Source organism: Sminthopsis crassicaudata, chromosome 1 (genome assembly GCF_048593235.1).
Source record: "Sminthopsis crassicaudata isolate SCR6 chromosome 1, ASM4859323v1, whole genome shotgun sequence".
Lineage (NCBI taxonomy): Eukaryota > Metazoa > Chordata > Mammalia > Dasyuromorphia > Dasyuridae > Sminthopsis > Sminthopsis crassicaudata.
The window spans coordinates 536,566,258-536,638,346 of NC_133617.1; the positions used below are offsets into that span (position 1 = coordinate 536,566,258).

At 32.3% G+C, this 72,089-nt stretch overlaps 1 long non-coding RNA gene across 1 annotated transcript; it reads right to left on the reverse strand.

Moving 5' to 3' along the window:
• Positions 1–19,598: 19,598 nt before the first annotated feature.
• LOC141555259 (uncharacterized) lies at positions 19,599–48,206 on the reverse strand. The gene is made up of 3 exons (XR_012486132.1): positions 48,069–48,206; positions 28,664–29,649; positions 19,599–20,276 (listed from the first exon to the last, which is right to left on the reverse strand). It is a non-coding gene; the product is annotated as an uncharacterized LOC141555259 (long non-coding RNA).
• Between the last annotated feature and the right edge of the window lie 23,883 nt (positions 48,207–72,089).

Genomic DNA, 72,089 nt, shown 5'->3' on the forward strand with positions numbered 1-72,089 from the left:
GGAATTAAATAAATCTGAGGCAAGAGGGAAGAGGAGAAAGTTCAGAGAATGCACCTGCCTCTCACTGCCTTTGTATCATTATCATCCTCTCAAATGAAAGGATCTATTCTGCTGGTCAGAGTTAGATCCCCAGCAGCCACTTAGCAGGTGACTCCTGTAAGAATCTTGTATTATTGTCCTCGTCTATCTTTAAATTTTGAGTTTTAAGCATCTCACTATAAATTGTTCATTGAAAATCAATGTAGATATTATGAAGTCATGATTATTTCACATAGCATTTCCCATTTCTTGAAAAACATAAAGGATGTTTATTTCCATGTTTTCATGGAAGAAATTATATCTTCCTACTTATGGAAAACCTGCACATGTGTTTTGTTTTAATGGTAAAACAACAACAACAAAAATATTCATATTAAGAGAATTAATTTTCACATCTATAAGGAGCACAAAGTTCCATAATATTTTACATGATGGCTTTAAAAATTACTATATGTGTGTGATCACTTAATATTTTGGAACTTCAGTGTCTGAAACTATAAGAGGTATATTAATTTCTATCAACTTTATTTGACAGGGAAATATTATATATTGTGTTAAAAGCAGAAGAGTATATAAAGTGGCTCATAAAAAATCATAAAATACTGTTCAAGAAAGTAATTACTTGCCTTTGGAGGTAGGAAGTCCCTTCTATATAAAGTTCTTTTGAGCAAATGTTGAATATTCACCAAGTACATTTTTTTCTAGAATTTTCTCTGGAACTTTTTCAAATTAATTTCTGTATTAAAATTTAAGTTGATATTTTCAAAATCTAAAAAAGTGCTCAATTCTTCTATATGCAAATTAATTAATGATTATAGTTCAATTTATCCTATAATACAATTTATACTGCACTATACATCTACTATATATACTACACTTATCCTATAGTTCAATGAATAATTATAGTTCATTATTTTAAAGAGTTAAAAAAAGGAGATGCCATTAAGTGTTAAAATGGCAAGTTAACTGAAATGTGATCCTGAGCTATGATTCAAAGAACTGGATCCTACTTCCAAAATTCATAAAATTCAAAAGAAAAGGAAATGATTTTTATCATTACTGTTATTTCAATTATGCCTGAACCTTTCCTAAAGAGTTATTTCTTTCTGAAAGGAATGGTCAAATTAATAAAATTAAACCATATACATGTAATTCATAAGATGCAACACTAGGAATCTTATAATGAAAATGGTTTGTGAAAAAGTCAGGATATTAAAGAACTAATCAATTTTTGTGCTCAAAAATGTCAATATTAAACTTAACTGTGCATTTCATAAAGATGAGGACCAAGAATCCCAGTGAGGAAATAAGTGACTCCACTATTCAGGAATAGTAAACCAAGAATAATATTATAAGGAGAAACAGTTGAGCAATTGTAATTATTGACTCATCAATTCTTCCTACTTTCTGTAAGAAGCCATTCTGAGTGCTGAGAGATACAGTCAATGGTCTTTATTCATAAAGGACAATGCCTTGAGATAATGTAGATAAATCAGATACCCTAATAAATCAGTTGATCTCTATGTAGCTATATATTTGGAGATGATTCTGTCTACCTGTACTACTTGTTTTTCAGAATGTGAAAGTGCAATAAGAAAAACACAAATATTTAAGTATTTTATTTGGATCTAGGAGCTCATTGATATGGATGTGTCTTTTACCAGTACATACTGTGACCAATCTGTTCCTTTTCATGTTGCATAATGATTTTCTGTGTTATTCTATTACTGTACTATGAATGAAGAAATGAGTATTATAGAGTTATTTGGACTTTTTAATACTTAATGCATAACCACATAGATATCATGCTTCCCCATCTATTAATGCTTATTTTTCTTATAAGGCCAGCCCAATTACTTTTTGATGATACATATCCATGAAGAGTATTAATGATTTAGTTTTTGTTTGCCATATATTAAATGGAATTAGGCAGACAAAGACTAAGTGGCTTGTCCAGAGTGACACAACTAATAAATGCCTGAGGTTAAATTGGAACTTAGGTCTACCTGACTCTAGGCCTATAACTTCTCCAGTGCTTCAAGATTGGTACCACTCTAGTGAGGAAAGCCAGGTGATAGAGTAGATAGAATGCTGAGTCTGAAAAGTCTTCCTGAGTTGAAATCTGGCCTCAAACTATTACTAAAGTGACACTGTTAAATCACTTAACTCAATTTGCCTCTATGTATTTATCTGTTAAATGAATTGGAAAAGAAAATGGCAAACCACTCTGGTAATTTTGCCAGGAAAATTTCAAATGGGGTCACAAAAATTGAACACAACTGAGAAATGACTCAACCACAGCAGTCACTCTACTTACCTGTCCAAAAAAGAAAATGAACTCCATTTGACATGATCATTATCAGAAAGCAAGGTGGTCTTGGATATAAATTCAAAATCTGGCCCAAGACACTTACTAGCTTTTTGATCCTCATCAAGTAATTTAAACTCTGTTTGCCTAAATATGCTAAAATATGTATAATAACAACAGTTTTTTTTGTATAATAATAACACTTATTTCTTGCGGTTATTATGAGGATTAAATGAGTTAATAATTAGAAAGTACTTACCCCAATGGCCAGCACATTGTAAACTTTTATTATTATTACCACTAATACTTTTAATGATCATTATTATAAGTTCCCTAAATGTTTATAACCCTTTTCTCTCTCTCCTTCTCTCTCTCTCTCTCTCTCTCTCTCTCTCTCTCTCTCTCTCTCTCTCTCTCTTTCTCTCTCTTCTTTCCCCTTCTTCTCTCTCTGTTTTCCATTCTCACCTTTCCCCTCCCTCCCTCTCCTTTTCCTTCACTCTCTCTTTCTCTTTTTCTTACCTCTGCATTCATTTTAAATTTTCCTCCATTATTTATGCATATTTTGTTTCTTTGCTTTTTGATTTATTAGCGCACTATTAGCCTTGTCAGTTCTAGAATGAATAGACATCACTTTGTTCTCTTGTTTTGGAAATAAGGACGTTTACCTTCATTTTGTTCTTTAACAATTCTCTTGATCTCCAAGATCTTTCAAAGGACAATATCTTACTTGTTAATCATATATGCTATTTATTTAAATAATTTAAAATATAATTAATTTGGGTCTTGCTACTTGCATATACTGAAGGAAATTAATGAAACTTTGCTATCTTTCTGCTTATTTGTAAGGCATGTTAGGAATTCAACCTCCAAAAGACACCCACAGTTTTGTCATTGTCAACATTGATGCCTGAATGTCTAGAAAACATTCAGCCAGTTATACTAAATCAAATAGCCTCTTTTCATAGCAGGTTAAAACTTACAAAGCATTTACCTCATATCAATTTCACGAGGTAAATGTTAAAGCTATTTTTACCAATTTTTTAAAAATTTAATGATATTATGGCAGAAAAAAGATAAATATCAGGATCAGGATTATTCACCCTGTAGTTCTCAATAATAGGACTTAAATGTTTTGGATAAATGTTTGGTATCTTTGGACTATAATGAAATATTTGTAAACAATCTTAATATCTGATGCAATTTCTTGGATCCTAAAATCCAGGGATATAAAACTATATATATAGTATCTAGTGTTTTAAATTACAATTACTATCACATAAAGAGTTTTAAGGTCCAAGGGATAAGAAGCATGGATTTTTTTAAACCTCATTTCTTCTATAATATTTGCTAAAGTGTTCTACAAGGAAGTTTACATATATATATATATATATATATATATATATATATATATATATATATATACATATATATACATATATATATATGTATATATATATGTATACATATATATATATATACATATATATATATATATTAGTATATATATACATATATATATATTATATATGTCTATATTATATTTAACAAATTATTGTTGTTGTCCCTAAATTTGATACAGCAGAGAGTTGTTAGGGACAGCTAAGGAATTATTTGTTGACATGAAAATCAAATAATTTCATCAATATTTTTTGGAGGGGTTGGGCTTAAATTTGAGATTTAATAAAATAAGTATAATATATATAATAAATAATTATTATAAATATATATATACATATATATAAATAAATAAATATAATAAATAATATATATAATAATAAAATAAAAAAGTATAGGTGATTGCAGATGAGAAAATTTCCTTACCTTTTCATATTGTTAGCAACTGTAATTGATAGTTTGAGAAAGTAAGAAGAAAGGAAGTAATTGGCTTATGGAAATAGGACTTTATTGTGTCAGAAGCAGAAATCAGAGCCAGTTCTTTCTGAATTGGAGGCTGGTACCCTATACCACATTTTTCTAGTATATTATTATTACTATTATTATTATTATTATTTCCATATTTTTATCTTTTTAACTCTTTTACAATGATTCACCTTTGTGTTGATCCAAATTGTAAATGGTGAATATTTCTGATAACTTGGAGGAGAAAAAAGTAGCCCAGTTGAAGAAAGAAACAAAAGGCAAATGGTCATTTATCTGAGTACAATACAAATTAAGCTTACAAAATATTCACTGGAGAATATATTAATTTGACAATTGAGAAAATCATCAGTAATAATAAAGGAAATAGTTAGAGATTTTCTTCAGTTCTCTCTGTCTCTATAGAAACAGTTTCATAGAAAGCTTTTTGCTTTTTCCATCTCTATGGTAACTGTATACAGAAGCACCTTAGAGAAAGAAAGGGCAAAGAAGTGAGATCTTATAAGTGTTGATAGTGTTGGACAGAGGAAATTTGGCTGTCTATTAATCCTTGTATAGTGGTATTGTGTATTTTAATTTTGAGGCAACATATAAAATGTATTATGTAAGCCAGAGACTTAGGTCAAATGATTGCTTTACTATATACATACATAGGGCTGGAATAATGGAGTAGAATTGAGTCCACAAATCCTGTTTAGTTCAAACACTAAAGTCACCTCAGTGCATATTCCTTATTAGACTTTTAAAATCAAATTCAAAAAGATGAAGCTTAAAACTCCAACACATAAATAATATGTGTTTTATGAAATATCCAAGGCTTCTTTTCCTCTATCTTTGAATTGCCACATAGCAGTAAATAGCATTCTGATTGCTTAGTCCTTGGGATAAATAATATGATGACATTAGAATATGAAGATGATTTCAGAGATTGCCTTTTCCAGTTTCTATTTTATTCAGTTGTACTTATACATTTTTAATAAAAAAAAAACTAGAGAAATGGTAGTTGAAAAAAGAAGGGAAGCAAAAGAGTCATATCATTTTAGTATCTAAGAACAATTATTTTCAGATAAATAGGCTCTCACCTTTTTTCTCATTGACATATGCCAAATATAATACTAATAATGAAATGAATGATAAAGATATTATGTACCATCTTCTGAACCTTTTCCTAAAATTCCCTTAAAGTTCAAAATACTTAATTTTCCTGGAAAAAATGAATTTTATAAAAAGCACATGCTGGATTGAATAAAGTAAAGAGTCGCTAATGAAGTACTCTTCTCGATGGACACCAGCTCAATTGGAAAAGAGCTGTTATCAAAAGCAGCATGTGTTCTAGGCTATGGAGTAGAAGCAAGCCATATATAGAAAATAAAATTGGTCTATCCTTCACCTTTCAAAAGAAAAGCTTCATTGTGGTCACTTAGGGAATGTTTCATGCTCTTACCCTTCTAATATAAGAAAGACTAATGTTTTGTAAATGCATCAATAACATTTTTGTCATGCTTGTTGACATTTTCCCCACTATTTTTTTTTCTATCTGCTTCTGAAAGCATAAAAAAAAACAACCCTCTTGGATCTGATGCTACTTTCTCTTGTTTATTGCTAATGCATCTTTTAAAGGACAGACTTTGCCCAGAAACAGAAGGTCAGATTTCATTCTATCAATGTCAAGGAAATGAAGCAGATGGGGCAGTGATAGCAAGGCCAACTGCAGAAGGTAAATTGAGCATTTTTCTTTAGTAAGATAACTCATGTTGAATTCTCCTTTTACTACTCAAATGCCTTATTGGTTTCTCTGTATCCTAATTCTCTATGTAATGTATTGGAGGGAAGTAATGTGGCTACATTTATCCAAATATTGCAAAAAGAAGAAAAAAAGACAGAAAAAGAAAATCAAACAAAAACTTAGTTTTCAAAGTTGCTCACCTTGGAATTGGAATATAAAAGCCTATCAACTACCTCCTATCTGAAAGTACTATATGTAGTCAACTTAATAAAAGTAATTTTCACTTTTTGTTGTTCAACAAAATTGTTTACTTGTGAGGTAATTTATAAGGAAATAATGTTATATTTGGAATGAAACTTGGTTTTGATTTATGACTCAAGAGCTATGTGACTTTGAACAAGTCACTCAATTTTTTCATCTGTAAAAATATGAAAATAACACTATAGGGAAGGACTTATCTTTCTTATGGGATTTTTGTGATTAAAGCACCTAGAAAACCTTAGAGCATTACTTCAGTGAGTTAAAGTTTAAGTGTTTTTGACTAGAATATTTTCTTTGTATTCTATGTTAAGGCTTTAATGTTATGTATGTAATGTTAATAATATAGTGATCAAATACTCTGTAGCTTTAGGGGTATAGAAGAGTTGATTTTTTTTTGTCTAATATTGGTAGAAGTAGAAGAGAGTGAATTAGTTGTCGCATATCATACTTACTGGTCAGTTAATTTAAAACCAAAGAATCAGTGACTCCTTGGATTTGCAGCTCCATATTTTGGAGGCAATAAATTTGTCACCAACTTCCTCTTCACAAGTTATCTAGATATTTTAGCCAATAAATATTTCAGAAATATAATTTCTACAAAAAATCAGTAACAAAAGAACTTAGATTAAGTTATAAATATTACTATACGCTAAATATGTTATCTAAATAGTCTCTTAGATGTCATTTAGATCAAAGTTACTGCTAATTTAGATTTGTTAAAACTGAAATGATCAAAGAAATTCCACATTTCCATATTTTCTGCACTTTATGATTTTTTACCAACTCAACATCACAAAAAGTAAAACCCAATAGTTTTTTTTTTGTTTTCATGACCTACTGTTAATTGAATTGAATTTGACCAATGTATATATGCATTTATATATTTAAAAGTCATTGTGATTGTTTTTTAAAGTTTTATAATTAAAAAAGAAAACTGTGTCTATTTATGAAGCTCATTGTCACAGGATCAGAGATGTAAAGCTAGAAGTGACTCCCATTGAAGGATATTTAGTAAAATTCCCTCATCTTACAGTTGAAAAAAATTAAGCCCAAAAGATGAAATGACTTAGCTGTACTTCTCTCATCAAGGCCAGTTATTTTCCCACTATAGCATATTGTCTGCCCTTATCCTTGCTAAATAACAATACTCAAAATCTAAATGTCATAAATAATATTGGTTCACCATGATCCATTCACCTTTTTAGTCCCTTTTTGACAATGACACTCAGCTGTGTTTGGTAATAGAATTCAGTTCAAATTAATTGAGCCCTGTTATGTTTAAAGTACTTTCCTTGATTCTATGAATAAAATAAAGAATTAAACCTAAGTGTGGGCCTTGCCAATATAATCTAATATAGGAAATACAATAAAGAATATATGAAACCCCATGGACAGTATAATCCATGGGGTCATGAAAAGTCAGACATGATTAAATAATATGTGCCAGATGTTGTACCAAACACTCCATCTCATTAGATCTTCACCATAACCCTGCAAAGTCCTATTTTACTGTTGAGGAAACTGAGACAGTCAAGTCAACTATTCCAAAGTCATACTTTCCTAATGTATAAATTGAGACACATTATAGGATTATTGACAGTGGGAAAGATGTTGGAGATCACATATAAATGTCATACTTCTGTCACACAGCTGGAAGTACCTGAGGCAAGATTTAAATTCAGGTCTACCTTGACTCTAGTCCTAGAACTCTATCTACTGTACCACCTAGCTGCATCCAAAGGATAAATGATATAAAACAGAGTAATACCAAAAAAACAAAAACAAAAACAAAAACAAAACAAACAAACAAACAAAAAAACCCGAGTAATACTAAAAAAGGTTGGAAAAGTAGATGATGACAGAGGGCTTTGAATGCCATTGGCAAGGAGCTGGCAATAGGCAATCTGCAAGTCTTTGCTGATTTTTATCTGAGGCAGTCAGGGTTAAATGATTTGCTGAGATACAATTAGTAAGTATATGAGGTCAAATTTGAACTCAGGTTTTCGTGCTGCCAATGTTGATCCACTGTACCACCGAGCTGCCTCCATCTTTGGTGATTTTTAAAAGACAACATGGTGGAAAGATGTGGTTCTGAATCCTTGATCTGCCACTTAAGTGTCATGTGACCTTGGACAAGCCATTGAAAGTCTCAGTCTATTTGTGCACAAAATTCAGGGACTGGCCTGGATGGCCTCCAATGTCCTTGCCAGTTCTCCCTCTATCCATAATCCTATTACATGATTAGATTTATCCATTGGGGAAGTTAACTCTGGCATCAGTGAGCAGGGTAGAATTGTGAGATTTAGACAAGGTGATATATGTAAACTGCTTTGCAAACAGGATATTGGCTATCTTTTAAATTACTGGGTCTATGACATCACTGGGATAGGGAACATTTCCTTCTCCATCATTAGAGATGAATATCTTCTTTGAAACTTACAATCTTATTAGAAGGGAAGCAATAAACTGGGAAAACATTTTTACATCCAAAGGATCTGACAAAGGCCTCATTTCTAAAATATAGAGAGAATTGACTCTAGTTTATAAGAAATCAAGCCATTTTCCAATTGATAAATGGTCAAAGGATATGAACAGACAATTCTCAGATGAAGAAATTGAAACTATTTCTAGCCATATGAAAAGATGCTCCAAGTCATTATTAATCAGAGAAATAAATGCAAATTAAGTCAACTCTGATATTCTACTACACACGTCAGATTGGCTAAGATGACAGGAAAAAATAGATACAAATGTTGGAGGGGATGTGGGAAAACTGGGACACTGATACATTGTTGGTGGAACTGTGAATGGATCCAACCGTTCTGGAGAGCAATCTGGAACTATGCTCAGCTATCAAACTGTTCATAGCCAGCACAGCAGTAACCCAGCAGTGTTTCTACTGGGCTTATATCCCAAAGAGATCTTAAAGGAGGGAAAAGGACCCACATGCGCAAAAATGTTTCTAGTAGCCTTTTTTGCAGTGGCAAGAAGTTGGAAACTGAGTGGATGCTCATCAATTGGTGAATGGCTGAGAACATTGTACATGGCAACAACAAGACTATATGATCAATTCTGATAGCTGTGGCTCTCTTCAATAATGGGATAATTCAAACCAGTTCCAATTGCTCAGTGATGAAGAAAGCCATCTACACCAGAGAGAGAACCATGGGAACAGAGTGTGGAACACAACATAGAATTCTCTCTCTCTGTTGTTATTTGCTTGCATTGTGTTTTCTTTCTCAGTTTTTCTTTGTCTTCTTTCTTGATCTGGTTTTTCTTGTGCAACAAAATAATTGTATAAATATATAAACATATATTGAATTAAACATGTACTTCAACATAAAAAAGAATATATGAACAAAGTAAAATCCAAAGTATGAATAATTATAAAAGCTAGTTACAAAAGGCTATAGGAATTTATTTTTTAGTACAGTTGTACAATCACATATAATTGGGAAATATTAGGTAGAGCTTAGAAAGGTGGCTATATGGCATTGGACTCAGGAACAGGGTTTTTTTTTTTTTTGTGTGTGTGTGTATAGACAACCAAGAGTAAAAACAATCATGAAATTGAGAAAACATGATATTTGTTTCATTAGTAGGGATTCTGTCATTTAAAATATTAATTTACCTGGATTTGAGAATACCACTACATGTAGAATAATGAGAGATGAGGTTGGAAAGACAAATTGCATTCATAATATGAATTACATTCAAAACCAGGGAGGTATGAATTTTTTACATTGAAAGCAGGGGTCCTGTAGCAAAATGTTCTTCTTGAAAATTTAAAGCAGTCACATTCTTGGGCATGCAAATTATGATTTCTTACAAAATATTAGTTAAATCACCTACTTTGTAATGAATTCCACTTTGCACTCAGGTAAATATTTATCATCTGAGCAACTAATGAGACCTATAAGAAAGTCATAAGAATAATCAGCTGAATATGTCTAAAAATAAATGACTAATTTGTAGCCATACATTTTAATCAGTTGCATTGCATTACAGACTTAGAAATAATACAGAACCACAGTTATTTGTAGCTTAGGGGTATCTATATAGCTGTATATTACTATATATTATTGTATATCTATATATTACCTTTTTAAAAATTTTTGCACAAAGCTTTATTTGACTCTTTTTTGGGGGGTGTTGTTTTTGTTTTGTATCAACTAGTAATTTCTTTTTCTCAATGCATATTAACAATTAAATGATAATTAATAGTCTTAAAGAATCCTGGGCATGGAGTTTTAATATGCCTTATCCAGGACTACATAGTTATGATGGTCTAGAAGTGGGATTGATCACATATTTACTGGACCTCAAAACTGATTCTTGTTGTACTCTGTTACATGGAAATACCCACAAAAGATGCATAATATTCATTGACATGATCTGAAATTTTGAATGGGAGAATAATATGTTCAGTTAGATATTAGGCAAAGGCTAGGTAAAAGGAGAATGAGCATGCTAGAAATAAACAAGATAGAAAGAGAGAATATCATTTATTTTCTTTTTTATTATTTATTTTGGGGAAGATAGTCACTTCCTGTTTAGCTATATTAATTATTATGTATTGATTGGATGCACAGATAGTTATCTCTAGTAGAAAATCGAAAAGGATGCATTGTGGATGAGGGAAAGAGAAGGAAAGAAAAAACCAACTTAAACCTGCCATTAGTATCATTTATCATGATCTCGCAAATTTATTGACAAAAAAAACTCTTGTTAACAACAATTTCTATTAACATCTTTAAGGCACCCATACTATAAATGGGTTTCCAAAAACGTTTGCTCTCTATTAAAAGAAAAGATACATATGCATACACCAGTGCATATGCACGCGCGCACACATGCACATACACAAACATCCTTTGCTGCTAGTGATATATTGATTTATTTGAATATAAAGGAAATAAAGTGAGATGGGCTGAAAGGGACTGTGAATTACTTTAAAGAAGCACCTTCTTCCCTTTTTTTTCTAAGAGTCATCCTTTCACATCCAACATGATGACATTTATTCTTTAATTGTAAGAGGAGAAGTGAAATTTGATTTCTTCCAACTTGACAGTTTAGCAATACTGTTGCATTTATCACACCCTGGATCTTCCCTTTACTTGATAACTCCACACAGGAAACAGGTAAAATTGAGAAACATCTTTTTTTTGATCCTTCATTAGCTTTAAACTATCTATTTCAGATTGCTTATGTATCTCTTCTATCGTATTCATCTTAAACTCTTCTTTCTATTATGCAAAACAATTCTAGAACCTTCTGCTTTATGCAGATATAAATTATTAGATAAAAAATAACCAATTATTTGAAAATTAGTAAAATATTTTTAGCCATGTCAAAGGTATCATTTTATAACAAAGCAGAACTTATTTAATTTTTAGCCTTTGAACAATTTCCAAATGACATTTTAATTTTCAGTGTAATAAAATATTTAATATTTCAAAGAGGGCAAGAATTTGCTTATGTTTTACAATCTAAAAGGGTTCAAGAAAATACCAAAATTTACTTTAATTATGCTCAAGTAGTATAAAACTGTCCAAATAAATTACAAGGGAATAGCAATTATGACCTATCATCACAATTACAATAAATATATTCTTTTGTGTTCATACATATGGTATATTTTACATAAACATATAACAAATGTGTAATAAGAATTTCCTTTATAATCTATTCATAGTCATATCTAATTAGACTGAAAAGACCTTCTTATACACACATATACTTATTGATTGATAAATCTATTTTTACACATGTGTTCAAAGTAATATAAAATAAAATAATTCATTTTAGAACAAAAGGACTCACAGCCTGAAAGATCTGGATTCCAATTCTAGTTCAAATATTGTGGAGTTGTGCATCTTCTTTGTTAAAGTAGGGCTCTGTTTCCAAGATGAAAGGCATACTGTCCCAAGCTTCAAAAGTTTTGTGCAGCTATTTTTAGAGCTGCTTCGAGGAATCTAACCACAAGTATTCTTTTCTACTATGGAATTATTAAGAGTGTCCCAGTAAGACTGTAGCTATAAGATCCATTGTGTGCTAAATTTAGCAACAGAGTCTTTCCTTAGTGGTAATACAGAAACCTCTTGTTATCTGAGCCCTCAAGAAGCTGTTACTACCACCTCTGCCCATGCTCACTCTTTGTTTTATGGTTTCCCAAAGCCTTCCCACCCTATTGACAAAACTTTTCTGCTGACCTTCCAAGTAGCCTTTGGTGTCTCTGGGCTGAGAGGTCTAACAGTACTTCTGTTGATTCAGAAGTCCCTAGACCCATTCTTGCTTTACTGGCCTGAAACTGGACCTGGGGTCTGGGCTTTCCTGAAGTGGTCTGCCTCAGGACTATAGTCTGGACTCCAACTCTGGTGTGACAAAATTTTTCTGTTGATCTTCTAAGTTAATTTTGACTGGAAAATGTTCCACTCTGTCTTTTTTAGATGTCTTAATTATCTAAATTTTGCTGAGAGTTATTGTTTAAAGGAATTTGGAACAGTTTTTTTGGGGGGAAGGTTGGGCAAGTTCCTGCCTTTTCTCTGCCATTTTGCCTGTACCTCTCCTGCAGTTGCCTATCCTTAGACAAATTGTTTAATATCTTTGCGCTTTTGTTTGCTCATGTGTAAATGAATCCTCTAAAGTTTTTTCTGGTTCTAAATCTATGATCTCATGCTTTTGTATGTATTGTATCAATACACATTTATATATATGCATGTGTGTATAGATGAAGATGCTATGTATTATAAAAAGTAGGCTCTAATAAAGATTTGACTGTTTAGTTGCTAGGGTTCCAAGCTCCTCTTATGAAACACACTTATGATGTTACCCTATTTATGCTTGTTACTTCTGAGAGAACCAGGAATTTGACTATGACAATAAACTTCAGAAAAAAGTAATTTTCTTAAGGTTAAGGGAATCATATCACTTAATGTTCACTATAACATTAGTTATAATAAACTATAAAACAACAGGTTAGACAACAACTATCTGAATTTCCATATTAAATGGAATAAGATATCTATAATGTGACTAGAAGGCAACATGATTTTATTAAGAACCATTATGTGCTAAATAATGTGCTAAGTGTTCCTAACACTGGGAGACAGAATATCTTGTTCTGGAATAGAAAGCAGTCCAATGTCACTAAATTAAAGACTGCATGGTAGGGAATAAGGTTTATGTTAGATTTTGCATTTTCTTTTTCTTTTTTTTTTCTTTTTCCATTTTATTAATTTTACTTTCCAAGGAGTAGTTTTCTTCAATGGATTTTCCTTTTTAGCATTTGACCTATTATATTTTTTAAAGAATTGATTTCTTTAGTGGATTTTTTTTTTGTCTTTGACCAGTTGTATTTTTAAAGAAATATTTTCTTCAAATTTTCACTTCCTTTTCTCTTCCAATTTTATTTTTTTATTAATAATTTTTTATTATATATATATATTTATAATATTATCCCTTGTATTCATTTTTCCAATTTATCCCCCCCTCCCTCTATTCCCTCCCCCCGATGACAGGCAATCCCATACATTTTACATGTGTTACAATATAGTATAGATACAATACATGTGTGTGAATATAATTTTCTCGTTGCACAATAAACTTTAGATTCAAAAGGTGCATGTAACCTGGGCAGACAGATATTAGTGCTAACAATTTACATTCACTTCCCAGTGTTTCTTCTCTGGGTGTAGCTACCTCTGTCCATCATTGATCAACTGGAAGTGAGTTGGTTTTTCTTTATGTTGAAGATTTCCACTTCCATCAGAATACATCCTCATACAGTATTTGTACAGTGATCTTCTGGTTCTGTTCATTTCACTCAGCATCAGTTGATTTAAGTCTCTCCAGGCCTCTCTATATTCCTCCTGCTGGTCATTTCTTACAGAGCAATAATATTCCATAACCTTCATATACCATAATTTACCCAACCATTCTCCAACTGATGGACATCCATTCATCTTCCAATTTCTAGCTACAACAAAAAGAGCTGCCACAAACATTTTGGCACATATATGTCTCTTTCCGCTCTTTAGTATTTCCTTGGGATATAAGCCCAGTAGTAGCGCTGCTGGGTCAAAGGGTATGCACAGTTTGATAACTTTTTGGGCATAATTCCAGATTGCTCTCCAGAATGGCTGGATTCTTTCGCAACTCCACCAGCAATGTATTAGTGTCCCAGTTTCCCCACATCCCCTCCAACATTCATCATTATTTGTTCCTGTCATCTTAGCCAATCTCACAGGTGTGTAGTGGTATCTCAGAGTTGTCTTAATTTGCATTTCTCTGATCAGTAGTGATTTGGAACACTCTTTCATGTGAGTGGATATAGTTTCAATTTCTTCCTCTGAGAATTGTCTGTTCATATCCCTTGACCATTTATCAATTGGAGAATGGTTCAGTTTCTTATAAATTAGGGTCAGTTCTCTATATATTTTGGAAATGAGACCTTTGTCAGAACCTTTAACTATAAAAATATTTTCCCAATTTGTTACTTCCCTTCTAATCTTGTTTGCATTAGTATTATTTGTACAGAAACTTTTTAGTTTGATGTAATCAAAATCTTCTATTTTGTGATCAATAATGATCTCTAGTTCTCCTCTGGTCATAAATTCCTTCCTCCTCCACAGGTCAGAGAGGTAGACTATCCTCTGTTACTCTAATCTATTTATTATCTCACTCTTTATGCCTAAATCATGGACCCATTTTGATCTAATCTTGGTATATGGTGTTAAGTGTGGATCCATATCTAATTTCTGCCATACTAATTTCCAGTTTTCCCAAGAGTTTTTTCCAAATAATGAATTTTTGTCCCTAATGTTGGTATCTTTGGGTTTGTCAAAGATTAGGTTGCTATATATGTACACTTTTTTGTCCTTTGTATCTAATCTATTCCACTGATCTACCGGTCTATTTGTTAGCCAATACCAAATGGTTTTGGTGACTGCTGCTATATAATATAGCTTTAGATCAGGTACACTTAGACCACCTTCCTCTCTGTTTTTTTTTCATTAGTTCCCTTGCAATTCTCGACCTTTTATTCTTCCATATGAATTTTTTTGTTATTTTTTCTAGGTCATTGAAATAGTTTCTTGGGAGTCTGATTGGTATAGCACTAAATAAATAGATTAGTTTGGGGAGTATTGTCATCTTTATTATATTCGCTCGGCCTATCCAAGAGCACTGAATGTCTTTCCAATTATTTAAATCTGATTTTCTTTTTCTGGCAAGTGTTTTGTAATTTTTCTCATATAATTCCTGACTTTTCTTTGGTAGATGGATTCCCAAATACTTTATACTCTCAACATTTGTTTGGAATGGAATTTCTCTTTGTATCTCTTGCTGTTGCATTTTGTTAGTGATATATAAAAATGCCGAGGATTTATGTGGATTTATTTTGTATCCTGCAACTTTGCTGAAATTTTGAATTATTTTTAGTAGCTTTTTAGCAGAGTCTTTGGGGTTCTCTAAGTATACCATCATGTCATCTGCAAAAAGTGATAGTTTAATTTCCTCATTTCCTACTCTAATTCCTTGAATCTCTTTCTCGGCTCTTATTGCCGAGGCTAGCGTTTCTAGTACTATATTGAATAGTAATGGTGATAGTGGGAAACCTTGTTTCACTCCTGATCTTACTGGGAAAGGTTGCAGTTTATTTCTATTGCATGTTATGCTTACTGACGGTCTTAAATATATGCTCCTGATTATTCTAAGGAATAATCCATTTATTCCTATACTCTCAAGAGTTTTTAGTAGGAATGGATGTTGGATTTTGTCAAATGCTTTTTCTGCATCTATTGAGATGATCATATGGTTTTTATTAATTTGATTATTAATATGGTCAATTATACTAATAGTTTTCCTAATATTATACCAGCCCTGCATTCCTGGTATGAATCCTACTTGATCATAGTGTATTATCCTGGAGATGATTTTCTGAAGTCTTTTTGCTAATATCTTATTTAAGATTTTAGCATCAATATTCATTAAGGAAATTGGTCTATAATTTTCTTTCTCAGTTTTCGATCGACCTGGTTTAGGTATCAGTACCATGTCTGTGTCATAAAAGGAGTTTGGTAGGACTCCTTCATCCCCTATTTTTTCAAATAGTTTATATAGCATTGGGGCTAATTGTTCTTTAAATGTTTGGTAGAATTCACATGTGAATCCTTCTGGCCCTGGGGATTTTTTCCTGGGGAGTTGATTAATAGCTTGTTCTATTTCTTTTTCTGAAATGGGACTATTTAAGCAATTTATCTCCTCCTCTGTTAATCTAGGGAGCCTATATTTTTGGAGGAAGTCATCCATTTCACTTAAGTTGTCAAATTTATTGGCATAAAGTTGGGCAAAGTAACTCCTTATTATTTCTCTAATTTCCTCTTCATTGGTGGAAAGATCCCCCTTTTCATTTGTAAGACTAACAATTTGATTTTCCTCTTTCTTTTTTCTGATCAGATTTACCAAAGGTTTATCTATTTTATTGGCTTTTTCATAAAACCAACTCTTGGTTTTATTTATTAATTCAATAGTTTTTTTTTACTTTCAATATTATTGATTTCTCCTTTTAATTTTTGTATTTCAAGTTTAATTTTTGGTTGGGGGTTTATAATTTGGTCTTTTTCTAGCCTTTTAAGTTGTAAGCCCAATTCATTAATCTTCTCTTTCTCAATTTTCTTCAAATAAGCCTCTAAAGATATAAAATTTCCCCTTATTACTGCTTTAGCTGCACCCCAAAGATTTTGGTATGATGTCTCATCATTGTCAGTACCTTGGGTGAAATTGTTAATTGTTTCTATAATTTGCTCTTTCACCCAGTCATTCTTTAAGATGAGATTATTCAGTTTCCAATTACTTTTTGGTCCATTTACCCCTAACTTTTTACTGAATGTAGCTTTTATTGCATTGTGATCTGAGAAGAAGGCATTTATTATTTCTGCCTTCCTACATTTAATTATGAGATCTTTATGTCCTAATATATGGTCTATTTTTGTATAGGATCCATGAACTGCTGAGAAGAAAGTATATTCCTTTCTATTGCCATTCAGTTTTCTCCAAAGCTCTATCATACCTAGTTTTTCTAATGTTCTATTTACCTCCTTAATTTCTTTCTTGTTTGTTTTGTGGTTTGATTTGTCTAAATCTGAGAGTGCAAGGTTGAGATCTCCCACTATTATAGTTTTACTGTCTATTTCTTCTTGCAATTCTCTTAACTTTTCCTTTAGAAAGTTAGATGCTATACCACTTGGTGCATATATGTTTAGTATTGATATGGCTTCATTATTTATGCTACCTTTCAGCAGGATATAGTTTCCTTCCTTATCTTTTTTAAGGAGATCTACTTCTGCTTTTGCTTGATCTGAGATAAGGATAGCTACCCCTACTTTTTTGGCTTTACCTGAAGCATAATAGGCTCTGTTCCAACCTTTTACTTTTACTCTGTATGTATCTCCCTGCTTTAAGTGTGTTTCCTGTAGACAACATATTGTAGGGTTCTGCTTTTTGATCCAATCTGCTATCCGTCTCTGTTTGATGGGATCGTTCATCCCATTTACATTTACAGTTAAAATTACTAATTCTGTATTTCCTGCCATCATATTATCCCCAGATTATGCTTTTTCCCTTGACCCCCCTGATCTCCCTCCCCGATATTTAATTTACAGACCCCCCTTGTGACGCGCAACCCTCCCTTTTTTTTTAGTATCCCTCCCCCCTCCCTCCAAGTCCCTTCACTTATTCTCCTTTTCCTTTTCCCTTTTCCTCTCCCCCCTTTTAATGAGGTGAGAGAAAATTCTCTGAAAAACAAATATGTTAATTATTTACTCTTTGAGCCTCTTCTGATGAGAGTAAGATTCACACAATGATTCTCCCCCTCACTAAGTTCCCTCAGATATGGTGTATTTTCTATGCCTCTTCCTGGGATGTAGTTTCCCTCTTTTTATCATTCCTTCCCCTTTTTCTGAACCGACCTCCTTCCCTTTACTACACCCCCCTTTTTTTCTTTTATATCAGTAAAATCAAATTATCCTTGAGTACTTTTTATATACCCACCACAGAGTTACAGTTCTCAAGGGTTCTGTGTACCTTTTTCTGTTTCTCTTTAGTCTTGTGGATGTAGATCAAATTTTTTGTTTAAGTCTGGTTTTTTTCTTAGAAACATATAGAATTCCTCTGTTTCATTGAATGACCATCTTCTTCCATGGAAAAAGATGCTAAACTTAGCTGGGTAGTTCATTCTTGGTTGCAGTCCTTTATCTTTTGCCTTACGGAATATCAGGTTCCAGGCCCTTCTATCTTTTAATGTGGAGGCAGCCAGATCTTGGGTGACCCTTATTGTGGCACCTTGGTATTTAAATTGTTTTTTTCTAGCTGCTTGCAGGATTTTCTCCTTTGTGTGGTAATTCTGCAGCTTAGCCACAATATTCCGTGGTGTTCTTTTTTTAGGGTCTATTTCAGAAGGAGTTCGATGAATTCTTTCCACATCTACTTTCCCCTCTGTTTCTATTATCTTTGGACAGTTCTCTTTGATAATTTCCTGTAAAATAGAATCTAGGCTCTTTTTTTGGTCATAGTTTTCTGGAAGTCCAATGATCCGCAGATTATCTCTCCTAGATCTATTTTCCAGGTCTATAGATTTTCCCAGTAAGTATTTGACGTTGTTCTCCAGCTTCTCATTTTTTTTGTTTTGTTTGACTGATTCTTGGGTTCTCTGTGAGTCATTCATTTCTATTTGTTCCATCCTGACTTTTAAGGAGTTATTTTCTTCTTTCACAGTTTTTAGTTCTTTTTGTAAATGCCCAATTTCATTTTTAAATGAATTATTTTGCTCTATTGAATTTTTTTCCATTTCCCTAATTTTTTTTGAGAATTATTTTCTTTTTCCAATTCAGAAATTCTATTTTCTTGAGACTTTTTTATCTTTTCCAATTCAGAAATCCTACTTTCCTGTGTTTTTTAACCTTTTCTGATTCATAAATTTTGTTTCCCTGCATCTCCTGTGAATTCTTTATTTTTTCCAACTCCAATTTCAGGACGTTGTTATTCTCTATCATAGCTTCCCTTTCTTTTTTCTCTTCCAATTTTAAAGGGGACATGCTCTCATGAATATTCCCAAAGACAGATTGAAAAAAATAGTTTTCTCTGTTAAAATTTCCAATTTTTCTTTCTTGCATACTTCTCATTTCTTAGTTTTTCTGCTACTTCTCTTATTTGCCTTTTAAAATCTTTTATGAGTACTTCTCAGAAATCTCTTTAGGCTTAAAACCAATTCATATCACTCTTTGAAATTTCCTTTGTGTATATTTTGTCCTCATATGAATTGGTGTTTTGGTTTTCCCTTTCACCATAGTTGCTTTCTATGTTTAAGGTTTTTTTCTTTTTCTTGCTCATTTTTTTTTTCTTTCTCTTTTTGTATTTCTGCTTTTTTTAACTTTTATGGTTGAATTCTGCTTCTGGGGTAAAGGACGTTTTGTGCCAATCTTCCTGTGCTGTTCTGAGCCTTGGTTTTGATCACAGGGGCCCCTTGTTTTTGCAGGGAGTAACTTTGCCTGCTCTTTCGAGGGAACAGCCTGATTTCCTAGAATTTTCCTTCTGAGCTGGGACTGAGCTACTCCACTGATTTGCTCTGAATCCAGACAAAAGTTCTCATTTGCTGATCTGCTGTGATTAAGAAACTCTCCCTGTCTTTCCCAGATTCTGTCTAGGCTAGGTTAAACATTCTTTTCATCCTAGTGAGACTGATTCTTCTTGAAGTTTTTCTAATCTATCTTGAGCTAGAGAGTGGTTTTTTTCTGTGAGACTGTTCAGAAGCTTGGTTTCATGTGATTTTTTAGGGAAACTGGGAAAACTTGAGTACTCTACCAACTTGGCTTCACCCCTTGATGATTCATTTTAAAATGTTTGATTGTTAGAATATAACTTTTGATTCTAGAGATTTTAGGGAACCACTGATGTTTAATGTGAATGAGGATGACATCCACATATACAATTAGTGACTTCTAAGTGGCTGAAAAGAGACTGGACTGGAGTAAGGATAGTATTGATATGAGCAGAATCATCAGCAATCTGTTGAAGGAGACCAAAAGTGAAACAATTGGGATCTGTACCACATTATTGGCCATATCATAGTAAGGAAGAAGACATATTTGAGAAATACTACAAAACTGACTTGTATAGGCTTTGGCACAAGATTAAATAGTGTTGTTGGGGAGAGGATGAGATATATTGAAAAGTCATGTATGATATCTAGGTTGAGCACCTGGAAAATTGAGAGGATGACAAGGCTTTGAAATTGATAGTGGATCATAGAAGTGTGGGGGGTTTGAAGGAGAAAATAATGAGTTCAGTTTTCATTTTGTTTAATTTAATATGTCTACTGAACTTCCAATTTAAGTTTTCTGGAAAACAGAATATTTGAATATTTGAGATAGGAGGTTAGCAGAAAACTGGTAGATTTGAGAAAAGAAATTATTAAATCCATGACCATTGATGAGATCACTAAGTGAATCTTTATAGTGAAAGACAAGATATGCACAATAGTTATGACTAGATGAGAATATAGGAAAGGAATGATCTAAACAGTAGGAAGAGAATAAGAAAAAAAAAACCTAGAGACAGGAAAGTATGAAGAAGAGTTTAATCAAAAGTGCCAAAGGTCAAATGAGATTAGGAAGAGTAGAATTGAGAAAAGCCCATTGGATTTGGCACTTATTGACTTTGGTGACTTTGGAGAAGACAGTTTCAGCGTAACTGTAATGTTACAGGCTTAGTTGTCAGAGTTAAATAAAGGAAGATAAAAAATACAGTCTTCTCAAGTCTAGGCATAGAAAACAAAAATGATTTAGGATAATTTTTATAAGAGAAAGAAGGATCAAGTGAGAAACTTTTGAGGATGGATAAGACATGAACATGTTTGTGAGCAGAAGTAGAGGACACAGAAGTTAATGAGTATTTGAAGAAAGGCTTTGTAGCAATGACAGAGGGGGCAATGATAAGGTGGAATAGGATGGCTTACATACATAGAGGAGTTTGCATTGGTAAAGTGTGGGGCTGCCTTTCGGTGTGAGACAGGGATAAATGAGGAAAGAGTGACAGAAGCATTTGAGTGACATGAGATAAGGAAGAGGGAAGAAGAAGTTCATAAAACTGGCCTCAATTTTCTAATATGGCACCTGTAATTATTTCCATCCTCCCATGGCACTTTTTTACTTTGGGGAGAAATTCTATTGAATGATAATATGAAATGTAAAATAATATTAAGAGATTTGTGACTAAAATATAGAAAGTCAGAATCTAATCTGTTTTCTCATATATAAGATGAATTTAATAGTGTGTTTGGCATGATTATTCTCACAATCAAATATTATGAAACCTGTTTGTAAAATGAATGCATTCCAGAATGTAAGTTGTTATATTACTTGGCAATTATCCATGCTGTTCCATTTCATATATATATACATACAGATACATATATATATATATATATATATTCCCTACTCAAAGGGAATTTTCATACCACCAGAAGAGTTATTAGAAATTAATTACTCACATCCCCTCATCACCACTTGAGAAAAGAGGCCAGGGTATGGCTTCTTTTTCTTATGGTTCATGTTAGGTGCTATGGTTGATTCCATTTAGCAATTGATCTTATACAAACAAAAAATAACACCCTCACAACTGTTATTTGGAACAGCACAATCAAAACACACATACTTGCATACACATATAGGAACAATTCTCATATTTCCACAAAATTTTGCATTTTTCAACCAATTATTCTGTAGACAGCTTGACTTGCAAATCTGCTACATGCTTTGAGGGGCTGAATTCAGGTCTAGTTGCCAACCTCCTTTCATTAAACTCCTGATTCCTCTTTTGTCTGACATGGTGAATGTTAAATAGATGCAGCTATTTCCCTTCCTCTCTTCTTTGGTAATTAATTTTATGCTGTAAGAAAAGGGGACATGCTCTCATGAATATTCTCAAAGCAAGTTTGAAAAAAAATAGTTTTGTTTTGTTTTTCCCCCTGTATATCTCTGTTAAGGATGAGGAAAGGTTTAAAGTATTTTGGAAAGCATCAGTCATTTTAATTGCCAATTAAGTTACAGTAACTCAGTGATTAACTATGATGTGCAGGGAATGGGGGCATTCTATTTAATCACATTTTCTAGTTACCTGAGGGTTAGCCTCTAAATCTGTTGTCTAGAATCATTGAATCTGTACAATAGAAAGGACTGCATAAGCCATCTCCTTCAACTCCTATTTGAGATGTGAACCCTTTCTGAAACCATTCTTTAAACTGTAATAAACAGCTGGGTTTTAGAGACTAAAAACTTCAGAGCCTTTGACATGACAAGGAAGTCAAAGTTATGTTCACTCACAAAATTTGAGCTGGGGGCTAATGATAAAAAGGAATGTGGAATTTATTTTAATATCTTCTATCTTTGTTCAATGACAGAGATATAGCAACCATTGGGGCAGAAGATCCCTGTGGTTTTCCTTTAGAGGCTTTCACATGAAGATTTCACCCTAGGAATGAATGATCAAACTCAAGGGTAAATATAAAATAAAACAGGTAACAAAGTGGCCCTCTAGTAATAATGATAGCACATGAATCAAACTTCCTAGATATGTGATCCTGAATAGGTCCCTTACCTTCTATATGTGTCTCAGTTTTTTCATATATAAAGTAGACATATTAAGAGCACTTATTCTTTGGGGTTCTTCTGAGACAAAAATGAGATATTTTTGTACCATTTTTACAATATTTTAAGGTTTGGTAAATTGCTGCATATGCATATAAACACAAGAATATATTTTATTTTCATATATATATACATAAATACATGAATGTGTGTATTTATAAATTTATCAATATGTATGTGTTATATACTTAAGAAGCTAGAGACTTGGTCACAATAAGGAACAGTGAAAGGCAGATACTGAATTCACAAGAAGAGGAATCAATGTGCAATCTAGACTGCAGTTTGAAGTTAAAGTTCACTCAATTTAAACTCAAATTGGAGGCATATAATAAGGGTTCCTTAGATTTTTTTTTTACCCATTTGTTGTCAAACCTTAATTGTTTGGGGTCTCAAATCAGCCTAAGGATTATTAATTTTCTATTAAAGGCATATACTAAGTTGTTTTTTTTTGTTTGTTTGCTTTACAGTAATAGTTATCCCAAGCTTTTCTGTTCACTCTGTTGAAACATAGAAGGAAATAAAAAAGCAAGGGAGTCTGTTCAATAAAAGGAGGGTACTAGGAGTTAAATGTCTAATTAACTAAATATTCATAGGCTTAAGCTTTAGATGAATAAAATGAGCTGATCCATTTCAAGTCATAAAATAGGACAGGTTAGGATGAAGAAGTAACTAACTTTCTGAGAATCAACCATTTGCTGTTAAATGGAACTAAGGCTATTATAGTCAGTATTTGATCTTTCTTATTGACCATGATTAAGTCTCTGAGCAGCAGTCTCACTTTTGGTTGTGAGGACCTTTGTTCAAAATTCTATTTAAAATTTACCAAGATGGCAAAAAGATGTCAGGAAGTTGACTCAGTTTTCCTTAAGGCAAAAGGGAAAAACAAGAAAAATATCAGATCAAGAAGACTCTAATAGAACCCACAAAAAGAGTGAAATGATTTTCTAACTAATATTATTTATAAAGAGTTCAGGAAATCTTTATCTCATGTAAAAGGGAGCCTAATCCAGCATAAATGGTCCCTAGGGAATCCAGAGGGAAGCTCTTAGTCACAGTACAGATCAACAACCAAGGCCTTTCTATCCTATCTCAGGAGGTCAATGGCATAGCAGATCAGGCCCCTCATCCCTAGGACAGAAGGCAAATTTCCAGCTATAAAACCCCTGCACAACAGGCATGTCTAAGCCAGGCCACACCAACTCAGTGGGCAAACTGATAGCACTGAAAGCCTCAGCATGGAAAGCCAATAAGTAGAATGCTGATCTCCCCCATCATAAGAAGTTTGGGATAGTGCTCCCTATGCCTCAAGAATATAGCTTAACTTTAAAAATGATAAAATAGGCTAAAAAATGCATAAGAAACTAAAAAGAGCCTTGACAATAGAAAAATGTTATGATGGTAGGGAAGATCAAAATAAAAGCTCCAAAGAGAACAATATTGTCAAAATGCCTACATATGAAGTCTCAAATGGGAGTATTAAATTAGTATCAAATACAAAAGCTTGTGGAAGAGTTCAAAAAAGATTTCAAAAATTAAGTAGGTAAAAGAGAAAATTTTTAAAAAGAAATGAAAATTATATGGGAATTAAGAAAAAATGAACTGCTTGGAAAAGTACAAAAAAATAACAGAAGAAAATCGTCCTCTAAGAATAGAATTGGCAATATGGGCAAAAAATCAGTGAAGTAAACTATGTCATTAAAACTAGAATTAGCCAAATGGAAAAATGAGATGCAAAAGCTTATTGAAGAAAATAATTCCTTATTTCTGACTGGGCAAGTAAAAAAATAATATTGACTAATGAGACATCAAGAGTCAGTCAAACAAAATCAAAATAATAAATATATCTATATCTATATCTATATATCTATAATTTCTCTTTATCTCTCTCTCTTTCTCTAAATATATCATTCATATATATATATATATATATATATGCAAATGTAAAATATGTCATTGAAAAAAAAAAAAAGACCTGGAAAATACATCCAGTAGAGATAACTTAAGGATTGCTGGACTACATGAAGGCTATAAGGAAAGAAGGAAGGAAGGAAAAGAAAGAAAGAAAGAAAGAAAGAAAGAAAGAAAGAAAGAAAGAAAGAAAGAAAGAAAGAAAGAAAGAAAGAAAGAAAGAAAGAAAGAAAGAAAGAAAGGAAGGAAGGAAGGAAGGAAGGAAGGAAGGAAGGAAGGAAGGAAGGAAGGAAGGAAGGAAGGAAGGAAGGAAGGAAGAAAGGAAAGAAAGAAAGGAAGGAAGGAAGGAAGGAAGAAAGAAAGAAAGAAAGAAAGAAAGAAAGAAAGAAAGAAAGAAAGAAAGAAAGAAAGAAAGAAAGAAAGAAAGAAAGAAAGAAAGAAAGAAAGAAAGAAAGAAAGAAAGAAAGAAAGAAAGAAAGGAAGGAAGGAAGGAAGGAAGGAAGGAAGGAAGGAAGGAAGGAAGGAAGGAAGGAAGGAAGGAAGGAAGGAAAGAAGGAAGGAAGGAAGGAAGAAAGGAAGGAAGAAAGAAAGAAAGAAAGAAAGAAAGAAAGAAAGAAAGAAAGAAAGAAAGAAAGAAAGAAAGAAAGAAAGAAAGAAAGAAAGAATATGGATAGCATCTTTCAAAAAATTATAAGGAAAACTTCACTGATATTTTAGAACAGAGGTTAAACTAGTCATTGAAAAAATTCAGTAATGTTGAACTGATCCAACCATTTTGAAGAGAAATTTGGAACTATGCCCAAAAATCTATCAAATTGTGCATAGCTTTTAATTAGGAGGTGTCTCTACTAGGTCTGTATCACAAAGAAATCATAAAAAACAGAAAAGGATCCAAATGGGCATAAAGGTTTGCAGCGTTGGAAATTGAGAGTAGGCCTATCTATTGGGAAATAACTGGATAATGGAATAGTATTGTTCTATAATAAATGACAAGCAGGCTGATTTCAAAAATGCCTGAAAAGCCTTACTTAAATTGATACTAAGCAAACTGAGTAGAACCAAGAAAACCTTGTGCATAGCAACTGCAAGATTACATGATGATCAATTATGATGCATTGGTTCTTTTCAACAATGAGATGATTCAAGGAAATTCCAATAGACTTGTGATGGAAAGAGCCATAAACATCCAGATAAAGAACCATAGTGACTGAATGTGGAACAAAGCATAGAATTTTCACTTTTTTGTTATTCTTGTTGTTTGTTTGCTTGCTTTTCTTTCTTTTTTGTGTTATTTTCCCCTTTTGATCTGATTTTTCTTGTACAGCATGAGCAATATAGAAATATGTTTAGAAATAAACATAAGTTTAACCTATATTGGATTGATTGCTGTCTAGGGAAGAGGGAAGGTTAGAAGAAAGGGAGAAAAATTCAGAATAAAAGGATAAAATTTGAAAATTATGTTTGTGTGAATTTTGAAAAATAAAAAGCTATTAAAATAATATGTAAAAAAGAATCTACCCATCACTTCCTTAAAATATCTCAAAATGAAAACTCCAAAGAATATTGTAGTCAAATTGGAGGATTATAAGGTCAAAGAGAAAATACTGTAACCTTCAGAAAAAAAAAAAAAAAAATATATATATATATATATATATATATATATATATATATATATATATATATATATATATATATATATATATATATATATATATATATATATATATATATATATATATATATAGCGCCACAGTCAGTGTTACACTGGACTTACAAGCTTCTATATTAAAAGATCAGAGGTCTTAGAATATGATATTTTGGTAGATAAAAAGTTGGACTACAACTCAGAATCAACTAGTCAGTAAAATTGAGTTGATCTTTAAGGGAAAAGTTGGAAATCCAATGACTCATATAGGGTCTTTCAAACTTTCTTGATGAAAATTTCAGAGCTGAACAGAAAATCTGATCTTCAAATATAATAACAAGACAAGCATAAAAGGTAATCAGGAAATAAAATATATATTATTCTATAAGACTGAACTGTTTACATTCCTACATAGGAAGATTATACTTGTAACTCTTTAGAACTATATCTCTATTAAGGCAGATATAAGAAATATACACAGAGGATGTGAGTTTAAGGTGTGTTATTGTGATCTAAATAAATTAGGGGATTAAAAAGGATTATATAGGAAGAAGAGGAAAGGAAAGGCAGAGTAGGATAAATTACATCATAGAAAAACATTGAAAAACATATTAAAGGGAAAAAAGGAAAAAGGTGAACATTGAACTTTCATCATCTTTGCCTCAAAGAGGGAATATCATATACATTCAATTGGAATAGAAATTTATATTAACATACAGGAAAAAAAGGAGTAAAAAGAGAAAAGAGGGAGCTAATAAAGGGAGTTAATGGAAAAGAAAGCAAAAATGCAAGCAGAAAAGTAAAAGTAAAGAGGTTTCTGATGAGAGAATAGACTGAGGGAGGTTGTAGTAAAAAAAAAAAAAAAAAAAAAAACACTTATTAGGAGGAACACTGGTTAGATGAAAGTAAAAGAAAAGTACAAAAGGGGGAAGGGGAATAGAATGGAGAAGAATACACAGTGACTATAACTGTGAATGTGATGAATTCACCCATAAAACAGAAACAGATGGGTAAGTGGATTAAGAATTCTAGAATATGTTATTTACAAAAACAGTTGTAAACTGGAGAAATAAACACAGAGTGAAGGTAAAGGACTAAAACAAAATACATTGTTTCAACTGAAGTTAAAAAAATGAAGAATGTGAGGGTAGAATTCTTGATCTCAGAGAAAGAAAAAGCAAAATTACATTAATTAAGAGAGATAAAGAATACATCTTGCTAAAAGGTACTATAAAATTAAACAATATTAATCTTAAATATATATGCACCACCAACTGATGATATAGCACCCAAATTCTTAGAGAAGTTAGTTACAGGAGGTAGATTGAAAAATCTTATTAGTGGAGGACTTGGGACTCCTACTCAAGAATTTGATAAATCTAATCACAAAATAAAGAAGAAAAAAGGCAAGGAGTTGAATAGATTTTTTTAAAAAAGTTAAATATGATAAACTTCTACATAAAATTGAATGGAGATTGAAAGGAATATCCCTTTTTGTCTCAGCAGTACATGGCCTATATACAAAAATTGACCAACTATTACAGCATGAAAACTTCACAGTCAAATGCAGAAATGTCAAAACATTAAACATATCCTTTTTAAATCAAGATGCAAAAAATGTGTAATAAAGGGCCTTAAAAAGAGAGATTAGGGGTGAGCCAATTTATTAGATAGTAGACAGGATTTTGCCAAAGCTCTTCTTGGCTTCCCTTAGAATCAGCACTAAATCTTATGAGCACCATTTGCCATATGCAGCCCTCCCTCTTTAGGATCCCTCCCTCCCTCTTAGAGTCCCTCCCCTTTTCTTAAACCTTTTCCTTTCAATTTCTGTAATCCCTTCTATTTATCCAACCCCTTTCCTTTTCACTTTTCCCCTCCCACTTTTTTATGAGTTGGGAGAAGTTTCTCTGTCAATTGAATATGTCTAGTATTTTCTCTTTGAGCCAATTCTGATAAGAACAAGATTCACAACATGTTCATCTTCCTAACTTCTTTCCCTCAGGTATAATAGCTTTCCTTTCCTATTCATGAAATGTAGTTTCCCTCTTTTTACCTCCACTTTTCCCTTTTTTCTGGTATAATTTTATTTCCACCTCTAGATCCTTTTTTTTCCCCAAAATTATAACAGTAAACCAAATTATGAACACATTATGTATACCCATATCAGAAATATAGTTTTCAAGAGTTCTTTTTACCTTTTTATGCTTCCCTTGAGTCCTATATTTGGAGGTCAAATTTTTTTGTTTAGCTCTAGTTTCTTCATCAGAAATATATGGAATTCACCTATTTCATTGAAGGTCCATGTTTTTCCCTGAAAGAAAATGCTCATTTTATCAGGGTAGTTAATTCTTGGCAGCTTACCAATTTCCTTTGCTTTTTGGAATATATTAGATTCCAGGCTCTTCAATCCATTAATGTGGAAGCTGCTAGATCCTGAGTGATCCTTATTGTGGCTCCTTGGTATTTGAATTGTTTCCTTCTGCCTGCTTGTAGTATTTTACTTTGGTCTGATTGTTCTAGAATTTAGCCACAATATTTCTTGGAGTTTTAATTTTGGGATCTCTTTCTGTAGGTGATCAATGAATTATTTCAATATCTATTTTACCTTCTGTTTCTATGACATCTGGGCAGTTCTCTGTGATGATTTCCTGAAAAATAGTGTCTAAGCTCTTTTTTTCATTATGTATTTCAGGGAGTCCAATAATCCTTAAATTGTCTATCTTAGATCTATTTGCAGATCAGTTGGCTTCCCCATTAAGTATTATAATTTTTTTTCTATTTTTAATTTTTTTGGTTTTGCTTGATTGATTCTTGTTGCCTTATTGTCTTTTGTTTCTAAATTTTAATGTGTTCTATTCTGACTTTTAGTGTGTTATTTTCATTTACTTTTTATTTTCTTTTGTATTTGTCCAATTGAATTTTTGAATGAGTTGTTTTGGTCTATGGCATTTTTTTTCTATTTCACAAATTCTGTTTTTTAAGAAGTTATTTTCTTTTTCTTTTCCACAAATTCTGTTTTTTCTGGAAGTTGCTTTCTTGTAGTTGCACTCCCAATATTTGTGGGTTCTCCCCATCCAGAGCTAATTCAGGGCTGTATTTCATAGTTATTGTGAGGGTTGTAAAGATGGTCAGAGAGAAATGTGTGTCCCCATCTTCTTGGCTTGGCTGCTAGAAGTTTAAACTGGGGAGGGAGGTAAGGGGAAAAGGAAAGAGAAAAATGTAATCTGGGGTTAACAAGATGGCAGGAAATACAGAATTAGTAATCTTAATCATAAATGTATAGAAGAGGCAGATAACAGACTGGTTTAAAAGCCAGAATTCTACAATTTGTTGTTTATAGGAAACACATTTGAAGCAGGGCAATACATACAGAATAAAGGTAAAAGGCTGGAGTAGAATCTACTATGGTTCAGTTGAAGTAAAAAAACAGGGGTATCTATCCTGATCTCAGATCAAGCAAAAGCAAAAAATGATCAAATTAAAAGATGTTAGGAAAGACACTATATCTTGGTAAAGGGCAGCTTATATAATGAAGCAATATCAATATTAAACATATATACACCAAGTGCTTATAGCATCTAAATTCCTAAAGGAGAAGTTAAGGGAACTGCAAGAAGAAATAGACAGCAAAACTATAATAGTGGGAAATCTCAGCCTTGCACTCTCAGAACTAGATAAATCAAACCACACAATAAATAAAAAGAAGCTAAAGAGGTAAATAGAACACTAGAAAATTTAGGTATGATACATCTCTGGAGAAAACTAAATGAAGACAGAAAGTATGGTTTTTCTCTGCAGTTCATGGAACCTATAAAAAAAATAACCATATATTAAAACATAAAGACCTCAAAGTCAAATGAAGAAAGGCAGAAATAGTAATCGCACACTTTTCAGATCACAATGCAATAAAAATTACACTCAATAAAAAGCCAATTACTAAAAAGTAATTTTAAACTAAATAATCTCATCCTAAAGAATGAATGGGTGAAACAGAAAATCATAGACACAATTAATAACTTCACCTAATAGAATGACAATAATGAGATGTCACACCAAAATGTGTAGGAAGGAGCCAAAGCAGTAATAGGGGAAATTTTATATCTCTAGAGGCCTACTTGCATAAAACAGAGAAAGACAAAATCAATGATTTAGCCTTGCAACTAAAAAAGCAAATTAAAAACCTCCAATCAAAGACTAAACTTGAAATTCTAAAAAATTAAAGAGAGATTAATAAAATTGAAAGTTAAAAAAAAAAGCTATTGAATTAATAAACAAACTTAGAATTGGTTATATGAAAAAATCTAACAAAATATATAAACCCTTGGCCAATTTAATTTAAAAAAGGAAAAAAGGAAAATAAAAGTGTTAGTCTTAAAAATGAAAAGGGAGAACTTTCCACTAATGAAGAGGAAATTAGAGCAATAATTAGGAATTACTTTACCCAACTTTATGCCAATAAATTTGATAACCTAAATGAAATAGATGACTACTTTTAAAAATAAAGGATACCCAGATTAATAGAGGAGTGAGTAAAATAGGCCCATTTTAGAAAAAGAAATAGAACATACTATTAATCAATTCCCTAAGAAAAAAACCCAGGACCAGATGAATTTACATGTAAATTCTACCAAACATTTAAACAACAATTAACTCCAATGTTATCTAAACTATTTGAACAAATAGGGAATGAAGGACTTCTACAAAATTATATTTATGACACAGACATGGTGCTGATACCTAAACCAGGTAGGTTGAAAACAGAGAAAGAAAATTATTAACCAATCTTCCTAATGAATATTGATGCAAAAATCTTAAATAAAATAGCAAAAAGATTACAGAAAATCATTGCCAGGATAATACGCCATGACCAAGAAGATTTATACCAGGAATGCAGGGCTGGCTTAATATTAGGAAAACTAATAGCATAATTGACTATATCAATAACCAGATTAGCAAAAGCCATATGATCATCCCAATAGATGCAGAAAAAGCATTTAATAAAATCCAACACCCATTCCTATTAAAAACACTAGAGAGTAAAGGGATAAATGGACTTTTCCTTAAAATAGTCAGTAGCATCTATCTAAAACCATCAGTAGGCATTACATGTAATGGTGATAAACTGGAACCATTCCCAATAAAATCAGGAGTGAAAAAGGTTGCCCACTATCACCATTACTATTCAATATTGTGTTAGAAATGAGCTTCGGCAATAAGAGATGAAAAAGAGATTAAAGGAATTAGAATAGGTAATGAGGAAACCAAATTATCACTCTTTGGAGATGATATGAAGCTATGCATAGAGAATCCCAGAGATTCTACTACAAAGATATTAGAAATAATCCACAAGTTTAGCAAGGTTGCAGGAAACAAAATATATCCACATAAAGCATCAGCATTTATATACATCACTAACAAAATCCAACAGCAAGAGATACAAAGAGAAATTCCATTTAAAATAACTGCTGATAGTATAAAATATTTGGGAATCTATCTTCCAAGGGAAAGTCAGGAACTATATGAGCAAAACTATAAAACACTTTCCACAAAAATAGTCAGATACAAAGAATTGGAAAAATATTAAGTACTCTTAGAGAGGTTGAGTGAATATAAAAAATATGACTATACCCCCTAAACTAAACTATTTATGTATTTAGACCTATACCAATCAGCCTCCAAAAAAACTATATTGATGACCTATAAAAATAACAAAATTCATCTGGAAGAACAAAAGGTCAAGAATATCAAGGGAACTAATAATAAAAAAAATCAAATGAAGGTAGTAAAGGGCTGAAACTATGAAAGGGTGTACTTGAATCAGACAACCAAGTACTTAAGGCTAATTACCTATTCAATATGAGACAATGACTCTATTAGCATATTTGGATAAATGGCTCCTCTCACAGCTGATGCTAGCTCAATGTTTGGAGAGACATAGCAAACCCTTGAAATGAAAGAGAAGACCCAAGAAACATCAGGTGATTCCATTGCTGATTGTGCCCAGCACTGAAAGAGCCTGGCAGTTATTGCAATTGACTCATAGACATCAAAAATTGTTAATGAGACTGATGCAGGATTTCAAAACCCTCAGGAATCATTTGAATCCATGAAACATGAAAAGATTGTTTTAGGACTTGAAAACCCTCAGGAATCATTGTATTCTCTGAGACATGATAAAATTGTTGTGGGACTTGAAAACCCTCAGGAATCATTGGATTCTCTGAGATATGATAAGACTTTTGGAGGACTTCAAAATCTGCATGAATCATTAGATTCTTTAACACATAAAAAGACTGTTGCAGGACTTCAAAAACTTGCAGGGATCATTGAATTCTCTGACACATGAAGTGATAGACAATAGATTGGTTTTGGACTATTTCTTAGCTGCCGAGGGAGGCATATGTGTGATTTTAATTTACATAGCCTCCTTCTAGGACTTCTGGAAATCTTTTACACCACCATGTTGATTCAAATTGTTTGTTATATCACTTTTTGCATGTACAATTCATATTTGTTACACCACATTGAGCGTGCACCAGCTGTGGGGAGAGCCATCACTACTAGCCTGTGTTATATTATTATGTGCTTGTGTAATACCTCCCATGCTGATGTGTTTGTGCATACCTCTTTCTAGTAAGACCCTTCAGCCCAGAAATCCCTTAACCATATGTGGCTTGACTCCCCGCTTTCCTTTGGCATTTTTCATCTCTCTTCCTGAGAAGTTAGGGATGGTATGATTATATCCTTTTTGTTGTTTTCACCTCCTGTTCTGAAAAGCCAGAGATGATGTGACCACCTTGTTCTAAAACAAAAGAAAATGATGGATCTAAGGGGCTAAAACTATAAAAAGGTTTACTTGAATCTGACAACCAAGCACTTAAGGCTAATTACCTATTTGTCATGAAACAGTGACCCTATTAACATATGTTTCAATAAATGGCTCTTCACATAGTTGATGATGGCTCATTTTTTGCTTTTAAGATAATGGTAGGCAGTGATTAGAGAGTGGGGTGAGACAGGCCAGAGTCATATGGCTGCAGGACAAGGGGGAGAAAGGTGGAGATTCTGTACTCCCGAATCAAGAAGAGATCTTTGGCAAAACTACTGGCAGTTTGCCTGCTTCTTTCATTTCTCTCGCTAAAGACCAAAAACTTTTACTTATCCTAACTCTGGCTGATACTGAGGCCTCCAGGGAGCTAGTTTGGACTTAACAAAAGGTGGCTTAGTTGTATTATATTATAAAGCAGCAGTTACTGAAAAAACTCCTGAAAAATTTATTTGGTGACATGGGGAAATATTACCAAAAACATCAATTCTTTAAAAAAAAAAGCAAAATGAGGGAAAAAATAATAGTACCTCTTTGAAAAAAATAGAATTGGGTAAATGGAAAGAGAACAACTCCTTAAGAAACAGAATTAATGATACCAAAATTTGTAGGATGCACCTAATGCAGTAATAAGGGGAATTTTTTTTTTTATCTTTAGAGGCTTACTTGAATAAAATAGAGAAAAAGAAGATTAATGAATTAGGCCTGCAATTTAAAAAGCTAGAAAAAGACCAAATTAACCCCCCCCAGCCAAAACTTAAACTTGAAATTCTAAAATTAAAAGGAGAAATCAATAATATTGAAATTAAAAAAAAACACTATTGAATAAATAAGTAAAACTAAGAGTTGGTTTTATGAAAAAGCCAATAAAATAGATAAACCTTTGGTAAATCTGATCAGAAAAAGGAAAGAGGAAAATCAAATTGTTTAGACTTAAAAATGAAAAGGGGGATCTTTCCACCAATGAAGAGGAAATTAGAGAAATAATGAGTTACTTTGCCCAACTTTATGCCAATAAATTTGATAACTTAAGTGAAATGGATGACTACCTCCAAAAATATAGGCTTCCTAGATTAACAGAGGAGGAGGTAAACTGCTTACATAGTCCCATTTCAGAAAAAGAAATAGAACAAGCTATTAATCAATTCCCCAAGAAAAAATCTCCAGAACCAGATGGATTTACATGTGAATTTTACCAAACATTTAAAGAAAAATTAGCCCCAATGCTATACAAACTATTTGAAAAAATAGGGGATGAAGGAGTCCTACCAAACTCCTTTTATGACACAGACATGGTACTGATATCTAAAGCAGGTAGGTTGAAAATGGAGAAAGAAAACTATAGACCAATCTCTTTAATGAATATTGATGCTAAAATCTTAAATAAGATATTAGCAAAAAGACTTCAGAAAATCATCCCCAGGATAATACACTATGATCAAGTAGGATTTATACCAGGAATGCAGGGCTTGTTTAATATTAGGAAAACTATTAATATAATTGACCATGGTAATAATCAAATTAATTTAAAAAATATGATCATCTCAATAGATGCAGAAAAAGCATTTGATAAAATCCAACATCCATTCCTACTAAAAACGCTTGAGAGTATAGGAATAAATGGACTATTCCTTAAAATAGTCAGGAGCATATGTTTATGACCATCAGTAACCATAATATGTAATGGAGATAAACTAGAACCTTTCCCAGTAAGATCAGGAGGGAAACAAGATTGCCCACTATCACTATTATTATTCAATATTGTATTAGAAATGCTAGACTCGGCAATAAGAGCTGAGAAAGAGATTAAAGGAATAAGAGTAGCTAATGAGGGAATGAAACTGTCACTCTATAGAGGATATGATGGTATACTTAGAGAACCTCAGAGATTCTAATAAAAAGTTATTAGAAATAATTCACAACTTTAGCAAAGTTGCTGGATTCAAAATAAATCCACATAAATGCTCAGCATTTTTATATATCACCAAAAAATGCAACAGCAAGAGATACAAAGAGAAATTCCATTCAAAACAAATGTCAACAGTATAAAATATTTGGGAATCCATCAACCAAAGAAAAGTCGGGATTTATATGAGAAAAATTACAAAACACTTGACACAAAAAATAAAGTCAGATTTAAATAATTGGAATGACATCAATTGCTCTTGGATAGGCTGAGCGAATATAATAAAGATGACAATACTCCCCAAACTAATCTATTTATGTATTGCTATGCGAATCAGACTCTCAAGAAACTGTTTTAATGACCTAGAAAAAATAACAAAAAAATTCATATGGAAGAATAAAAGGTTGAAGATTTCAAGGGAATTAATGAAAAAAAAGTCAGATGAAGGTGGTCTAAGTGTACCTGATCTAAAGCTATATTATAAAGCAGCAGTCACCAAAACCATTTGGTATTGGCTAAGAAATAGACTAGTCGATTAGTGGAACAGATTAGGTACATAGGACAAAAAGGGGTACAACTATAGCAATCTAGTGTTTGACAAACACAAAGATACAAACATTTAGGATAAGAATTCATTAATTGAAAAAAACTGTTGGGAAAACTGGAAATTAGTATGGCAGAAATTAGATATGGACCCACACTTAACACCATATACCAAGATAAGATCAAAATGGGTCCATGACTTAGTCATAAAGAATGAGACCAAAAATAGATTAGAGGAACAGAGAATAGTCTACCTCTCAGACCTGTGCAGGAGGAAGGAATTTATGACCAGAGGAGAACTAGAGACCATTATTGATCACAAAATAGAAGATTTTGATTACATCAAACTAAAAAGTTTCTGTACAAACAATATTAATGTAAACAAGATTAGAAAGGAAGTAACAAATTGGGAAAACATTTTTACAGTTAAAGGTTCTGATAAAGGCCTCATTTCCAAAATATATAGAGAACTGACCCTAATTTATAAGAAATTAAACCATTCTTCAATTGATAAACGGTCAAAGGATATGAACAGACCATTCTCAGATGATGAAATTGAAACTATATCCACTCATATGAAAGAGTGTTCCAAATCACTACTGATCAGAGAAATGCAAATTAAGACAACTCTGAGATAACACTACACACCTGTCAGATTGGCTAAGATGACAGGAACAAATAATGATAACTGTTGGAGGGCCTGTGGGAAAACTGGGACATTGATGCATTGTTGGTGGAGTTTTGAAAGAATACAACCATTCTGGAGAGCAATCTGGAATTATGCCCAAAAATTTATCAAAATGTGCATACCTTTTAATCCAGCAGTGCTACTACTGGGCTTATATCCTAAAGAAATACTAAAGTTGAGAAAGGAACCTGTATGTGCCAAAATGCTTGTGGCAGCTCTTTTTGTAGTGGCTAGAAACTGGAAAATGAATGGATGTCCATCAATTGGAGAATGGTTGGGTAAATTATGGTATATGAATGTTATGGAATATTATTGCTCTGTAAGAAATGACCAGCAGGATGAATACAGAGAGGTTTGGAGAGACTTACATGAACTGATGCTGAGTGAAATGAGCAGAATCAGAATGTTAATATACACTTCAACAACAATACTGTATGAAGATATATTGTGATGGAAGTAGATATCTTCAACATAAAGAAGATCCAACTCACTTCCAGTTGATCAATGATGGACAGAGACAACTAGACCCAGAGTAGGAACACTGGGAATTGAATGTTAACTGTTAGCACTACTGTCTTTTTACCCAAAATACTTATACCTTCGTATCCAGTTTTTAACATGCAACAAGAAAATTGGATTTACACACATATATTGTATCCAGGTTATGCTGTAACACATTTAATATATATGGGAATTCCTGTCATCTAGGGGAGGGAATAAAGTGAGGGAGGGAAACATTTGGAAAAATGAATACAAGGGATAATGTTATTAAAAATAAAATTACTCATGCAAAAAAAAAAAAGAAAAAAGAAACAGGATCAATGAAAATTTAAAAATATCCAATAAACAAAACAACTCTTCTAAAAGTACAATTGAGCAAATGCAAAAGTAGGTAAAAAAGGGAAGAAGAAAATAACTTGCTAAAAATAAGAATCAAACAACTGAAAATGAAAGACTCAATGAGATGTAAAGAAACAGTTAAATAAATCCAAAAAATGGAAAAAAATTAAAAAAAAAAAACAGAGATATCTCATTGGAAAAACAATTGATCTTTAAATAGATACAAGATAGACAATCTAAAACTTATTGGCCTACCTGGAAACCATGATCAAAAAAAGAGCCTCAACAATATCTTTCAATAATTTATTAAACAAAATATTAAGGATACCTTAGAACAAGAGGGTAAAATAGGCATTGAAGGAATCAATCAATTATCCTCTGAATGAGACCTCAAAATGAAAACTCCAAGGAACATTGTAGCTAAATTCCAGATTTATCAGATCAAGGAGAAAATAGAAAGGAACAATTCAAATAATGACTGACCCTCAATTACAATTAGTCTGAAACCTAGCAGCTTTCACTTTAAAGAACTGAAGGCCTAGAATATGATATTCTGGAAAAGAGCTTGAACTGCAACCAATATTCAACTACCAAGAAAAACTAAGCTTCATCATTCTGATAAAATATGGACATTTAATGAAAAAAGGAATTTTCATTAAAAAAAAATAATTAATTATTAGTCAATGACTATAGTAATCTAGTGTTTGATAAACTTAAAGATTCTAATTTTGGGGATAGGAACTCATTATTTGACAAAATTTTCTGAGAAAACTTAAAAATAGTATGATGAAAATTAGACAGTGACCAACACCTAAGACCCAAGATAAGTTCAAAATGAGTCCATGGGTTAGACATAAAAAGTGATAACATAAACAAATTAGCAGAACAAGGGATAGTCTACCTCTTACATTTGTGCAGAATGAAATAATATACAGCCAAAGAAGAACTAGGAATGATCATGAAATGCAAAATGGATATTTTGATTATATTAAATTAAAATATTTTTACAGGGACTTCCAGCCAAGATGGTGGCGTGGAGGCAGACAGCTGCTTGAGCTCCTTGTTTTCTCTCAGAACTTACTTCATAACAAGCCTCAGACTTAATGCTTGACCCAGAAAGAAATCCACAAATAATCACCAAGAGAAGACATCCTTGAAAGTCACCAGAAAAGGTCTGTGTTTGCTTGGGGGAGGGTCAATCAGACTGGGAGAAGACTGAGGGCAGACAAGCCAGAGCAATAGGCAGCTCACACAGCTCAGACCAGGGCAGGGGGGGGGTACAATCTCTGCTGTTTCTGAGAAAAGACTTTTTTCCCGAGTGTGGATACTCCATCTTGGCAGCAAGCCAGGAGCAGCAGAGAGGGTGTAAACACTGGAGGTGAAGATTAAAACCCCAGAAAGCCAGCTCCTCTCAGAACCCGGCCACCCCCAACCCCCACCTGGACTGACTCAGCATGTTCTCAGAGCCTCAGAGCGCAGACTCAGTACAGTCATTGATGTTCTGTTAGTGGCTCTCTGCTACCCTACCCCCAGTCTGTAGAGAAAGCCCATTAATACCAACCAGCCCCACCCCCCACAAAACAGACCAATTGTTTCTCTTGTCAATTTGTTTTCTTCAATTCCTACTTTGACAAAATGAACAAAAAATTCAAAAAGGCTCTAACTATTGACAGCTTCTGCATGGAGAGAGAGCAGACTTCAAACACAGAGGAGACTAAAAACAGACTGTCCCAGGATGAATCACCTAAGGGGAATATGATCTGCTCCTCAATACAAAAGAATCTCATAGAGGAAATCAAAAAGGCTCTTACAAGAGAGCTGGAAGAGAAATGGGAAAAGGGAAGGGAAGCTTGGCAAGAGAGCCTGGAGAAGTCATCCCATGCATTCAAAGACAGAGTGGATAAAGAAATCAAATCATTGAGAAACAAGATTAGTGAGCTGGAAAAGGTAAACAACTCCAAGGAAAACAGGATTAGTGAGCTGGAAAAAGAAAACAGCTCTCTAAAAAATAAAATGGATAAAATGGAAAAAAATTCCATAGAAGATAAAAACTCAATTGGACAATTACAAAGAGATATAAAAAAAGTGAGTGAAGAAAATACATCATTGAAAATTAGACTGGAACAAGTAGAAATGAATGACTCAAGGAGAAACCAAGAGGTAGTCAAGCAAAACCAGAGAAATGAAACAATTGAAGAGAATGTAAAGTACCTTATTAGAAAGACAACAGACCTGGAAAACAGATCCAGGACAGACAACTTGAGAATAATCGGACTCCCTGAAAAATGTGAGGAAAAAAAGAGCTTGGACACCATTTTTGAGGAAATTATCAAAGAGAACTGCCCAGACGTTCTGGAAAGAGGGTAAAATAGACATTGAAAAACTTCATCAATCACCTACCGAAAGGGACCCTAAAATCAAAACGCCAAGAAATATAGTGGCCAAGTTCAAGAACCATCAGACAAAGGAAAAGATATTGGAAGCCGCTAGAAAAAAGCAATTCAGATATGGAGGATCCACAATAAGGATAACCCAGGATCTAGCAGTGTCCACATTAAAAGAACAAAGGGTCTGGAACATGATATTCCGAAAGGCTAAGGAACTTGGTATGCAGCCAAGAATAACTTACCCAACAAGAATGACCATCGTTTTCCAGGGAAGAAGATGGACATTTAATGAAATAAATGAATTCCATCTATTTTTGATGAAAAAACCAGACCTACATAAAAGGTTTGATCTTCAAATACAGAACTCAAGAGATTTCTAAAATGGTAAAAAGAAATCTTGAGAACTATATTTCTGCCAAAAAAATATGTAAAGAACATATGTACAATTTGTCTTAGAAACTAGAGGGGAAAGGAAATTATATCATAAAAAAGTGTAAAGTGGTGGTACTACATCTCATGAAGAGGCAAAGGTAACCTATTATATCTGAGAGAAATAAAGGAGGGAGATGAACATAGTGTGTATCAATAGACATATTTGATTTATGGTGAAAGCTAAGGGGAAGGGAATACAGAAATTTTGAGGAAAAGGGGTAAAATAAGGGGAGGAACTTTAAGGTGGGGGAGGGATCCTAAAAAGGGAGGGCTGTGAAAAGCAAGTGGTGTTCACAAGTTTAATACTGGGTAGGGGGGTAAGAGGGAAGGAAAGGGGAAAAGCATAAGCAGGGGTTAATAGGATGGCAAGCAATATAGAATTAATCCTTCTAAACATAAATATGAATGGGACAAACTGCCTCATAAAGAGGAAGCAGTTAGCAGACTGGATTAAAAGTCAGAATCCTACTATATGTTGTTTACAGGAAACACACCTGAAACAGGGTGAGATATTCAAACTAAAAGTAAAAGGGCTGAGCAGAATATATCTGCTATGCTTTAGGCAAAGCCAAAAAAGCAGGGGTAGCCATCCTCATCTCAGATCAAGCAAAAACAAAAATTGATCTAATTAAAAGAGATAAGGAAGGGCATTATATCCTGCTAAAGGGCAGCATCAATAATGAAGCAGTATCAATATTAAACATATATGCACCAAGTGGTGCAGCATCAAAATTCTTAAAAGAGAAATTAAGAGAGCTGCAAGAGGAAATAGATAGCAAAACTATAATAGTGGGAGATCTCAACCTTGCACTATCAGAATTAGATAAATCAAACCACAAAATAAATAAGAAAAAAGTCAAAGAGGTAAATAGAATATTAGAAAAGTTTGATATGATAGACCTTTGGCGAAAGCTAAATGGAGACAGAAAGGAGTATACTTTCTTCTCAGCAGTTCATGGAACCTATACAAAAACTGATCATATATTAGGGGATAAAAACCTCAAAATCAAATGCAATAAGGCAGAAATAGTAAATGCATCCTTTTCAGACCATAATGCAATCAAAATTACATTTAATAAAAAGCCAGGGGAAAAGAGACCAAAAAATAATTGGAAACTAAATAATCTTATACTAAAGAATGATTGGGTAAAACAGCAAATCACAGATATAATTAATAACTTCACCCAAGAAAATGACAATAATGAGACCTCATACCAAAATGTGTGGGATATAGCCAAAGCAGTATTAAGGGGAAGTTTTATATCTCTACAGGCCTACTGGCATAAAATAGAGAAAGAGAGGGCCAATGAATTGGGATTACAACTAAAATTGCTAGAAAAGGAACAAATTAAAACCCCCAGACAAACACAAAACTTGAAATTCAAAAAATAAAAGGTGAGATTAATAAAATTAAAAGTAAAAAAAAAAAAACAAAAAAAAACCCTATTTTATTAATTAATAAAACTAAGAGTTGGTTCTATGAAAAAACCAACAAAATAGACAAACCCTTAGTAAACCTGATTAAAAAAAGGAAAGAGAAAAAGCAAATTGTTGGACTTGAAAATGAAAAGGGTGAACTCACCACTAATGAAGAGGAAATTAGAACAATAGTTAGCAGCTACTTTGCTCAACTCTATGCCGATAAATTCGATAGCTTAAATGAAATGGAAGAATACCTTCAAAAATATAGCTTTCCCAGATTAACAGAGGAAGAAGTAAGTAGTCTAAATAGTCCCATCTCAGAAAAAGAAATAGAACAAGCTATTAACCAACTTCCTAAGAAAAAGTCCCCAGGACCAGATGGATTTACATGTGAATTCTACCAAACATTTAAGAACAACTAACTCCAATGCTATGTAAACTATTTGAAAAAATAGGGATTGAAGGAGTCCTACCAAATTCCTTCTATGACACAGACATGGTACTGATACCTAAACCAGGTAGATCGAAAACTGAGAAAGAAAACTATAGACCAATTTCCTTAATGAATATTGATGCTAAAATCTTAAATAAGATATTAATAAATAGACTTCAGAAAATTATTCCCAGGATAATACACTATGACTAAGTGGTATTTATACCAGGAATGCAGGGCTGGTTTAATATTAGGAAAACTATTAGTATAATTGACCATATTAATAATCAAATTAATAAAAACCATATGATCATCTCAATAGATGCAGAAAAAGCATTTGATAAAATCCAACATCCATTCCTACTAAAACCGCTTGAGAGTATAGGAATAAATGGACTATTCCTTAAAATAATAAGGAGCATATATTTAAAACCTTCAGTAAACATCATATGTAATGGCGATAAACTAGAACCTTTCCCTATAAGATCAGGAGTGAAACAAGGCTGCCCACTATCACCATTACTTTTCAATATAGTACTAGAAACTCTAGCCTCGGCAATAAGAGCCGAGAAAGAGACTCAAGGAATTAGAATAGAAAATGAGGAAATCAAATTATCACTTTTCACAGATGACATGATGGTATATTTAGAGAACCCCAAAGACTCTGCTAAAAAGCTATTAGAAATAATTCAGAATTTTAGCAATGTTGCAGGATACAAAATAAATCCACATAAATCCTCAGCATTTTTATACATTACCAACACAATTCAATAGCAAGAGATACAAAGAGAAATTCCATTCAAAATAACGGTCGATAGTATAAAATATTTGGGAATATATCTACCAAAGGAGAGTCAGGAATTATATGAGCAAAATTACAAAACACTTGCCACAAAAATAAAGTCAGATTTAAATAATTGGAAAGACATTCAGTGCTCTTGGATAGGCCGAACGAATATAATAAAGATGACAATACTCCCCAAACTAATCTATTTATTTAGTGCTATAACAATCAGACTCCCAACAAACTATTTTAATGACCTAGAAAAAATAACAACAGAATTCACATGGAACAACAAAAGATCGAGAATTTCAATGGAAGTAATGAAAAAAAAAAAATTAAGTGAAGGTGGTCTAGCTGTACCTGATCTAGAACTGTATTATAAAGCAACAGTCACCAAAACCATTTGGTATTGGCTAAGAAATAGACTAGTTGATCAGTCGCATAGGTTAGGTTCACAGGGCAAGATAGTGAATAAAAATAACAATCTAGTGTTTGACAAACCCAAAGATCCCAAATTTTGGGATAAGAATTCATTATTTGACAAAAAGTGCTGGGAAAACTGGAAATTAGTATGGCAGAAACTATTAATGGACCCACATTTAACACCACATACTAAGATTAGATCAAAATGGGTCCAAGATTTAGGCATAAAGAACGAAATAATAAATAAATTGGAGGAACATGGGATGGTTTATGTCTCAGACTTGTGGAGGAGGAAGGAGTTTGTGTCCAAGGGAGAACTAGAGACCATTATTGATCACAAAATAGAAAATTTTGATTACACCAAATTAAAAAGTTTCTGCACAAACAAAACTAATGCAAATAAGATTAGAAGGGAAGTAACAAATTGGAAAACATTTTTACAGTTAAAGGTTCTGATATAGGCCTCCTCTCTAAAATATACAGAGAATTGACTTTAATTTATAAGAAATCAATCCATTCTCCAATTGATAAATGGTCAAAGGATATGAACAGACAATTTTCAGATGATGAAATTAAAACTATTTCCACTCATATGAAACAGTGTTCCAAATCACTACTGATCAGAGAAATGCAAATTAATACAACTCTGAGATATCATTACACACCTGTCAGATTGGCTAAGATGACAGGAACTAATAACGATGAATGTTGGAGGGGCTGTGGGAAAACTGGGACACTGATGCATTGTTGGTGGAGTTGTGAAAGAATCCAACTATTCTGGAGAGCAATCTGGAACTATGCCCAAAAAGTTATCAAACTGTGCATACCCTTTGACCCAGCCATACTACTACTGGGCTTATATCCCAAGGAAATACTAAAGAGGGGAAAGGGACCTGTATGTGCCAAAATGTTTGTGGCAGCCCTTTTCATAGTGGCTAGAAGCTGGAAGATGAATGGATGTCCATCAATTGAAGAATGGTTGGGTAAATTATGGTATATGAATGTTATGGAATATTATTTTTCTGAAAGAAATGACCAACAGGAGAAATACAGAGAGGCTTGGAGAGACTTACATCAACTGATGCTAAGTGAAACGAGCAAAACCAACAGATCATTATACACTTCAACAATGAAACTGTATGTGTATGTATTCTGATTGAAGTGGTTATCTTCAACATAGAGAAGAGCTAATCCAATTCCAATTGATTAATGATGGACAGAATCAGCTACATCCAGAAAAGGAACACTGGGAAATGAGTGTAAACTGTTATTTTTATCTTCTGAATCCAATTCTTCCTGTGCAACAAGAAATTCGGTTCTACACACATATATAGTATCTAGAATATATTGTAATATATTTAACATGTATAAGACTGCCTGCCATCTGGGGGAGGGGGTTGGGGGAGGAAGGTAAAAAATCTGAACAGAAGTAAGTGCAAGGGATAATGTTGTAAAAAATTACCCATGCATATGTACTGTCAAAAAAAAAGTTATAATTATAAAATAAAATTAAAATTAAATTAAAAAATATTTTTACAAAGAAATCAATACAGCCAAGATTAGAAAGGAATCCAGAAATGATATGCTCATTATATGTACATATGTACATGTACATTACATTATTTGAGTATTTGGTCATGATAAAGGCATCATTTCTAAAACAAAACAAAAATGTTCTGAGAGAACTTGAAAATAGTATGACAGCAATTAGACAGTGGGTATGCATCACAAAGAAATCATTAAAAAGGGAGTAGGGCTCACATATACAAAAATGTTTGTAGCACCTCTTTTTTATTGTCAAGAAATTGAAAACTGAGTGGTTTTCTATCAGTTGAGAAATGGTTAATATGCAATAATATATGAATAAAATAGAAAATTATTGTTCTATAAGACTTGATCAGCAGAATGATTTCAGAAAGTCCTGGAGATACTTAGATGAACTGATGTTAAGTAAAATGAGTAGAAACAAGAAAATACTGTATTTAGTAACTATAAGATTATGTGATGGATTTGACTCTTTTAAAAAAATTAGATTATTCAGGAAAGTTCCAATAGACTTGTGATTGACAGTGTCAGCTGCATCCACAAAGAAAACTCTGGGAACTGCAAGTGGAACACCACATATTATTTTCATCTTTTTTTTTTTTTTTTTTTTTTGGAGTTGGTTGCTAGCTTGTGTGTGTGTGTGTGTGTGTGTGTGTGTGTGTGTTTCTCATTTGTTTTTCCTTTTGGTTTGACTTTTTCTTATGCAACATGATAAATGTGGAAATATGTTTGGAAATATTGCACATATTTAACTTAAATTACATTTAACTTAAATCGCTTACTGCTTACAGGATGGGAGAGAGTGAAAGGAAAACAATGAACAAGGAGTTTTGTAAGAGGGAATGTTCAAAACTATCTTTGCATGCATTTTGAAAAATAAAAATATTATTACTTGTAAATGTAAGAGATTTTAAAATTTAATTAGAAACTAAACAAACATGTTAAGGAATGATCCAGTCAAAAATATATTAAAAATAAAAGATTTAATTAAAGAAAATTTCTGTAATAAAATAACATGCTGTAATTTATGGGATGCAGCCAAAACAGTCCATAGATTTATATTTCTAAAATATTTTATATTTTATATTTATATTTCTAAAAGCTCATTTGAATAAAATAAAGGTAAAATCAGTGAATTAATCATGTAAATAAATAAATATAAAAAGACAAATTTTAAAAAAATAACTTAATTACCAAATTAAAAATTCTGAAAATCAGAGGAGAGATAAAACAAAAAAGATTACAGAAATTTATTGAGGATAAAGCGCTAAGATTAGGTAAAATTTATATCAAGTATCAAGAATGAAGAGCTGGTCAGCATAGTTATCCATATCAATAGCAAAACTAACAGAAATCATATAATTATCTCAGAAGATACAGAAATAGCTTTTGACAAAATACAGCATTCATCCCTATTAGAAATACTAGAGATCACAGGTATAAATGGAGTTTTCCTCAAAATGGTAAGCGATATCTATCTAAAACCTTAATCAAGTGTTAAATATAATGAATATAATCTAGAAGCTTTCCAAATAAGATTGAAGTAAAACAAAGATATTCATTATGACCACTATTATGCAATATAATACTGGAAAAGTTACCTTTACCAATAAGAGGAAGAAAAAAAAATCAAAAGAATTAGATAGGCAATAAAGAAATGAAAGAATCAGTCTTGCAGATTATAGGATGGAATACTTAGAAAATCCTAGGAAGTCAACTAAAAAACTACTTGAATCTATTTAATTAAAAGTTAAATTAAAATTAAATAAACTCACATAAGTCATAAAATTTTCTTTATATTATCAACAAAGCCCAGCAGTGAAAGATAAAAAGAGAAATTGCATTTCAAATAATTTTAGACAATATAAAATATTTTGAAGTCTATTTGCCAAAACAAATATAGGAACTATATGAATACAAATAAAATCTAAACTACTGGAAAAATGGCATTCACTTATGGGTAGGCCAACTTAATGTAACAGAAAGGATACATATACCTAAATTAATTTAATTATTCAATGACATACAAATCAAAGTTACAAAAAGCATATGATAGAGCTAGATAAAATAATAATAAAGTTCATGTGAAAGACCAAAATATCAAGAACATAAAGTAAATTAAGGGAAAAATTCAGTGGAAAGTGTTCTAATGGTGCCAGATTCAAAATGATGTCACAAAGTGACATTTATCAAAACTATTTGATACTGTATAAGAAATAACATGGAGGATCAATAAAATAGGTTAGGTAAACAAGACACAGTATTCAAAGATTATATTAATCTACTGTTTTATAAAATGGAAGACTCCAACTTCTATTTTAAGAATTCACTATTTGACAAAAAACTGTTTCAAAACTGGAAAATAGTATGACAGAAACTGGGCATAGGCCAATTTGTCAAACTGTCTTATAAGATAATGAAAAAATAGGTACATAATTTGGACATAAAGAGTCATCATAAACAAATTAGGAAAGCAAGGAATAGGTTATCTGTCAGATCTATCAAGAAGGGAAGAAATTATAAACAAAGAAAAGATAGACAACAGGGTGACATAGGAAATAAATAATTTTATTACATTAAATTAATAAAAACAAAGGTATTTGCACAAATAATACATCCAAAATTTGAAAGACAGGAAAACCTTGGGAAAGATATTTACAGCCATTCTTTCTGATAAGGGCTCATTTCTCAAATATGTGGAAAATGTAATCAAATTTATAAGAAGTCAAATTCATTCTCCAATTGATAGTCAAAGGTTATTGATAGACATTTCCAGATGAAGAAATTGAGACTATCTGTAGTAAGATGAGAAAAATATTTTTAAACATTCTTGATTAGAGAAGTGCAAATGAAAACAACTCTGAGGCTGTACCTTGCAACTATCACATTGGCTAATAAGACAAAAGAGGCAATATGTTAAATATTAGAGATTTGGGAAAATTGAAACATTACTATATTATTGGAATTATGAACTCATCTAACCATTGTACAGAGCAATTTGGAATTATGTGTATATTCTTTGATCTAGAAATACCACCATGAGGTCTCTAACCCAAAGAAATCATCAAAATGGGAAAAGCACTATGTTACAAAAATATTTATTTAGCTCTTTTCACAGTGACAAAAAATGGAATAAGAGGAGATTCCCACCAATTGGGAAATGTCTAAAGATTTGTAGCATATGAATACAAAGAAATACTATGGTGCTATAAAAATGATGAGCAGGAAGATTTCAGAAAGAAAAAAAAAAAAAAAAAAAAAAACAAACCTGGGAACATATATACGAATTGATCCTAAATGAAACAAGCAGATCCAAGAGAACATTATGCACAGTAATGTCACTGTGCAATGATCAACTTTAATAGACTTGCCTTTTCTCAGCAACACAGTGATCCAATTCAAGGGAACCTCAAAAACTCAAATGACTGGGAGCCCCGTTTCAACCTCAATCAACTTGAATTGTGTAAAGATTTTCCCAGGCGAAGCGTCCTTCCCAAGGGTGAAGCTCAACTATGGTTTACAACTCTGGTTTTTTATATGTTTTCAAACAAAGAAGGCTTCCAGCCAAAACTTCTCTATATATTCATGTTGACTCATTCCAAACCCTTGAAGCATGACATGTTTCCTTATCAATTGCATATGCACAGGGAGGAAGTCATCCAGCCCTAAGCATAAGCATTTCCAAGAATGGCTAGTTCCTAGTATCTATTGTCAAGGACATACAGAGTTTATGGAATGGTCAAGTTCCTATAATTTAGAAGCTCAGGCCTGTTAGATTTGAGTGAGCTTATAAACCTAATATGAAATCTTAATTTCTTATTCAGGGAGAAAGAAAAATTTTGAGCTCAAAATTTTACAAAATCAATGTTAAAGCTATCTTTACATGTAGTTGAAACAATAAATCACTATTAATTAAAATATAATTTATTAAACTATTTTCATGTTATTTGAAAGCAGTAAAGATTATTGGAAACAGCTGGAAACTGGAATATCATAAACTTAGAGTCACACAATCTGATTTGAAGTGCAAACTTTGCCACTAATTGAATTCTGTCTTGTATCTTAATTTCATCATATTTTAATTTCCAGTGTGATGGAGATAGATTATCTCAAAGTTCCATTCCATCATCACTCAACTTCAATTATCCTAGGACAAGCATAGTATACTCAATATAATCAATTATGTCTTTACTAACAAGTATCATTCAATGATTCACAGTAGTTCAAAACAAATTTTGATTGGTGAGTGATATATAGTTAGTTAGATAGATAAATAAGTAGATAGTAGAAGTGTTCGTAATGTGTTGATATTTACTATGAAACTTTCCATGAAAGAAGTTTTTCTTATTCCTTTTTAAAAATTCATGATAACAGTTTGATTTTCTGGTATTTCATTTTTCTTTTATAACTTGAGTGAGCAAATAAAAAAAAATCTTTTACTTGTGTATCATGAACAAATTTTATTGTAAGGATAGAAATATATATGATTCCAGAAATTTCAGGGAATTCTTTAGAAGAAAGCAGCAGCTGCAGTGAATAAGTTTAAATGGTTCTTCCAAATCTATTGAAACATTTCTTCCCCAAAGGCCTTTCCCATCAATATTGATTGACTCATATTTTTAATTCTCCTCATATTTATAAAATGATATTTGTATTCCTAAAATCATTTTGGATATGATTAATTCAATGTAATTAATAATTTAATTGGTGGAGGATATAATGTATTCAAATGAATATATGCAGAATATATGCAAAATAAATTCAACCATAAGTGATTCAAACGAGTATAGCTAAAGCAGCAAGATGATCTCAATGAAAGGCATATGGTAAACATGTGCCAGGCAAATCAAATCACAATCACCACCACCTTGATCATTATCTCCCTTAAAGTCTTAATGATGATAATTCTACACCTTGAGCCCAAGAGCTGTATGGATAATAGTGTCTCCAAAACCACAAGGATTGCTTCCAGTCCAATCCCCAGACTGACTGTTAAGGAAAGAAATCACTATGGAGAGGGGACTTGCCTTTCATAACACTATCTGTAATAGCTGCTGGCCAGTTATTCTCAATAGGTAGAAAGGCACAGGAACTGTAGTAGTGGCAGTCCCTTCCTGACAATCAGTCCTTCCTCTCTATTATCATCTAAAGAAGGAAATTCATAAAACAGCCAATAAACTGTCATTCACAGGATTGGCAAACCAGTTTATGTCAAATATCAAGGCACATTCAGGAAGTCATGAGATAATTTGTGGCAGGCAATTAAGACTGGCCCCTCTATCTTAGCCATTATATCCCTTAGACCCCAGATAACACCATTCAGAACCCTTAAACCAAAGAACCTTGTGAACAGTAAAATGTAGTTATTCTTAGTAACAGATGTTAAGTGATAATATTTATCAGTGTAAGCTATCTCCTGCAAATGAAATCAATGGAATGGTATTGAACATATTTAATTGAATCTACAAACTCAAACATTAAGATTTTAATTTGGCAAATTCTACTTTTTAAGGAGTATTTTTTTTATTTCTATGAATTTTCATGTCTATTTCCATTTGACCAATTATGATTTTCCATGCATTCTTTTCCTCTATTTCATACCTCTTTTCTCATTTAGTCTATTATGTTTTATTAAAATGTTTATTAACTTTCTTCAATATTTTTGTCTCCTCTACAAGGAATGGACTTATTATTTTCACTATTTTCTTGAATTATTCTTATTTTACCAATTATCTCACTTGAGTTTCATATCTCTTATGAGATAAGTTCTTCCTTGATATGAGACCAATTCATATTTTCTTGGTAGCTTTGATTGTAGGATTTTTTACTTTGTTATCTTCTGAGTGTGTGTTTTGATATTCCAAATCAACAAATTAAGTTTCTGGGTTCAGAATATTTGTCTGTTCTTTGCTCCTTTCCCTAGCATATTACTTGACTTTTAATTTATTTGCTAAATTGGGGTCCTACTTCCAGGGTGGAGAGTGAACTATCTAAAACTTCAGGTATTTTTGTGCAGCTATTTTCAGATATATTTCTGGAGACCTTTAATTTTCAGTTTTTCTATAGTCTTATGATCTAAGAGTTTATCACTCTCCTGGCTTTTATTTTGTCTGTGAGTGACCACAAACTCTTTTTAGCCCTGGAATTTTGAATGAGGATCCCTGATCTACAGCAGCTAAAAAACTCTGTTGTGTTAGTTTTCTTCCTTGCCCTGCCTTTGTTGATTCAATACGTCCCAGGGCCTCATATTGACTTGTTGAGCCTGTGCACTGTACAATCTGTGCTGCTCTATGCTCCACTCTCAAGCAGGTGAGAATGTACATTCCTGCTGACTTTCTGAGTCATCTTTGGCTGGAAAACTTTTTCTTCCTGTACTTGTCAGGAGCCATCTTGGCTCTGCTTCATCATATCTTTCCTTAAGTTTATCATAGTGGATACTCAAATGTAATGTGTACTTTTCTTGTTTTCTATTGATATCAGAGTGAAACCCACATTGATTTTTTTCATGTGACCAAATGACTTTGTTCTTGAATACATTTTCCTAATGATATTTTTCTCTTATTCTTCTTCAAAGTTCTTTGTTTCTTATATGTTGTAGTCTTTTCACATCCAACAAGTATATTGTTATTGTTCTATGTGTGAAATTCAGTTTCCATTCTTTGAAGAACATTAGATTCCACTATAATTTCTCACTATAATACAAAACATTGCATAATATTGTTTTTACAAAAATGAACCATTATTTCTAAGTGAAGCTAGGAGTAATTAATAGTCTTTTAGACTTTCCAACAGAAAACCCAATCATCTTTTGCTATTCAACTGTGGGCCCAATTGTATTTTATTTTAACAGTTCAAGAGTAACTAAATAAAACTATTTTCTTGTTATATAATTCTAAGGATATGTATTAATTTTGATATATGGTTATGCAATGTTGTAACATTGCAGGAAGTATTTTTATACAATAAAATATTATTTACATTTTTAAAATTAAAAACACAAAAGGATCTGGTTTCTTCTATATATTTAATCAGTTGTATAATGATAGAAATGTATAATAGTCTATAATGAAATAATACTTGTAACAACTTATTTGTTGATGTACTTTATCATTCTTCTCACTATTGATATCTAAAATTGTTTTAATGTTTTTAACATTTTCTCCTTCTTTATAACTTGAGGATCAATTTCTTATAGTTCTCAAAATAGTTTCACCTTCAACAATAATCCCATTTACATGTAGCTGGTCAAATCAAGTTTCTTTTTTTCATTTTTAGTGCTACATCTATCTTCTTTATATGGAACTTCCTGAACTATGAGAAAAGTTTAATGTACCATCCCCTTCTCTTTTCTCTTGGAAATCTTGGAATCCTCAGATCAGTGAGTCAGAAAAAGAAAACAAACTGTAAAAGTAACCAGATGGCTGTCAGAACTGTCATGTTATTGTCATAAATTTGATCTTGTTAGAAACTTTGATTACCAAGGACTGAAAGCAAGGGAACAAATAGTAAGTTTCACAAATAGATAAATATACAAATTAGAAAGCATGTTTTCAAAGCTTTTAATTGATGGGACTATGGAACTTCACATACATATTAATTGTGTAATATATTTTCAAATTGAAAAATATATCAACTATTCATTATTCAAAATGCTTTCTTATTCATCAGAAACTTTAATAAGCATTTATAAAATTTTATATCCTCAAACATTGTTAGCAGATTTTATCAAAACCTCAAAAATAATATGGAAGTACATGTGTTTGATAGCCACTAAACAGGAAATTATGAATTGTGAATATATGTAATAGAATTATTACTTTGTTATTGTGCGTGATAAAATATCCATCACTTTCAATTTATCTCTTATCATGGTCACAGAACTCCACCTACCCATATACCCCTACCAAGGAACTTAGGTAATGTACTAAAAATGAGAATAGATTAACTTATTATATCATTAAAACTTACATTCATTTGGTATTACCAAAGTATAAAAATACCATAGAAGAAAAAATTACTTTTTTTCACCAAATAAGAACGTAGCTATATAGAGAAAATGGGAATCCAGATCAAACGTGTTGACTCATTTTGTTCTTTTTGTTCTCATGCCTGCCACTTCCATCAATAATTCCCTAGTATCTGGAGGATAATGGCCTTACCTACCATCATTTACTTACAGTGCCTTAGTTATTCATTGATTCAATGGTTTTCCTAGGGTCGCACAAACATGAATTAAAAGGAGACTATTATGATTTTATATATTATATTTCATTTCTTCATATCATGGAACAGGTAGCAGTAGTAATCATGGATCATATGATGAGATCAATGAGGTTGTAATGTAATTGTTTTTTAGAATAACTCACGCAACCCAAACTCCAAACAAGAAAAAATAAAGCAAAACAATAGACTTTATAATCGCATTTACAGGAGAAAAACAACCATATCTAATTTAACCTAATAACATCTTATTTAACCTAATAACCTTTGGAAATACTTCACAGAGAGTTGAACTATCTAAAGTTTCCATTCAATCTAAACATCTTCAATCTGCAAATGTGCCAGATATTCTAGGGATATCAAGCAAACCAGTACAAAGAGTTTAACAGGTTGGTATTTCAAGGTCGAGCTGTTGTAGTATTTACCCAAGTAAGTCACAGCAGAGATAATCCAAATGCCTTTGTGTACCCTAAGAGACAAAAGGAAAAAAAAATTTAAAAAATAAAAATAAAAACAAAGACAAACAAAAAATAATAATCTTAACTGGTCACTCAGTATAAAGAAGTTATAACTGAAGGAAGGGAAGGGGGTTTGGAATACTATCTCCTGATAGAGTTTATGTGGACTTGAGTCCCAAATACTCCTTTCCTCCAACTTTCAACTTTAAGAATCTAAGGACCCTTGAGTTTAATAGAGAATATAAGAAAAATAATGTATGTATTCAATCACTGTAAGAGTAATGGGTCAAACCATAAAGAGAAGAGCTTTATTCAAAAATAAAGAGCATAGAAGGAAACCGCTGAAATGTTGACAGAAAGACAGAAACAAAGACAGAGACATAGAGATAGAGATGGAAAAGAGAGAGAGAAAAGTAAAGTATTTGATCAGTTCCTGAGCAAAAAAAACAATGAGACATAAACATAGCAAGAAAAATAAGCACCACAAACACATATACACACGAGTATGCATACATTTGCATATACATCACAAGCACACATGTGTGGGTGTATGCACATATGTGTATATATGATGCTTCCCTTTTTCATTTTCTAATTTTAAGTGATAAGTATGCTATGATAAAATTTCACAAAAGATCATTATTAAAAAAGAAACCTTGAATATCTTGAAGAAATGATTTTGTAATTTACAGGATACTATACAAATAGGAATTATTATTCAATACGTGAATTATTATTCAATACAAATATTTGCTTTTAAAGTGAGCAAAAGATACCTCAGATCCTGGCATGATTTTACAAACCAGCAAAGGTCAGATCCTGGCCTTTCTTATTTGTTAATTTTAATACAATGTGAATTGTTATCCCAATAATTTCATCTCCAATAATATATACATCTGTCTTTATGGTCTGTTATTCCAGGAAAAATAGCATGAAAAATTTATATTCTCTTTAAATATTCTCTTATTCTATGTACCTGGAATTCACAACACTTTAATCCAAGATAGTTCTTTAGAAGTTGAAGAATGTTAAAATGAATTAAATATCAAGTTTAAGATCATAAATGATGATTATTACCCAGAAGTGTTTGTCAAGGACACCTTCAGAAATTATGCATCTATTCTATTGATATTTGTGAAAAATAATTAATGTTTAGTCAACCAAGTCCATTGGATATCATGACTGACTAATATGACTGATTTTTTAAAAGATTGGGGGGAAAAGTAGATGTCCATTAATTCAGGATTAGTTTAACATAATATAACACATGATTGCGGTGAAATGTTACATACGAAAAAATATAAATAATTAAAGAAACATTGGAAGAATTCCAAAAACTGATATAGAATAAGTAGAACTAAGAAAACAATATAAACAATTACAACAATGTAAGATCAATCAAAAGAAACCAAAAGGATATATCCATACAGTGCAATTTTAATAACTAAGCTTAATCCTTGTGATAAACTGATTCTTTATCTAATGTAACTTTTATTTTCTTTTCCACTCATATCTATTATGTGCAAGTCAAAACATCACTCTTATCATTAGTCCTCTTCAATATTGAAGGACAAAACAAGAGCAACAACATGGACAAATTTTGTTGTTTCTTGTCCTTCATAAAAAAAATAAATAAATAAAAAAATAAAAACAAGTTGCTTTTACTTTATCCTATAGATATTATAGATTTTGAAGAGTTAAGAATAATGTTTTTATTTATCTTTTTTACAACATAGCTAAACAAGAAATATGCTTTACATGATTTCACATGTGTAGGTTATATCATTATATTTATATCAATATCTTATCTTTATGTCTTAGTTCAAGTCTTTTCTTAATTTTCTTGATAAAATAAAAATATTTTAAGTCTAAAAAGTGTAAGAGAAACTTGACTAAGAGAGAATAAATGTTTCTGACATTTAAGTATATGAATAGGAAGAATAGTTAAATTAAACAATCAGGTTTCTAAATGAAAAATTATAGGTTCAAATCAAACAAAATTACATTAAACAGGGAGGCATGTAAAGTCCTATGATTAATTAAAGTAGATAAAAGGTCCTTGTTAGTAAAATGGAGAGAAAAATAGTGAGAATTTCATGTTAAAAATACATTTTGATTTTTAATTTGATCACATTCTCAAAATAAACCTTCAGTATGAAATGACTATGAAAATATAGGATGATAGAAAGACTCAGTGGGGAAAAAGGGTGAAGGATGAGGATAAGTTTACATAGGATATAGAAAAACAAACAGCATCAGTAATTTTTTACAAAATAAATAAGCTTGTTTTTTTAGGGTTTATCCAAAATGTCCCAAACAAGGGAGGGAAAAGTACAATTGTACAAAAATACAATTTACTGATTATGCAATCATTTACCATATCTTTACTTTTTCTTTCTACCTCCACAATACCACTTTTTTTTTGTTTTGTTTTTTGCTGATGTAACTATTATTCATCTTTTAAATTCTTTCTTCAACTAATGTAATCACTTTCCATTTGTTCCTGCAGCCTTAAGTCTCTCTCTACATCAATTCATTTTCCACAAACCTGACAAGTGGTTACATTGAAATGTGAGTTAGGTTGTCATACTTTACCATGAACTCAATAAATTCAAAGGCCTCAGTATTCCTTCTAAGATGAGTTATGAATATCTTTGTTTTTTAATACCTAAACACTTTTAATTTTCCATGTTTCCCACATTAGTTCTTTCTGCAGCTACATCCCAAATATATTGGTTCACATTACTGTTCATCTGCGATATTTTGCCTTTCCTTTCTGCACCTGTACACATGGCTTATGTCTAGAATACTCTCCCCCTCAATAGGGGAAACAGGAATTTCCTAGCTTTTGTCAAAAGTCAGTTGAAGCTGATGGGCCATAATTAAAAAATACTTATTATTTCATTATGCTTTTCCCAGTTTGTGAGCTATTTACTAGTGTTATCTCCTGTATAATCCTGCACTGATTTATTCTGCATATTACTTAATCTGGCATATCTATGTATAAAAGGGGGGATCCACTTTATCCTCCTTCAAACATTGACCCATAGATGGACATTATTGAATCTTTCATAAGTATAGACAAGTGGTAAATAAGACTTTACTCAATTTGAGAACAATAAAGTATTTTTTGTTAATAGGTGTGATTATGTATTGCCACTTAGGAAATATATTTGATTATTTAGAGAAATAAAGATCCATTTCTCACCTATGTATATAGGAGAAATTCCAGTAGGAGCTTTCATTTCAAACAAACATCCCAAAAACAGATTTCTTGGAGAAAGAAGAGGCTTGAGACCTCTTTTTCTCTATTCCCTTGGGAATAAGCACTACAAACTTAAAACAATAAGATTTGGAGTTGTAATCAGTATCAGTGTCCTCAAAAAATCAGTGGTTGAGAGAAAAATTTACATTGAGAACTAAGAGTGATGATGAGAACAAACAATGCACATCAAAGAAAGGCAACTGCAGCAGTTCATAATTCTCAGAATTCATCAAAGAAACATACCTAGAGAAAACTACATGAGGACCTCATCAAAGAAGGGAAAAATCAAATAAATAGAGTTATTCTTTGAGCATATTTGTTTCTAAGTTTAAGCCCACTTTCCTCAAAGATATTATATGTTATTAGAGGGAGTATATGTCTCAGAAATTTGAGGGGATTGATTTAAATTAACTGTTGTTACTATTCCAACTCCTTATATATCCCAACTTAAAGCTAAATAATTCTTGTTAATTGGTAATCAATTGGGAAGCAAAAGATATAGAGATTCATTAGCAATAATATTAAAAATAATCCATCTCTTCATGCTTGGAAAGTCAAACTTAGAATTCCTATGGTATGAAGGTAAAAGTAATATATGCTTTTAGCCCCAAAGGTAAGTGGGTAAAGGCTCCAACTATCTCCTGCCTTTTGTACCATGTTATCCACCTAGGCTTTTCCCTCTTCTGCTTGTGCATCATCTTGCCTCACATCTGACATTCTTTTAACCCACCTTCTCCCAGAATACACATATGTGCACGCACACACACACACACACACACACACGCAGAGGATCACCATTATTTATAATCTTTCTAGCTTTTTCAGGGAGGCAGTATGTACCATGACCAATTCATTCTAACAGCAACATATTATTATTTCATACATTATGTTAAACTATTCAACAATTACAGAATAAGACCCATTCAAAAGAGGCTTAACAATAACTTTTATCAACACTCATTTATTAAGTAGCTATTAAGTGACATTGAGAATGGAAAAATAAAAAAAATGACAGCCCATTTGCTCAAGAAATCTACTTCTATGAAGGACTTATAAAAGAATATACAAGATGCATGTGAGTTAATTAGAAGTGACAGAAGGTATTGGTTGCTGGGAAAATCAGGAAAGGACTTTCCTAGTAGGCAAACTTAAATCAGATATTATTACAGTTAGAGATTCTAAGAGTTATAGAGGAGAATGGGTTGCATTCTGAGAAAAGGCAGAGAAAGAAGAAAGAATCAAGAAAATAAGAATTTTGTTGAATCATTGAATATATGAAAGAGGGTAAGATAATTTAGAAAAACAGAATGCACCCAAGTTTATGAAGGATTTTAAATTCTCAAAATAGTTTAATTTGATCCTAGAGTATGTTGGAGTTGTCCTAGTGAAGGCTATCATGTTGTGACATTTGAATAGAATTTATTATCCTACTGAATAACCTTGCTTGAGTCCCTCAGCATTTTTTTCATTCAATTTCTTCCATATTTCTGTTCTCTTATCATATTTGTATAGTACCCTAATCCATAACAAAAGAGAAACACACAGAGAAAGAGAGAGAAACTTCTCTTTCTTAAGTATATGCATTTTGACAGTATTGAATTAAATCAGCCAACAGCTTAATCCTATTTGAAGAGATTGATTCATATAGAAAGGTCATTTTATATTAATTTTGATTATGGGTATGAAAATATAAAGATTAAACAAGATTGTGCTTATCATTATTGACTCAACACAACTCTAAGAAGAGCAGAACTATCTGAAAGGACAGAAGAAAATTGATTTTTTTTTGGTAAATGGAATTTTTACTCTTTTGTAAGTTAGAAGTGATCAGAGGCAATCAAGGAGATGGTTGAAGGACAACCATTGAATGGATTACTACTGAAAAATGGCCATCTTTATAGTTTGTGAAAAACAGAAGTACAATATGAAATAAGCAATGTTGATGCTTGAAGGAATCTTAGAGATAATTTAGTATTGCTCTCTCATTTTACATGTAAAAATATGGTTAGGGAGTGCTTGCCCAGGGTCAGTTCAAATAGAGGCTATATCAGATCCTCTACTTCTTAGTTTAATATTCATTTCATTACAAATTGCCTAAAATCTAGTTATTGATAACTTGTCTTTCTCCTAATCATAATAGGAATATAAAGATAAATGCTTATTGAGTTTGAATTAGAATTGAGCCCTGAGATTAAGATGTGGAATATATATTAATATGCATACATGCATGTAAATATATATGTACACATATGCATACATGTGTGCATATACATATACTCAAATATATGTTTATAAGTGTATATGACTGGTAAGTCATCTGTAATTCTATGAATTATCTATGTGAACCTCAGTTTTGTCATTTTTAAAATGGAAGCAATAGTACTCATTATACCTATATAAGTCTTGTTAATGAAGTGTTTTGTAAATATTAAAATGTAATGAAATAGGGGCAGCTATTTGGAGCAGTGGATAGAGCACCAGCCCTGAAGTTAGGGGGACCTAAGTTCAAATCTGGCCTCAGACAATTACCACTTTCTAGCTATGTGTCCATGGGTAAGGCACTTTACCCAAATTGCCTCAGCAGAATAAATAAATACATAAATAAGTAAATTAATGAATGAATGAACAAATAAATAAGTAAAGTTAAAAATAATTTAATGAAACGTGAGCTTACTAGAACATCATTTGACCTATTCTAATAGGAATTTAATAGAACATTGGTTTTCTTCAACTGTTATTTAAATAACATGAATCTCTCTGTGTTTCTGAGTAGTCCATGTTAATTAGTTTATTTTAATATATAGAAGAGCAAATCAATTAAAAATATAGATTATAATACTCTTGTGGTTCACATTTAGATTTGATTCATGTAGAGCTAGCAGCTAATTTGTGTAGCACACACCATTTGCTTGCAGTTGATATTCAGCAGTATTCTCTGTTTTAAATTATTGGCAGAGAAGAGTTATCAGACATTAGTCATTTTGCACAGTTTACAATGTAATGATTGCAATGAAATCTAAAAGACAGTGTAATGTGTTGCCAAGAATGCAAAGTGATGTACATATCTTCAATGGATAAATGTGCTGAAAATGGCAGCAATGCATGATCATGAGTCAAAATTGGCAAAATTTGCTATGAAGTGACCCAACTCTTACTTTTCTACTGTTGAAGCAAATAGTGAATCATCTGTGACAAGTCTAATTAAAATAATCTAAGCTCTGTAAATTGGATACTAAGCAGATGGTAGACATAAAGATATGCTGAGCCACCCATAAATAATAAAGGCAGGAAAAAAAAAAACATGGTGAAAAGAGTCATTGTCCCAATAGCTTGTATAGATCACATATATTTGTTAATATATTGGCACATGATATTATCATTATACTTTAAAAATACAGTGCAAGATGTACAGCATAATCCTGGGAACCTGGCCAATGAGATGTTATAAAGGAAATTCATAAAATGTTGCTGAGGCTTAATTCACAGTTATCTGTTGGGCAAGGGCATAAAAAGAGAACCTTTAAAATGAGATAGACAGTTGCAAGGATATATAAGGGTTCGTATTACTTATGAGAAGTGAATTGAGAGCAATAATTTGATTGTATCATTTCCCATCATAAAGACAATATCTCTTGTCATTTCAAAATCTGTTTCCTAGTCCTGTGCTGCATTTTCCAGCAAAATTGAATTTGATTGTCACAATGACTTTAAAATGTTACAGGAAAAACCCTCCATAGTTGTCCTTTGCAAAGAACAGAGAAATTAGGAATTTAATACCCCTGAGCATACTGCCTTATGTTCTCAAAGTATAAACAACCAGAGTATGTTTTATTATTTCCTCAACCTGTGACTTATGAATTTTGGTCAAATATCAAAGTCCATGCCTAACTGTGCGCAACATGATTATGGAATTGGCCTTCATATTTACTATAACAATATGAGTACTATAGACATTAATATATAATATACAAAGTCAAATTTTTCTATATATCTACATTTTCCCATCATAGAAACAAATGGTATCAAACTTTCAGTGTCCAGTGGATAAAGGGTTATTTTTACAGGAAATAAATTTAGATTCTGGTTAAAATACTGCCTTGTCCTCAGTAATATGTTGGCAAAGAGGTAAAAGCTTTACCTAAAGCAGTGCAATATCCTATGGTGCAACAGGGATTTTCATGCTTTTCTCCCAATTTCTCTTAAATGCATAAATTTTCTAATTTAAAAAGGAGGCATTGATGTCTGTGACTGAAGCAGTAAGAACCCTGTCTTTGGTATCATTTAAATAATACATATTCCAACACCACCTCTTTATATTATTTTTTCATTCAATTAATCATTCTTGTATGAAGGAGTCAATGAAAAGCATTCAGTACATGCTTACATGTTACACATATAAAAAGAAAAGCAATACAGTCCCAGAAGTGAAGAAACTTATTTATGCTCTATGTTTCAAGTTAAAATGGAAAAGTTTAATAATCTTTAGGGTTTGACAGCAAAGTAATGTTTACACATGCTCTTAAATACAAATTTATTGATAAAACAATACTAATTCCTGACATTAAGTATTTGACAGTGCCAAGATAGTAAAATCTTTCTTCTCTGAGTCTTTGACACATGCAGATATTAAAGAACTATATAATGTCTGAAGAATCAATTTAATTAATACCTTTTCACTTAAATAAAATACTGAAAAATTAAATTAAAATTCCAAAGAATTTACATTTCCTCAAAGTTGTATTTGATTATTAACATAGGACAATATGATCAACTGATTATTAAATAGAATAAATGCCATTGAAAACATGATTGCCTACTAAACTAATGCTCTAAGAGAATATAAAGCCCTTGGTATACTGGGCTGATTAGTCCATATATTACTCTTTGAAAATAATTTTCTTCTTCTTAAATCTTGTTAATTAGCAATATTTCATTCTTAAAACTTTCCAACATTATTTAACTTACTTCTGCTTAAAATTTATCTCCTTAGAAGTATGCACATTATTTAGTTAAATCTTTCACAATATCTTAATTCTGATCAAGTAGGATTTATACCAGGAATGCGGGACTGGTTCAGTATTAGGAAAACTAATAACATAATTGACTATATCAATCATCAAATTAACAAAAAACATATGATCATCTCAATAGATGCAGAAAAAGCATTTGATAAAATCCAACACCCATTCCAATTAAAAACACTAAGGCTTTTCCTTAAAATAGTCAATAGCATCTATTTAAAACCATCACATAAGCATCATATCTGATGGTGATAAAATGGAACTCTTCCTAATAAAATCAAGAGTAAAATAAGGTTGCCCACTATCACAATTACTATTCAAAATTGTATTAGAAATGCTAGCTTTGGCAATAAGAGATGAAAAAGAGAATAAAGGAATTAGAATAGGTAATGAGGAAACCACATTATCACTCTTTTCAGATGATATGAGTATACTTAGAGAACCCCAGAGAATCTAATAAAAAGCTTTTAGAAATAATCTACAACGTTTGGAAAGTTGCAGGATATAAAATAAATTCACATAAATTCTCAGCATTTTTATACATCACTAAAAAATCCAGCAGCAAGAGATACAAAGAGAAATTCCATTTAAAATAACTGTTGATAGTATAAAATATTTGGAAATCTATCTGCTAAAGGAAAGTCAGGAATTATATGAGCAAAATTACAAGCCACTTTACACAAAAATAATGTCAGATCTAAACAATTGGAAAAATGTTAAGTGCTCTTGGATAGGTTGAGTGAATATAATAAAGATGACAATACTACATAAACTAAGCTATTTATTTAGTGCTATACCAATCAGACTCCCAAGAAATTAATTTAATGACATAGGAAAAATAACAACAAAATTCATCTCGAAGAACAAAAGGTCAAGAATTTCAAGGGAACTAATTAAAAAAAAAAATCAAATGAAGGTGGCCTAGCTGTAGCTGATCTACAACTATATCATAAAGCAGCAGTTACTAAAACCATTTGGTATTGACTAAGAAATGGACTAGTTGATCAGTGGAATAGTTTAGGTTCAAAGAACAAAATAGTCAATAACTATTACAATCTAGTGTTTGACAAATGCAAAGATCCCAACTTTTTGGATAAGAATTCACTATTTGACAAAAACTGCTGGGAAAATTGGAAATTAGTATGGCAGAAACTAGGCTTTGATCCAACCTTAACACTGGATACCAAGATGAGGTCAAAATAGGTTCATGATCTATGCATAAAGAACGATATTATAAATAAATTAAAAGAACATAGGATAGCTTATCTCTCATATTTGAGGAGGAGGAAGTAATTTGTGACCAAAGAAGAACTAACGATCATTATACATCACAAAATTGAAATTTTTGATTATTTCAAGTGAAATAGCTTTTGTACAAACAAAACTAATGCAAACAAGATTAGAAGGGAAACAATAAACTGGGAAAACATTTTTACATTTAAAAGTTCTGATAAAGGCCTCATTTCCAAAATATATAGAGAAATGACTATATAAGAAATCAAATCATTCTCCAATTGATAAGTGGTCAAATGATATGAACAGAAAATTTTCAGATGAAAACATTGACAATATTTCTACTCATGAAAAGGTGTTCGAAGTCATTATTGATCAGAGAAATGTAAATTAAGACAACTCTGAGATACCACTACATACCTGTCACATTGGCTAAGATGACAGAAAAAAGATAACGATGAATGTTGGAGGGGATGTGGGAAAACTGGAACACTGATGCATTGGTGGTGGAATTGTGAATACATCTAGCCATTCTGGAGAGCAATTTGGAACTATGCTCAAAAAGTTATCAAATTGTCCATACCCTTTCATCTAGCAATGTTACTATTGGCTTTATATCTCAAACAAATATTAAAGAAGGGAAAGGGACCTGTATGTGCAAAAAATGTTTGTGGCAGCCCTTTTCATAGTGACTAGAAACTGGAAATTGAATTGATGCCTATCAACTGCAGAATGGCTAAGTAAATTATGCCATACATATGTTATGGACTATTATTGTTCTGTAAAAAATAACCAGCAGGAAAAATACAGAAGACTCTTGGAGAGACTTACATGAACTGATACTAAATGAAATGAGCAAAAGCAGGACATCATTATACACTTCAGCAACGATACTATATGAGGATCAATTCTTATAGAAGTGGCTGTCTTTGGCAATGAGAAGATCCAAATAAGTTGCAATTGATCAGTAATGAAGAGAACCAGATATACTCAGCGAAAGAACACTGGGAAATGAGTTTGGACCACAAAACAGCATTTGCACTCATTCTGTTATTCTTAGCTCGCATTTTTTTTTCATTCCAGATTATTTTTACCTTCTTTCTAAATTTGATTTTTCTACCCCCAACCAAAAATTAAACTTGAAATACAAAAATTAAAAGGAGAAATCAATAATATTGAAAGTAAAAAAACTATTAAATTAATAAATAAAACCAAGAGTTGGTTTTATGAAAAAGCCAATAAAATAGATAAACCTTTGGTAAATTTGATCAGAAAAAAGAAAGAGGAAAATCAAATTGATAGTCTTACAAATGAAAAGGGGGATCTTTCCACCAATGAAGAGGAAATTAGAGAAATAATAAGGAGTTACTTTGCCCAACTTTATGCCAATAAATTTGATAACTTAAGTGAAATGGATGACTTCCTCCAAAAATATAGGCTCCCTAGATTAACAGAGGAGGAGATAAATTGCTTAAATAGTCCCATTTCAGAAAAAGAAATAGAACAAGCTATTAATCAACTCCCCAGGAAAAAATCCCCAGGGCCAGATGGATTCACATGTGAATTCTACCAAACATTTAAAGAACAATTAGCCCCAATGCTATATAAACTATTTGAAAAAATAGGGGATGAAGGAGTCCTACCAAACTCCTTTTATGACACAGACATGGTACTGATACCTAAACCAGGTCGATCGAAAACTGAGAAAGAAAATTAGAGACCAATCTCCTTAATGAATATTGATACTAAAATCTTAAATAAGATATTAGCAAAAAGACTTCAGAATATCATCCCCAGGATAATACACTATGATCAAGTAGGATTTATTCCAGGAATGCAGGGCTGGTTTAATATTAGGAAAACTATTAATATAATTGACCAAATTAATAATAAAATTAATAAAAACCATATGATCATCTCAATAGATGCAGAAAAAGCATTTGACAAAATCCAACATCCATTCCTACTAAAACTCTTGAGAGTATAGGAATAAATGGACTATTCCTTAGAATAATCAGGAGCATATATTTAAGACCTTCAGTAAGCATAATATGCAATAGAAATAAACTGCAACCTTTCCCAGTAAGATCAGGAGTGAAACAAGGTTGCCCACTATCACCATTACTATTCAATATAGTACTAGAAATGCTAGCCTTGGCAATAAGAGCCGAGAAAGAGATACAAGGAATTAGAGTAGGAAATGAGGAAATCAAACTATCACTTTTTGCAGATGACATGATGGTATACTTAGAGAACCCCAAAGACTCTGCTAAAAAGCTACTAGAAATAATTCAAAATTTCAGCAAAGTGGCAGGATACAAAATAAATCCACATAAATGCTCAGCATTTTTATATATCACTAACAAAATTCAACAGCAAGAGATACAAAGAGAAATTCCATTCCAAACAAATGTTGAGAGTATAAAGTATTTGGGAATCCATCTACCAAAGAAAAGTCAGGAATTATATGAGAAAAATTACAAAACACTTGCCACAAAAAAAAAAAAAAAAATCAGATTTAAATAATGGGAAAGACATTCAGTGCTCTTGGATAGGCCGAGCAAATATAATAAAGATGACAATACTCCCCAAACTAATCTATTTATTTAGTGCTATACCAATCAGACTCCCAAGAAACTATTTCAATGACCTAGAAAAAAATAACAAAAAAATTCATATGGAAGAATAAAAGGTCGAGAATTGCAAGGGAACTAATGAAAAAAAAACTCAGAGGAAGGTGGTCTAAGTGTACCTGATCTAAAGCTATATTATATAGCAGCAGTCACCAAAACGATTTGGTACTGGCTAAGAAATAGAACGGTAGATCAATGGAATGGATTAGATACAAAGGACAAAAAAGGGTACATCTATAGCAATCTAATCTTTGACAAACCCAAAGATACCAACATTAGGGATAAAAATTCATTATTCGGAAAAAAACTGTTGGGAAAACTGGAAATTAATATGGCAGAAATTAAATATGGATCCACACTTAACACCATATACCAAGATAAGATCAAAATGGGTCCATGATTTAGGCATAAAGAATGAGATCATAAATAGATTAGAGGAACAGGGAATAGTCTACCTCTCAGACCTGTGGAGGAGGAAGGAATTTAGGACCAGAGGAGAATTTGAGATCATTATTGATCACAAAATAGAAGATTTTGATTACATCAAACTAAAAATTTTCTGTACAAACAATACTAATGCAAACAAGATTAGAAGGGAAGTAATAAATTGGGAAAATATTTTTAAAAACAAAGGTTCTGACAAAGGTCTCATTTCCAAAATATATAGAGAACTGACCCTAATCTATAAGAAACCGAACCATTCTCCAATTGATAAATGGTCAAAGGATATGAACAGACAATTCTCAGATGAAGAAATTGAAACTATATCCACTCACATGAAAGAGTGTTCCAAATCACTACTGATCAGAGAAATGCAAATTAAGACAACTCTGAAATACCACTACACACCTGTCAGATTGGCTAAGATGACAGGAACAAATAATGATGAATGTTGGAGGGGATGTGGGGAAACTGGGACACTAATACATTGCTGGTGGAGTTGCGAAAGAATGCAGCCATTCTGGAGAGCAATCTGGAATTATGCCCAAAAAGTTATCAAACTGTGCATACCCTTTGACCCAGCAGCGCTACTACTGGGATTATATCCCAAAGAAATACTAAAGAGCAGAAAGAGACATATATGTGCCAAAATGTTTGTGGCAGCTCTTTTTGTTGTAGCTAGAAACTGGAAGATGAATGGATGTCCATCAGTTGGAGAATGGTTGGGTAAATTATGGTATATGAAGGTTATGGAATATTATTGCTCTGTAAGAAATGACCAGCAGGAGGAATACAGAGAGGCCTGGAGAGACTTAAATCAACTGATGCTGAGTGAAATGAGCAGAACCAGAAGATCACTATACACTTCAACAACAATACTGTATGAGGATGTATTCTGATGGAAGTAGAAATCTTCAACATAAAGAAAAGCCAATTCACTTCCAGTTGATCAATGATGGACAGAGGTAGCTACACCCAGAGAAGAAACACTGGGAAGTGAATGTAAATTGTTAGCACTAATATCTGTCTGCCCAGGTTGCATGTACCTTCGGAATCTAATGTTTATTGTGCAACAAGAAAATGATATTCACACACATGTATTGTATCTAGACTATATTGTAACACATGTAAAATGTATGGGATTGCCTGTCATCGGGGGGAGGGAATAGAGGGAGGGAGGGATAATTTGGAAAAATGAATACAAGGGATAATATTATAAAAAATATATATATAATAAAAATTATTAATTAAAAAAATAAATTTGATTTTTCTCATGCAATAAGATAACTGTATAAATATGGATACATATATTGTATTTAACATATATTTAACATTTAACAAGTTTAACATGTATGGGATTTCCTGCAATCTAGGGAAGGGGGTGGAGGGAAAGAGGGGAAAAGTTGGAACAGAAGTGTTTGCAAGGGTCAATGTGGAAAAATTACCCATGTTTTTGTTTTGTTAATAAAAAACTATAATAAAAAACAAGATATATATAAACATGAGGGAAAAAATCTCAATTCTGTCCTATATAGCAAAGTAATCTAAGTTTTTATTTCCTTGCTTTAAGATTGAATAATGACTTTCTGAAAAAAAATCCTTTTTACCCAACATGCCAATTATTCCTTGTTATTGAGAATCAGATTCAGATTACTACTTATGTCTTGTTTCATTCACTTTTTCAAGAAAAATTAATAATTATTAGCTGACATGTTTTAGAGAGATAGAGAGACAAAGAAAGAGACAGAGGCACTGAGGAGGTAAAGTCAAGATGGTGGAATAAAAACAGGAAGTCTCCAAACTCTCCCCCAAACCACTCCAAATTGTTTAATTAATGACTCTAGACAGATCTTAAAGTGTCAGAATATCCCCAAAATGTCTTAGAACATTTTTAAGCTGAAGATATCTTAGAAAGTCAAAAGGAAAGGTCTGTGATTCAAGGGAAGAGTCTAGCATGCAGTCCCAGTGCAAGTCAGGCTAGTGCAGTTCCAACTCTGTCCTTGTCTTAGCCCAAATAAGCAAATCAGGATATGAACTTCTGAATACACAGCAGCACTGGCCATTTCTAGATCTTTCATTCTAGAGACACCAAAAATGACTTGCAAAATCTGTAGGAAAAGTTTGTCCTTCAGGAAAGAAGGCCTAAAGAAACCAGAAAACCAAAAGTAGATTGTACAGTGGAGATGGTAGGAAATTCTAGAGGTCTCAGCTTACAGGAGGTCTGGTTAACAATAATAAGCATCTCTGTTGCTTTAGCACACTAGATCTTACAAATACAGAAAGGCAGGGACATGCCTAGCAGTTCTAAGGCAGAAGAGAATAATTATGGTCAAGTCCTTAGAAAGATCCCTAAAAACAACTGCACAAAATACTTGCATATTGGGACAGTTTACCCTTTACTCTTTAAACAGAACAATACTTTAACAAAACATTGAAATCTAAATAATGGGCTAGGAAAATTAGCAGAAAACAAAAAAAAATGCTTCTGTTCATTGAAAGTTATTATGTGACAAGAAAGATCAAAACACATACTCAGAAGATAACAAAGTCAAAGATCATACTTTCAAAGTGTCAAGAAAATTGATTGCAGGCTATGGAAGAGCTCAAAAGGGATTTTGAAACTCGAGTCAAAGAGAAAGAAATTAACAAGTGAATTGAGAGGAGTGTGCAAGGAAATAGAAAAAGCTAATGAGGAAAAGAATAACATAAAAATCAAAATTGGCCAAATGGGAAAGGAAGTACACAAGTTCACAGAAGAAAATAATTCCTTAAAAATTAGAATTGAGCAAATGGAAGCTTCATTTTTAATGTAATTTTATTTATTTGTTTATAATACCCGTTCCTTTATAAATAACATTGAGAAAGAAAAAAAAAAGCCTAAACAACAGAGAAATACCATGAGAGGGGAAGAAATAGAAAAAAAGAAGTGAAAATAGCATGTGCTGATTTACTTTCCATCTCCATAGTTTTTTTTGCATAAAGATGACTTTTTTTTTTGGTCAAAAAATCTATTGGGATTGCTTTGGATCACTGAACCACTGAGAAGAACCAAGTCTTTCATAGTTCACGATTACATATTCTTGCTGTTATTGTGTACAAAGAATTCCTGGATCTTCTTATTGCATTCAAGATCAATTTTTGTAAATATTGCCAGGCCTTTCTAAAATCAGCTTGTTCATTATTTTTTATAAAACAATAACATTCTATTACCTTCACATATCACAACTTATTCAGACTCCTCAAATGATGAGCATCTGTTTTCCAATTCTTTGCTACCACAAAAAGAATCGCTAAAAAAACTTTGTTTGCACATATGGGTCCTTTCTCCTTTTTTATGATTTTCTTGGGATACATGCTTAATAATGGCACATCTGGGTAAAAGAATATGTATGTTTTTTGGCCCTTTGGGCATAATTACAAATTGCTCTCCACAAGGGCTGGATGATTACACAAATCCATCAATAATGCACTGGTGTTCCAGTTTTCCCATGTCCCCTCCAATATTTATCATTGTCTTTTCCTGCCATCTCAGTCAATCTGAGAGGTGTGAGGTGGTACCTCAGAAGTGCTTTAATTTAATTTTCTAACCAATAGTGATTTAGAACATTTTATTATGATTATAATTTTAATTTCATCATTTGAAAATTATCTGTTCAAATCTTTTGACCTTTTATTAATTGGGTGAATGACTTATATTCTTATAAATTTGATGTACTTCTTTATATAAGCTAATGACTTTATGAAAAATCAAGATACAGGGGGGCAGAACCAATATGGCAGAGAAGATACACACGAATTTGTAAGCTCCCTTCTTCCCTCAATACCAACTACTTAAATCATCCTCAAAAAATAACACTGGACTGATAAAAGCCACAAGAATTAGAAGCACAACTTACCAGCTGAAGAGAATCTGGAATTTCCACAGAAAAGGTCAGTTCTGAGGGGAGGAAAAAAAGATCAGCACAGACAGGGTTAGGTGATAGCACACTGTGCCAATCGGGCGGGGGAGAACTCTGGGATCAGAGAAGCTACTGAGATAGAGGAATCTGGCACAGGCTAATAACTCTTCTCTGCTTATAAAACAGCAGATCAGAAGATAAATCAAGCTACTTTAAAATATAAAGCCAGATTCTAAATCCACCCCAATCCAGAAGTGATCTAACACCAATCTTGGCACTGTTGTGCAGCCAACTTCTACTGCCTGGGGCTTCTCCTTGGGGTAGATGAGAGCCTAAACAGCAAGGGACAAAGCCCAATGCAGGCTCTAATCCACATAGTGTGGGGCTCAGCCTGAGGCAGTGGAATTCTAGCAGCAGCGGCAATCCCAGAGAAGTGGAACTCCCAGAGAAGTGGAACTCCCAGAGAAGTGGAACATTTAAAGTAGGGACCGCGGTTTCTGGGCAGACACTTCCGGTTTGACTCACAGGGGCTTTTCATGTCAGCTGCTAATATCCTGGGCTCTACAAGAGGCTTTGGCTGGGATTTGTGATACTTTCACTCTTCAGACTTAAACCTCATGGCAGTCACTAGGCCACATAGCAGGGTCCTTCACTGGGCACTCCTCACAGCTGCAGCGGTGCTAACCACCTCTGAGTCATTTTGGGGGAGAGGAAAGGGGAACTCTCTCCCAGAGCTCTCTCTTAGCCCAGACACAGGACTTACTGCATCCAGCCAGTCTGGGAGGAAGCTGATAAATACATTTCTTGCCCCAAGGGCAGACTCCACAAATATTTTTAACAATGAGTAAGAAGCTGAAGAGAACAATTGACACTTTCTATACAGAGAAAGAGCGGGTATTCAAGCCCAAGGAGGCAAAAAGAAGAGAGTTTCCAGATAACACCCTAAAGGGGAATGATATCTGCCTCCCATCACATAATTCTCTCCTAGAATAGACTATTAAAAATTGATGAGAGTTTGAAGAAAAATGGGCAAAAGAAAGAGAAGCTATGATATAGAATAACAATGCCTTGAAATTTGAGTTGCAAAAAATAAAGAATTCACAGGAGGTTCAGGGAAACAAAAACTGTGAATTAGAAAAGGTTTAAAAAAACAGGAAAGTAGGATTTGTGAATTGGAAAAATAAAATAACTCACTAAAAAAATAGTGAAATGGAAAAAATTTCAACAGAGAAAAATAATTCATTTAAAAACTGAATTGGGTATATACAAAAAGAACTAAAAAATGTGAATGAAGAAAATAACTCATTAAAAATCAGGACAGAACAAATGAATGATTCATTGAGAAACCAAGAATCAGTCAAAAAAAATATGAAAAGCTGGAGAATAACATCAAATGCTTACTGGGAAAATCTATAGACCTGGAAAATAGATCTAGGAGAGATAATCTGAGGATCATTGGACTTCCCAAAATTTATGATAAAAAAGAGCCTAGATTCTATTTTACAGGAAATCATCAAAGAGAACTCTCCAGAGATAATAGAAACAGTAGAGAAAATAGATGTTGAAAGAATTTGTCAAACACCTTATGAAAAAGACCCTAAAAAAAGAACTCCACAAAACATTGTAGCTAAACTGCAGACCTACCAAACTAAGGAAAAAATACTGCAAGCAGCTAGGAAAAAACAATTCAAATATCAAGTTGCCACACTAAGGGTCACACAATATCTGGCTGCATCCACATTAAAGGATCGAAGGGCCTGGAACCTGATGTTCCAAAAGGCAAAAGAAAAAGGATTGTAACCAAGAATAAACTACCAAACTAAGTTTAGGATTTTCTTCCATGGAAGAAGATGGTCATTTAATGAAAGAGAGGAATTCAATTTGTTTCTTAAAAAAAAAAAAAAAACAGAATTAAACAAAAAATTTGATCTACATCCACAAGACTGAAGAGAAACAGAAAAAGGTAAACAGAACTCTTGAGAACTGTATCTCTGCTGTGGATATATAGAAAGTCTGCATGGATAATTTGATTTTACTGATATTAAAAAAAGAGAGGAGTAGTAAAGGGAAGGGGGTGGTATCAGAAAAAGGGGAAGGAGTGATAAAAAGAGGGAAACTGCATCCCAGGAAGAGGTATAGAAAATATACCATATCTGAGGGAATTTAGAGAGGGGGAGAAACATTGTGTGAATCTTACTCTCATCAGAGTAGGCTCAAAGAGT